General features: G+C 39.9%; 4 protein-coding genes across 4 annotated transcripts in view; 3 read left to right on the top strand and 1 right to left on the bottom strand.

The window, feature by feature from the left end:
• Positions 1 to 12343: 12343 nt before the first annotated feature.
• LOC149302344 (very long chain fatty acid elongase 5) lies at positions 12344 to 32169 on the top strand. The gene is made up of 7 exons (XM_089482597.1): positions 12344 to 12401; positions 12558 to 12745; positions 23537 to 23614; positions 29342 to 29513; positions 30208 to 30332; positions 31248 to 31382; positions 32038 to 32169. Exons 1-7 carry the CDS (start codon positions 12344 to 12346, stop codon positions 32167 to 32169), a joined length of 888 nt encoding a protein of 295 aa, XP_089338723.1.
• Positions 32170 to 45884: 13715 nt separating this feature from the next.
• On the top strand, positions 45885 to 50952 carry LOC149302343 (chorion-specific transcription factor GCMa-like). Its single transcript, XM_089482429.1, has 5 exons — positions 45885 to 45983; positions 47184 to 47436; positions 47729 to 47841; positions 48330 to 48458; positions 50356 to 50952. Exons 1-5 carry the CDS (start codon positions 45885 to 45887, stop codon positions 50950 to 50952), a joined length of 1191 nt encoding a protein of 396 aa, XP_089338555.1.
• Positions 50953 to 54324: 3372 nt separating this feature from the next.
• On the bottom strand, positions 54325 to 65078 carry LOC149302342 (F-box only protein 9-like). Its single transcript, XM_089482647.1, has 12 exons — positions 65007 to 65078; positions 64531 to 64692; positions 64136 to 64193; positions 62197 to 62296; positions 59418 to 59548; positions 58957 to 59071; positions 57687 to 57805; positions 57274 to 57364; positions 56594 to 56689; positions 55710 to 55803; positions 54996 to 55150; positions 54325 to 54433 (listed from the first exon to the last, which is right to left on the bottom strand). Exons 2-12 carry the CDS (start codon positions 64678 to 64680, stop codon positions 54325 to 54327), a joined length of 1218 nt encoding a protein of 405 aa, XP_089338773.1. The 5' UTR covers positions 64681 to 64692; positions 65007 to 65078.
• Positions 65079 to 69232: 4154 nt separating this feature from the next.
• Positions 69233 to 72089, top strand: part of LOC149302341 (serine/threonine-protein kinase ICK-like) — a 9508-nt gene continuing 6651 nt past the window's right edge. Inside the window, exons 1-3 of the mRNA XM_089482428.1 lie at positions 69233 to 69333; positions 70857 to 70911; positions 71718 to 71839. Of these exons, the coding sequence (XP_089338554.1) occupies positions 69233 to 69333; positions 70857 to 70911; positions 71718 to 71839 (278 nt within the window). The remainder of the gene's footprint in view (positions 69334 to 70856; positions 70912 to 71717; positions 71840 to 72089) is intronic.

Here is a 72089-nt window from a genome sequence, read left to right as displayed (position 1 = left end):
GACATTACACACACAGTCAGATAAACAGTCACATACCTAGCACTGAGCTTATTGTGAACGAGGGACTCAGCCTACCAGGAGAGGTTTCTGAACTGCCAGCCAATCAGGACAGTTGAGAAGTCTCTCCTTATTGACTGAGACCTCCTTCACTCAGAATTCTCATTCCGGGTCAATGCATTGCCCCAGATTGAGGCTACCTGGGACTCAGGACCCGGGACATAAAATCCCATTATGGGACTATCCTGTTCATTCGGGGAGATGTGGTCACTCTACTCCAGATGTGAGACATCATAGTATAGGAATTTGATCATGACTATTTTTCATGTAACTACTAATTAATTTGATTAGGAAGTAAAAATCATATCCGGGTATATGATGAGGAAGATGATAATGATTTAGAATTTAGGTTCCAGCAAAATGTACAAAGAGGACAAATATATAAATGCACTCAGAAAAACTAAAAGACAGCATAGCTGCCCGAGACCTGTCTTCAACATCAGCACTGAAGCCTGTAGAGAAGTATTTTGTACTATAGGTCACAGAATCCGTTTCCTGCATTTATAAAGGTAATGTGAACCTAACCTCCAAGCAACTATTTTCATGCACAGGGTAACTTTATCCCAATTCCTCCTTTTAAATAGTTTGCAGCACATTACTAACAGGCACATGTGGTTTTTGGAGAGGGTAGTAGGCACATAGGTGGTGAAAAGAATGCTGTGACAACATACATAGGCAACAAACAATTCACAATAACATTGACCGAGACAGGTGTGGTTATCTAGAAGCTTATTTGTTGTGAAAACAGGGTCATAAGTGAGGGATAACTGAAAGGTAAACACAGTTTGTCTATGAAGAATCACAGCTGATATTCAAGGTCCATCTAGAGTATTCACTCTTTGGACCTTGACAAATCAGCTAACAGAGAAACACACTTTGATTCATTTTTAAAGGCAAGATACATTAAAGGACAAATGTGATGCCTAGACCTATATCCACGACACTCCAAATTTGAGCTAGTTTTTGTCTGATTACGACAGCTTCCAAAACACAAAATTTACTAACTTAAAACTAAATTAGTAAAGAATGTGATGCTGCCCTACTCCAGTTATGTTTATGAAATGGAAGCTACAAACAACTGTAGGGCTTTCCATCACTTCTAGCCATATGCCCTGATTTAGCAACATACATTTTGCTAAGGGTCTTTTCTAAGGGTGTTTTGTGCCCAAAAACCGTTTTCCAGCATTTTTTACAATATGTTTCCTTAAGCATGATTCGCCTTTTTCCGTGCACCCACACCATTTTTAGATGTATAGTCCAACAGTTAGTATGAATAATACATTAAAATACTAACAGTTTTGAAAGAAAACTTTTTTTTTTCCTTTTACCATGAAAATAGTCCCCAAACCACTAGTCTCCAAAAGTATATATATTTTCAGAGGGGAGACAACCCAGGGTATTTCACTAGGAGCATTTGGACACTTATTACGCAACCAGCTGGTCACTGATCCCTGGTAAAGGGGGGCGTAATGCTAATTTTCATTGCTTTTTATACCAAACTGTTTCTTATGACTGTTTTCACAGATTACATGCCAGTGCAGAGAAACTACCACAATGTATTCAGCTGCAGCTACAGATTACAGAAATACCTCGCATATAGGTTTTTGTATATTTTTATAGGGCGAGGTAGGAACAGACAATAAAGGGTTAAATAATACACTATACAAACAGTTTAGATTTAAAAAAAAAAGATTTCACAAATATGTCAGCCTTTTGCTTTTCTCGCGCACTGCTTTTGTGGGCCACAACTTAAACCTTATCATCGGCTTTTATCAGCCCATTTCTATTAAAAATGTGAGTGATGGTTATTTTTTATTATTATTATTATTATTATTTGGGGAGGGTGGCACAATGTCTGAGTCCCTGCATGACTGCAGATCAGCTGAACAGAGCATCATTCATAATGGAAGTCTTGCGTTTTCCCGTAAAGAAGTGCATCAGTTGCAAAGCAGTCCCATGCACGTTAAACTGCCGTTAGCTGGACCATACAAGGCAACTGTAGCAGCAGGGCTGCGTCTTCTATGTAAGATAAGTACTTTCATTTTTTTTTATATTTGTAATAGTTTTATTTTTAATAATACATATTAAAATACCCATAGTCTGGGTGTCAGGAAAACAATTTATTGTGTCATAGACTCTTGACCTCTACTTGCCCCCACAACCCCACGTCACCCTCACACCCTGCACTAATGATGCAAGTTTTTGCCACTCTTGGTTACCGGGCACAGTTATGAGTAAACCTGTCCACATCAGTGTTACAATAGTCTAAAAAGACCTACACAATTTTTGTTTGGTAATAAATAAAAAAAGTTAGTGTTGTTTTATGCATACCAAAGTTTTACAAGAGTCGTGCTGGACCTGCAAAACATTGGATTAGATGTTCAGAAAACAATTAGCTATGCTGAAAGCATTGTGAGGTCACCAGAATTCTGCTACATTAAATGCTATGAACCTTATACACAGGAGTCAGGACAGATGTCAATCACCTGGTGTAGAGTTAAAACACGGTGAGAACTGGTTTGTGGATTATGGAGCTACCAGCCACCAAAATATAATAAATCATTATTATATGTTTCAAAACAAAACATGTTAACTACATTTATGGTCTTGTATATACATGTACTTTATTTTGAAATGTTACTGTAATGCTGTTTTGTAATCTCCAATAATATGGAAGCTTAATTATGTCATCCCTTAGTCACAGTGGTTTCAACCTCACATAGCTAGGATTTACAAGCCTTCCAGTGTACCTATGTGGTTGGGTTTTCAAAGTAGTAGAAAAACGACCCATAACCAGTGGTGACATACAAGCTTCATACAAGATGACATCTTGTGCATCTCCTTAAGCTTAGATGTATTGAACCACCTTCTGAAAACGCAATTTAAGATTTATTGATTTATTGTCCCCTGTTTTGTGTCAAGAGGTTTGTGATGAGACTCGTGTTAATCACATCACATTATTATTACATTACATAACTGAAGGAGAGCAAGAATCCGAGTTGACTAGTAGGTCAACTATGACTAACCAGCAGAATGACTTTTTTAAATCATTTCGAGACCTACACATTGTCAGATCGGTGTAGAAGATGTCAGAGCCAAACTATGTGACCCAGAATACAAAAAACCCAGAGGCTCAACATCAAACAATGAGTGCTCCTAGGTATGTTTACCTATGTTATTTACCCAGAAACATGTGGCTCTTGCTTCTTCTTACAAGAATGCCATGTGACTCATGCCTTACGAGAAAACCTTTTAACTGTGTAGCACCTAGCTATAAGGCCAGAATCCAATGTAATGTCATCACAGTTTGCCAATATAAAAATAAGCAGAGTTTTATACAGTTAAAGTATCATGCTTCATCCAATACAAACAGAACATAAAACAAAGCTATTGTGTTCCTACACCGTGTTACAATGTGCCTTTTTTCAAACAATATTCATGTTTGCGTAACAATTGAAATGCATGATTACAATGTACCTATCTGTTTTAGTATATATTATATATAAACATATAATATGCACTGCAGTATATACTGTATTTATACTTTACCTAGTGACATCCTTGGAAATTCTGCTCCTGTCCTCCACTTGCCTGTAGGCCACTGGCAGACTTCTAAACTGTAAGATTAATATTCACAGGATTTCTAAGACAAAATATCAGTCTTGGGACACATTGGCAGTTCTGATTAGTGTTTTGTTGGCAGCACTATTTAGACAAAATAAACTGTGGTATTAAATGACAAAAAATTACGCTGAGCCAAGTCCAGCTTCTTCAAGTCCAGCTAAATCTGCAACAAAAATATTCCAGCTCCCTCACTGCACCCATGATTGTGTTAAGGTTCTTCTCACCAATGTCAAGCAATTGAATTGGTATGATGTTCTGGCTTATATGTTCCATTATCGGCATGTGTGGGAACTTGTGGGCTCCGGCTACCCTTGAGGGACATGGCAAAGACAGCCTGCTGATATCAGTGAGAGGTATGCTTTAAGTCATGGTCTGTCCTGCTGATGTCGGTGGGAGCTTCTTGGCTCTTCTCCTGGAGTCTCTGGTCAAAACTTGGATAGTTCCCAGGTATGATCATCAGTCGTCAAAAATCTATCTGAGGGAACCAACTGAAAAATTGCAGCAAGGGTAGGCAAAGCAATTTAGCACACCGGACAAATGCAGTGGGCATGCTTACTTCTCCAGCAGCAGATCGGTTATTGCAGTGTGCAGCCACACGAGTGAGTATACAAATATACAAAGTATCCGGCCAATGGCCACACCTACATCATTTGATAGCCTTAACGTGCCAGGGCTGCCTAGTCATCCACAGTCCGGCCCTGAGGCAAAGTGTCCATACTGGACACCAGTGTATTTAGTCAAATATCCTTCACAAAGAATGGTGCGGTCTACCTTGGACTACAGGTCAACAAGTCTAGAGTACAGGATGTTGGGATTTTTTGTTAACTCAGAAAGGTCCTGTATTTGATAAATGTGGTTTGATCAAGGAAATTAATCAAGTACTCTATAAGTTCAGCCATCTACCATTAAGCTTTAACCAAACCCCTGATTTAATTAACCAGGGCCAGTACAGAGAGCGCATTAGCCTTCTGTGCTGTTTTGTAGTCTACATTAGCAGCTATTCTACAGCGTTACCTGTGTGACTCCTTTGTGTGAACTGATTTAAAATGTGTTAGGGAACAGTTTGTTCAATACACTGACTTTTACTTCAGTTAACCAAATGAGATGCAACAATACTTTGTCTGTGTTTTGCATTAGAATGGATATAACTATTGAAAAATAACCGTAATACTAATAAATGGGCGTTTTGGCAAACCGATGCCATTAGAGAAAAGCATTAGCATAATGACAAGTATTGTTTTTATAACACCAAGTACATCTTGTGCAGCGGGAAGTCATTGCGCATGCGCTGTATACATTTTTTGATCAGATTTGTTTTATATTCTCATCTCTTTGCAATGTCACCACTTTTGTATAGTAGATCAATCCTCAGTATTTGCTCGTATACTATCTCTTCAGAAATATACAATTTTTAACATTATTTTTCAGATTCCATTATGCATGATCATGCTCTCCTGTTCCTCATCTGTGGGAGTCTGCACCACATTCAAAGGCACACTGTGACTTTAAGACTATGTGCGCCACCATATGACATCATCATACCTGGGCACTTACTCTGGCTACCCGGGGCTCCCCTTGCGGGGTATGGGTAGGAGGCCACACTGTAATGGGCCCGCTGACATCACTTGGTGGTTATGCTGATGTCACTTGGCGGCTGCGCTGACGTTGCGAGACACTCGCTATTGTCGATGGGGAAGTGGGGCGAGAAATAGGCCGAGCTCCCCGTAGTTTGCCCAGAGTTCCCAGGTATGGACATCATATCTTAAAGGTGCGCTGAGTCAGCACAGCCTCCATAGTGTAAATCAGAAGGTTGCGGAGATCAGAGATCTCCCCTGTAACCGGCCCATTGAGAAGCGGGACACCGAGGTGTGAAGATGTTATTAGCTAACTGAAGTATAATAACATGCAAGCTTTGGAGAATATGTAGGTCTATCATTCAGGCATATAAAGAAGAGACCTAAATCGTCTCAAAAGATTGCAATCTATTATAGGTCAGTTAAAGGTTGGATTTTCACTATAATTGTGCTCTCTAAGGACAAAGATCTTACAAATATTTATATATGGGATACACCGCTTTTTGTGGGGCACTATTTCTTTTGAACGTACTTTTTATTCGTTGTAACCGTATTGTTATGGAAAATGTTGCAGAATTGTTTAGACGTTGGGGCATTCGGAATACCTTTTACAAATCGCTCCCATTGTATTGTGAGATGAGGGGCAATATATGCCCACCCCAAGCGCATGAAGATTCTATGTAGCGACTATGTAGCGGTGTTACCAGGGCCGGCCCGACAATGGAGCCGAGTGGGGCAACCGCTCCAGGCTTTGCCGCTCCAAGCCCCTTTTTTTTTTTTTTAAACCAAGAAGAGAGAGCGAGAGAGAGAGAGGGGTGCCGAGTGGTTTTATCTTACCAAGTTGTCAGTACCCGCTCGGTGCCCCTCTCTCTCTCTCCTCTGCGAGCCCTCTAGCTCGGTCTCGGTGCGGGCTTGTAATGTTGAGCGCCGGAAGTGACGTCATTTCCGGGGCTCAGCATTACAAGCCGGCACCGAGACCGAGCAAGGAGACTTACCGCAGGACTGCTGAAAGGTAAGTGGGGGGGGGGTAGATAATGGGGGGTGTTACCCAAGCGGCAGGTACTCCGGTCTAACCTTGACCTGTCATTGTTTAAAGGTACACTTAATTAAGTCATCTGCATTCAAGCAGGGATATCAACTGTGGCAAAAACAGTAGTAAGTGAGCTCCAGACTGTGACCCTGAGATTTTGCCCCTTCACCCTGACAGTCCCCAGGCATGCCTCTATTACTGCCCCTCTCTTTAGGATTATTTATTACCCCGATCTCTGTAGTAACCCGTAGAGCTGTCTCGCGTCTCTTGTATTACCCTCTGGGCAAGTTGGTCCCCTCTCTGCCCCCGTCTCTCATTGTGTGTCAGGCCCCATCCCCTGCATCATCCCATTCATCCTCTCCGCAGTTTTCTCCAATCCCCCCTCCCTAGTCTATGGTTCACTATCGGTCAGTCACTTGTCGGTCTCCCGTTTCTTATTCCCCTCACTCGTTCTTTTACCCCTCTGTCACCCTCTCCCCTCCCTCCCCTATCAAGCTCCTTTTCTCGGCACATCTCTTCCTCCTCCTCCTCATCAGGCGAGCCTCCTCACGCGTCCCCTGTCGACGGCTGTGTGTGGCTGGGAGCGGCCGGGGCCCCTCCCCGGGGCGGGGGGTACATCCATACACCCTGCCTGGCCGGGCCTTTGAGGAGGAGAGGACGGTCCCCCCTCACAGCAGCCCTCTCTAGCCCCGGACACACAGAGGGAGCTCCAGCCGCTAGAAGACATAACGGTACCCGGGCAGCAAATACCGGGGGTGGGTGGTGCGTGCTGGATAATAGTTAGCTGTGTGCCTATTGTCATTGGCATATAGGTTGGGTGAGATGGGGAGAGCGAGCCAGGGGGAACTGTCAGGGATGTATAAAAGGACCCCGTGTGGGGCGTTATAAGTCCGTTCTTTAGCCCGGTGTATGTGCGACCGCGCTGCATGGCACACAATGTGGGGATAGATATCATGCATTCGGCGGACCCATTTTGTCACTCCCTGCTAGCCGATTTAACTCGTTCGTATTCGGATTGTGCGGTGGGTTCAGACCCTCCGAATAGGTAACCGTAGGTCATAACAGCCTCGCCGGGATGAGCGGGATAAGTAAACGTTACTTATCGGCGCACATTTGAATGGCCCTATGTAAGTCACGTGGTGGTGTCAGAGTTTGGCAAGACACATGGAGGGGTGTTTAGGTGTCACTCCCAGGATACAGGGGCTGCTTCTCCGCGTGCAGCACATCTTCCCACACACCGCATGACAAGTAACATGGTCTCATCTCTATATATGGCCAGCGTCTCTGTCATTTCCTTCATATTTTAGGGGCCTCCCTCTCATTCCGTTTGTCCCCCCTCCCCGTCTCTTTATTACTCATCTGGCACATCTCAATAATACTTTGCGGTTAGCCGGCCTCTTGTATTTCCTGTTATAGACGGACTGGCTTTCACCTCTTGGAGTTGTGCAGCGGGTGTGACACTTGTCAGCTTCCCGCTTTTTATTTTAACAGCCTTCCTACATCATTGGCGCAGTTACTTCTCTACATCCCTGGAACGCAGCATCCTCCTCCTCTTAGGATCCCTTCTAGAATGTTCTATATCCCCACAAATCCCCTTCAAACCTTCAGCATGCAAGCCTCTAGTTTATGATATATATATGCATACATGTGTGTTGCTTATTGTTGATTGGTGCGTGGTGCTTTTTCAATGGTGGAGATAGAGGACGAAAGCATTGATGAAATATGTTAGTTTAGACACTTTTTGGTAAATTATTTATTTTTTCTTTTATGGTAGGTCAGTTCCATTGCTTTAAAAGATATCACTAAACCAATTACACTACTATAGGAAGTTTTGATTCATGAAGTTACGATACAATCGGTGGAAGCGATTGTTACCCATTATTGCAGACGTTAGGAGCCAAAAAAAGAGCTTCACCTATAGAGACCAAAATTAAAATAATACGGATCTAAAGATCTAAGTGGGAAAAAAACCAAAGAACTGATAAACATTAATCATTAACTGTATTCAACTAATATATTTTCGATTGAATAAACTCTAAAGGGAAATGTAATACAATACAGATAGTGACGCTTATATTGTAAAGAATGAAGTTGTGGTCGTTGATGCATAAATGATCTGCAATGTATTATTATTTATTATTTTTTTTAGCCTGTTTTGTTTAATATGGCCACAATGTGAAAGAGGAAGGACTCGCTACAAGGCAACTGCCTTTTTTGCCGCCCTGCCGGTGAAATACTGGGTGGAAGTAAGACAGAAGGTTGAGTTAAATATCGCATGATCTACGGATCTGCCTCCGTTTCTGTGTTGGCACAGCTTTTAATTTCCGGGTGGCAGGTACACGTTAAGTAGTAAACTGTCTGTTATTATGTTACCATAGCAACCCATTTCACCCTGCTGCAAAGCCACATAGCGATTATGAAATCCTGCCCTCTGCAATAAATTAATAGGGAGGTTTATTAAAAAGTACAGTGATCCTCGGAAAACTCCAAACGATAATACCACCGTACAGCATATAAGTTATAAGAGGTGACCAAATAAAGAGACTCAAAATTGTGACAGTTCCTCATTTTGAGTTTTGCCAAATGTGGTTGATATGTATCTTGCAGGGCCAAATATTTGATGACATGTTCAAGTGTAATAAGTAATAAGTGCTGAACCGTTACAGATCTATTGGTAAATGAAGTAAGGGGCGCTCCAGCCATCATAAGCCCCCTGGTAGAGGGGTTGACAAATTTGGTTTGGATGCAGGAGCCAGGCCAAAAATTTAGGAGCCAACAATGTTTTTATTTTTATTTATTACCCCTTAGTCAGCAGTTGAAGGATGTTTATTGGGGCAATATGACAAAACACCTTTCTTCAGTAGTGCGATACTTTTTTCTTAATACTGCAGTTAACCCCTTGGGATATTTTACACCACAAAGACTCAAGCTTGTATGTTGCAAAATAATTTTTACGCTTACACACACTAATACCATAGAGTAACAGACACACACTAATGTGTTTTTTGGCTCACAAACACTTAACTTTACAGTAAAACACGCTAACATTCTGCACATACATGTTATCACTGTAAACTAATACACAAACACCATATGCTGACATACTCATGCTACTGCCATTCTGTAACATACTCAACGATACATGCTAACACCACACTGTCACCCTCTCCCCTCTAGCACTATACATATACACACACTGACACTACAGTATACACACAGTAAAAAGGGCTCTGCTCGCAAGTTTACATGTCATTTTTGGCAAATTACCATAATATGACGATAGGGGACAATTATTCTGCGTGACTTGGAAGCAATAAAGTGAGTGTTATTACCTGAAGTGAAAGTCATTATCTTTTGAGATAAGGTGGCTTATAAAGTGTTATATAAACACGATATGAGTGATAATGGGGTAGAATTTCAAATATTGACAGTTTCGTTATAGATATATACAGGGGCACTTCTATAGGTTGGCATGGGTGTATAACTCATAGGATTTGTCCAACCCAATATATATATATATATATATATATATATATTACACACACATACCTGTCGAGCTATGGACTCCAATAGACCTCTGAAGGTGTGCTGTGGTATCTGGCACCCAGATTTTAGCAGCAGCTCCTTTAAATGCTGTACGTTGCGAGGTGGGACCTCCATGAATGCATCCTGGTGCCATGTGTTCTCCAGGTAAAAGACACACACGCACCCGGCCATCCACGTAAAAGAAAATGTGATTCATCAGACGCCTTCCTCTATTGCTCCGTTGTCTAGTTACTATTCTCACATCCCCATTGTAGGCACTTTCGGCAGTGGACAGAGGTCAGCATGGGCACCTTGACTGGTCTGGAGCTACAGTATGAAGGCCCATACACAACAAACAAAAGTTGTCACAACTTTTATAAGAAGCAACATTGCTTTTTTCAGTAATTTGAGCTACAGTAGCTCATCTGTTGGATTTGACTACACGGGCCAGCCTTCACCCTCACGTGCATCAATGAGCCTTGGCTCCCCATGACCCCGTCGCCGGTGCACCACTTCCTTGGACAGATTTTGATAGGTACTGCAGACAGGGAACACGCCACAATCTGGCCCTTGTCAAAGTGTCTCAGATGCTTACGCTTGCCCATTTGTGCTGTTTCTAGCACATCAACTTTAAGGACAAATGTTCACTTGCTGCCAAATATATCCCACCCACTGACAGGTGCCTTGATAACAAGATTATCAGTGTTATTCACTTCATTTGCCCGTGGTCATAATGTTATGGTTGATTCGTGTGTATATACAGTACCCATAAAATCATGGCATTCTAGACATGACTATTTCTGCCGTGTGCTTTGCGCATACAGTGAACTACAATAAATCACTGATGGTGGTTTATGAGGAGTAGTAATAAGTATTAAGGTACTGACCCATTAGAGATGTAAAAAGACAGGGGCGTCCAACATGCCGCCGCTGGGACCTCGAGGTCTGGCCCGCGTGGGATCGGCAGCCAGGATCACAAGAGCCCTGCTGCTTACCTGTGGGAGGGTCTAGGTCTATTGTACTGCACAGAGGAAGCGGAACCCAGCAGAGTCACGTGAATGTACGTGATATCACATGACTCTGCTCCGGTCCTGCCTCCTCTGTGCAGTACAAGAGAACGCAGAGGGAGGCCGCGCCCCCTGCTGAAGTCTGTGAGCGGCATCGAAAGATGTAGTGTAGGTAAGGGGGTGGGGGAGGGTGTTTGAATGAGTATGTGTGATTGAGGGAATGAATCTGTGAATGAATGAATTTGTGTGTGTGTGATAGCATGGATGTGTAAGTGCTGGAACCTAGGCATGATGGGACTGTGATTGCTGTTAGCAATCACACTCCTATCATGCCAAGTCAGCCAGTACATGCTGAAACCTGCTTAGCTACCCCCCCCCTTGTGTATTGATGCTGCCAGCAGTATGGGGTCTGCACTTACAGGCACACTGTACCAGCATGTACTGGCTGACTTGGGATGACCATCATGCCTAGGTTCCAGCAATTACTGGTTGCCTGGGTATTGTTGATTTTTTTTTTTTTGTCCAATCGTGGTGTGTTACTTATTACTTATTATTACTTATAACTTACTTATTGACAGCAGTCACACTCTTATCATGCCCAGCCAACCAGTACATGCTTGAATCTGGGTATGCTTGAGATTGCTGTGTGTATATATATATATATATATATACATATATATATATATATCATTACATAAGTTATGGTGGGTAAAAGGTGATGGAAACCCTTCAGCTGTCCATGAGTGGTGATCTGGCTATTGTACCTCTTCCTGAGTTTTGTCTAAAGGCTGTCTTGTACAGTGGGCAATTACTTTCAAGGGATCCATGTATAAAGTGGATATAGAGGCAAAGCTGATAATTGTTAACCTTATTTGCATGTGCCTACCCAGAATCCCTTGTGGTTGTGAAAGCACCATGAGATTTCTGAGGGAAAAGCAAGCCTTCTGGCTTGTCTGGTGTCTGTAGATGAGTGTTTAATAATACTTCTACTACCCCATATATATATATATATATATATATTTAACATTGTTAAATTTTTTGTACAATTTTGGTGTGTAACTTTTATGTGTGGGATTTTTTTATTATTTTTAAAGGTTGGGTCGTTTTCGTTTCGGCCAAGTGAACCCTGAATTTTTGGTTTTGGTCCAGAATTTTTATTTTGGTCCATCCCTAGAATAAATAGAACTATTTCATTTTTAATTATCCAGAATCCTGAATTGTAGTCACAAAACTTTCTAGGCCCAGAAATCAGTGAGGGAAAGTAAAGGTTTTGTGTCATTTACTTAATTTTAATCTGCATATCTTATTAAAGGCCATATTTCCTCACAGTGAAAAATGAGTGCGGCCCTCGCACTGATACAATTCTGATGAAGTGGCCCACTACAGAAAAATCTTGGACACTCCTGTAATAAGAAATTAGCACATACAAGCATTTACATATTGCTGACCATGAAAGGTAATGCTATCTTTATAATTAGTGAATTTATTAAGTGAACATATTTCTCTTTTTCTTTAGGTTTAAAAAAATGGAGGCTTTAAGCAAGGCAGTGAATGGATATATAGATTACTTACTTGGGCCAAGAGGTAAGATACTTTAGTTTAATGTTTCAGATTTTCTCTCCTTTGACATTTGTTTTACCTTAAAAAAAAAAACAAAAAAACTTGAATAGTGCTGCTTAGTTTTATGTGTGTGTTCTGATTTATTTTGTACATCTGATTTGTTTCTGCATTATATTTCAGATCCCAGGGTAAAAGGATGGCTTCTCATGGATAACTATATACCCTCATTTGTCTGCACTGTCCTGTACTTATTTACGGTATGGGTAGGACCAAAGTTCATGAAGAACAGACAACCTGCTTCATTCAGAGGCATTTTAGTGGTTTACAACCTGGGCCTTACTTTTCTATCACTGTACATGTTCTACGAGGTAAGTATTTGAAGCTGCTTAGCTTTTGATGGGGAAATAGGCCTTGATGTGTGATTTAACTGGTATGACGAGAAGGTTATTAAGATATATAGCTATTCTTAAAGCACTACATTGTACAGATTTATTTTAAAATTATGTTCTGATTAATTAGAACGTTGGTGGTCTCGATCAGTTTTACAGATCTGACAAAAAGGAAAGCTGTGCTATAACTTTACAATGTCTTGAACTGAGTCTAGCAGTAAGCCCATTCTTCTCTCAACAAAAAAACAATGGGTAAAACAATTATTCAAAGTGGGACTTTGCAGGTGAGTTTGAACAAAATAATGCATTTTGAAGGGCCAGCCATAGCAAGTTTCTCAGATGGGCCTCCCTAATGCATATTTCAATTGGGTATTTGGATCTCATTGGATTTAATAATAAATAAAGATACGTAGCATTTCATGGTCGGTAAGAACCATTGGGCCCATATGGTCTTCCTGTTTCCTTATCCAAACACTCATATTATACCCAATCCTTGGTCTCTTCTTAGGTTTAGTATAGCTTTATGCATAGCCCATGTATGCTTTAATTCCCTCGCTGTTTTAGCTTCCACCACTTCTGATGGGAGGGAGAAGTTACTTGGATAAAACCGAAGCTCTCCTACAAGCTCTGACTGAGTAAATAAAGATAGGCCGTCGTCAGTTCCTGTACTATCTGATGTTTTGGTTGTGTTGCAGAGGGTTTTGTTGTTGCTGTTTTTCGGGTAGTGAAGAACACGGAAAGTTCTCCTTTAAAATAATGTATTTCTAGAAAACATTATTTTAGAAGGAATATAGTTTCAATACTACAAACTAATATTTGGAGAGTTAATTAATCTGTCCATAAATACTACTGGAATGCGCAAATACCAAACCACCAATATTTCAAATTCTTCTTTCAGAAACACAATGTTCTTTGTTTCTAAAGTCCCAAGGTTCACACTGCTTAATCTTCTTAGTTCTGCAGTGTGGGTTTCTGCAGACTGATTGGTGAAGCCACGAAAAAAGCTGCAGTCATATTAAAATGTGACTTTAAAAAAAGTGATAATTAGCGAATGAATGGGATTATTGAAACAATCGCCTGCTGTGATATCATTGCACAGCAACAGTACTCTGTTGTCTGATGGAACACTTTGCTATACCTTCCAAAAGGCATTTTGTGAGAGAGAATGAAAAAATAAATCTGAGAAAGACTAATCTACGTACACCTACTCCTAAAATAATTATTGTCTGTGCCTAACTCTTCTGGAACTGGACTGTATCAAGTACCAGACTTCTGAAAAAGTACAGCTAGTGCTTAAATTCTATGCATAACGGTCAGCTCGCTTTTTAATAATTTTGGAAATGTTCTGCAGGTGATGTATCTGTATTGTTGTAACCGATTATAGCTGAACTGTCCTTTTATTACCCTACGTGTGGATGTAGTACTAGGAATATGGGCAAAAGTGCATTTGGTTGAGCTGTGTTACCATGGTGTGATCTCAGACTAAAGTACACTTGATCAGCATGAGCAAATATGAACATGGCCCGTCGCAGAAGCTGGATCTTGCCTACCAGTGCATGAACTCACATTAACCTATGATTAATACTAGACAGAAGTGGAAATTAACATAAGGGTTTTGAGCCCAGAATGCTAGTTAGCTAGTGTTTAAAAGAGAGGAGGTATGCTGGGTCATGTTCCATGTAAGTACAAAATGTGCTTATATGGAAGCACATCTTGAGTTGAAGTTAGATCTTTGACCTCTAGTGAGAGTGCAACATCTGGCAATGCTGAGTGGCCTGCTGACTCCCGAGGACGTCACACCTACCATAGTGTGCCAAGTGTGCTTTAGAGTTAAAATAGTTGTATTTGTAGAGTCAGCATCAATACTTTTATGCCCTTTTGTAATCGACCTATGGTTTTAAGGAATGTGTATGTCATATCTGCTGTAGAAATAGTAACTTTATCATGTCATGCAAGTAAACACCTACCCCTGATCCTCTGCTAAGAACTAATTTCTGTGACTTGGCAGGCTGTCCGAGACTTGGGACTTGCCAACTAATTATGTTTGAATGTTGCTGAACAATATATAAGTCTATATAAATAATAAGCAACATATAGTAACAAAAATAGCAATACGCATCTGTATTTGCTACAATACTCTGGGTTCGAATAGAGTGCTTCTGATGTCCGTTCAGGCTACCTCCAGCTGGAAAAGTCAACTTGTACCACATATAAATCACGCTGGGAAAACAGGACCTAAGTAGCATGCAAAATGTTCTATACGTTTTCCTTCTCTTCAGCTTCAAGTAACGAAAACCTACTTGGCACAGTGCTAGGTACCCTCCTAAAAAAACGACTGTTCACACTGCAGAGATACAAGTTTTTATATGGCACACAAAGGGGTATATTAACTAAACTATGAGTAGAACTTTCCGCTCCATGAGTGCTATACATAATATATAATGAAAGGCGCCACTTTTTATACAGGACATGCTGTAGTTAAGTGCACTATGCATTATGTTTAGCTTGCCTTGTATGTGAAGATACCTTCCTGACTGCATTTCGCATGTGGGGGCTGAGGGTAACAGGAGCCATAAAGTTCCCAGGTCTGATCACTGGTCTCCCCAAGCAGGCCATTAACATTATGGAGGACTATGCCTGGTTGGTGCTGTGTCCTCTGGGTAGGATGTCAAACATCAGCGCTCAGGAGAAGGATGGTTTTGTGGAGGGGCAGCTAGTGTTGCTGCCCTGGTTTAGGCTTAGTGCAGCACTGAAGATTAATACAACGCTGCTCTGCTGGATCCTCGTCAGAGCCTTGGTGGCCAAGTGTTTCACAGTCTAACTAACCTTTTCACTAGAGGTTGGATTAATTTACCCTGTCCAATGTCAGGGCAAATTAAATAGTGAAATCTCATACACATGTAACAGTGAAGGGCTCTCGTTGTTGCCGTTATATGTTCTCTGTAGATACTTCTAAAGCCAAATTTCATGTATTGTGGGATTACTGTGATTTACACCGTGCGGCTACATAATTACAGCATTCATGACACTGCAATTAAATGAGTCTTACACCTGGTTATGTTCTGCTAAATACAGCTTTGTAGCCTTGCGGGGTGACTGATGCACAAAGAAGCATCTGAAGTTGGATTTATGATATAAACACTCAAATCACTGTATGTATCATATTTTATACTCTTTATAAAACAGCAATTTAAGATTTCTTTAATCCTCAATGCTTATATTTATGTAGATTTTGCCAATAAAAAATGGGTGACTCAGATTGTCGTCAGGCAGCATGTTACCTTACATTTATTTATATAGCACCAGCAGATTCCATAGTGTTGTTACAGTAGGGACTGAAAATATTTAACTCCTAGATTGTAAGCATGTTTTAGCAGGGCCCTCCTCACCTGTTGTTTCTCCGCTGTACAGCGATACAGAATATGATGGCGCTATATAAAACAATAAGTAATCATTTAACAAAGATTATTTAAAATGACAACATTAACACATGTTAAAACATACTGGTACAGAAGGAGAAGAGGGCTCTGCTCTTGTGAGCTTACAATTTATTTTAATAGAGCACTTTGCTTTTCAGGCAGTACATTGTCTCAGCTCTGTCTGATCTCACTCCTGCTTGATATTCCAGGATGGCATAAAACCCATAGATTTGACAGCAGATGAAATCCATTCGGCCCATTTACTCCACCCAATTATTCGTGGTGTAGAGACTCAAACCTTAATTAGGCATTGGTCTTTTATATTCAGGATAACCATGTGTCTATGCCATACATGTTTAAATTCCCTCACTGTATTGTACTCTACCACTTCTTCTGGGAGGCTTTTCTACTTATCTACTCTTTACACAGTAGATGACAAATAAGAACCATTTGGCCAATCTAGTCTTCCCACTACTGCAGAACATGTCGCTCATTAACCAGGTTTTTAATAATGGAATACATCCTCTGTCTCCAAGCATGAAGAATAACACTGAATGAATTAAAGATTAACATTATTTCTCTAACTATTGTACAGCACTGCGGACTAGTGACCTTATAAGCCTCAACTGGCAATATGAAGTCCTAGAAAGCATTTTCCCTTCAACAATGCTTTATCGCTTCCCCCTGAAATAAACCTCACCGTTGGCTTAGGCTTCATTTCTTCATTAAAAAATATCTTTAGAAGTTAAAATTACAAGAACACACTCTGACCTTTCTTTGGATTTGACACTTTCTGACAACTTCCTAAACATTCTATTGAACTGCTATTTTCAAGGTGACTGGGCCAGCGGTATTAGCAGATTCGAGTCTTACTCCATAACTGTTATCTGCACAAAATGTGACAGCCTACAAGCAGTTTTTTGGCTGAATTACAAGTTATGTTTCAAGGATCAGTCATGCCATGTCTTGTGGTATATTTATTTACTAAAGCTTGGCAATCTCCTGTTGGCTCTAGTCCAACATCAAGCTTGGTTTGACAAGAGTAGTGGAGTGTGAGCCTGGCCCAAGCCAACTCAAACATCTCTGGTTTAGAATTCTGGTTTAGGGTAGCTCTGGCTCGATGTGTACACAGCTCTATGAGCCAAGCCTTGGGTCAGCCTCACCCATATCTCAACCCATGCTATGCAACCAACTGGCTGGTACATCCCTTCCTACATCAGAGCTTAGCATTCCTATTAGAAGAAAAATGTTTTGAGGACAAACCTGATAAGAGGCTATCAGGAGATAGCTGGCTGGCAAGTATATGACCAGCATTTCGGGGACAGGGAATATTTAACATTCCGGGACAGTAATTGGCATAAGATAATTATTAAATACATTTCATATGTGTACTATATTGAGTAGTTTGGAATTCAAGGTTTTACTTTATTACCAGGTAGTGTTAGGAATTTACTTTAAAATAAGGTGTTATTTATATAGGGTAACTTGAATTTATTCCAGTAAACTTGCCCTGGTCATACAGCAGTATTAAAGTTTATTCCCATTTTTCACTTGCTTCATGTCACTGCAGGTTACCATTTATATTAGTGTATAAACAGTAGTAATTTTAGAAACTGTATTTTTCCCTCTGGCTCATAGCAAATGAGAGCTTGCTTTTACATGCCTTTTAAAATGGCGCATTTACTGTCTGACACCCCCAATAAGGAAGAATGCATATTAAAGTACTCTATGAGTACTTTAATGTTCATTGTTGAAAAACAAAAAATAATAATGACAAAAGTACTTGACCCAATGCAGCTCCTCCATGGTCCAATGATTCTTGCCACTTATTGACTGTTTGAAGGTCCTGTTGACTTCCATGCTGTTGGCATTACTAGTGTGCTACTCGCTTCATTAATGAACAGCGCCACCAATGAATGTTAGATCTGTATGTCATAAAAACACCGCCTAAAACGCTACTTGAAAAGTAATAAATGTTTATAAAAAGTTTTTACAGATAGGTGCATCAGATTTGCCCCATAATCTAGGAACATTGTGAAGTACTGCAATGAAGGCATGATTGATGCCAGATGTCACCAAGGGTGCCGGCTGCTCCATAATGAGTGTCAGTTCACTTTCAGCTCTCACTTGATTGCGTGCCAAATTGTTCCATGAAACCAGGAGAGCTGCCATGTGCTTCCTAAAACGGAGAGGACTAAGCCTAGAAAGGCACAACTGTAAAATTAGTGGTCACTGCTATAAAAATATCATCATTTCAATTTAATGCCCTATTTTATATCATCAGGAGGTTAACTAGAGAGTGACAGTAAAGGCTATAGGGGGTAATAGTCTTAGCCGTTTTGCTTCCCGTCTATCTGGACAAATCTTGTTACTTAGATTGAAAGTAGAGTGACCACATTGCCCATATTGTGATCAATCTATTTATAATGGTTCTAAAGCAAGCATATGAATTAAACATACTACCATGATATTGGTTTTAATACGAACGTCTAAAGTGGGGTCAACTGCTGTGCCTTCATGGTAAAATCAATTTAAGCAAATAAATGTTTTTAAAAACAGAGGGAAATAATTTTCTGGATTCACTTATGGTTTTGAGTCCACAACGTAAGCCATCAATGCTTATATGCAAACACGGAAGAGAAGTGGAGCGTTTCCAGAAATGGATTTAATAGGTGTATATTGACGTCAGCCAGTTCTCAAGAACACTCAAAATATCTGAATTTTATTTACTTTTGATCTATGGCAGTTCTGCCTTTCGAAGTGATCAATTTTAGGTTCAGATTGTGTTCCTTAATTACAAAAAAATAAAATAAGTTAGTGAGTATAAGTCTGTATCAAACATTTCTTTCCAAATGTAGACGACTTCTTAGTTTCCCTTCTCATATAAGGCTCCATAACGTCACCCAGGCAGTTTATTAGCTAATAAGTGAGCGAGCTAGCACTCACAAATTTGTAGAGACTGTCCAAACAACTGGGCTGCTGACCTGAGAAGACCAGCTTATTGCAAGTTCCAGCATCTCCTGCCTGTTTCTTGATACACTGTGTCTATTATTTGGAGAAAAAAATTGAGAAAAGGTTATATAGTTGAGGCTGTCAGCTCAGTATAAGATACGCAAAATTAATAGTCATACGCCAATATCCAAGCTTGAATAAATGCTGCAGGCTGTGCGATTACTTACAAAAGTGAGCAGGATTGGCTTTGACGCCACTGAATATCATAACAGATCTAACCCAAGCCCCCTGCAGCGGTGACATTCCAGCAAACCTCTTCTCGTTCTGACAGGGACCGTGAACCTGTGATCCTAATACAGAGAGCAGTCAGAACATGAGACTAGAAGAACAATTTGTTATCGTGATCAGTGGACTTTTATACTGTCTTGGATCTTGGCTTCTTGTTATGACTAATGCATTTGTGATACTTTAGAACATTCGTTGACATTTAGAATATTCTATTTGCCTTTGGTTATTCTGAGTCATTTGTTCTACATGAGTGGGGTTGCGAGACCCACTGTTATGTTAACCAAGGGTAACAAGAGTCTATTGCAAGGCTAAGATTTTGATTTATCATCCTCACCTTTATAGACATTGTTAATAAAGCTTATCAATTTCAGCCATGCAATACATACAGTGGCAAGAAAAAGTAAGTGAACTATTTGGAATTACCAGAATTTTTGTAAAAAATTGCTTAACCCCTTAACATCCATTGCCGGGTCAGGCACGTCATGCAAAACGGTCACTTAACGACCTATGACGTGCCTGACACGTCATCAGACTTAAACAAGCTTAGAAAGTGATCAACGATCACTTTCTAAGCTTAACCGGTGTTGCTGTAATGCCTCGATGTCGAGGCATTCAGCAACACCGAGATCGGCATGATGGGCCATGTCTGGCCCCTCCCCGGGGCGTCAACAGCCGACATACATTGTATGGCGGCGGACGCCCATTTTAAAAGCGTTTAGGAGTCGATCAACGATCACCTCCTAAACTTCAATGGTGTCGCTGGAATGCCTCGATCAGGAGGCATCCAGCGACACCAAACACTTAGCTCTTGATGGACTGTGACCGCTCCGGAGAGCAGTCGCAGCTGCACGCAGTCTTCACCATCCGCAAGATGGCGGCGGCCCGGGAAAAAAATAATAAAGTTGAAAAAGTTCGCTAGACAGTCTCCAGACCCTCTAGAGAACTCTGGCTCCACTTGCAGGTTGAAAACAGGTACTGCATTCAACCATACAAGTCAATGGAGCCCAGCTTTCTAATCACTATGTGATTAGTAAAATATTAAAAAAAAAAAATAAAAAATTTAAAAGAAAAAGCTTAAAAAAAACATGGTAACATTTAAAAATTATTATGCTTTAGAGGAACTATCCAGTTCCAGCAAAATGTAAAAAAAAAGTCCAAAAAGCGTAAAATAAATAAAATAAAAAAATAAAGTTTATTATTATGAGCAAGTGCTAAAATTAGCGCTGTATCTTCCCAAAAAACCTGACGTGGAAAAATTTAAATAAAAGCATTTCAAATACCCAAGGGGTGTCTAATTTAAAAAAATGAATGGTTTGATGGGGTAAATTGGAGTGGCCGGGCTCAAAGATAGGGCATAGGCACAGACTGACCGAAATGGGGGGGGGGGAAAGCGCACTTCCAAAATGTGGCATTTTAACCTCAAACACCAGACAAACCCATACATGTGGGGTATGACTGAACTCGGGAGATGTTCCTGAACACATATTAGGGTGTTGTTTGATAGTGACGTATACCTGGAGCTATAAATTTATACCCAAATTACAATTTGTGTGAAAAAAATAAAAAAAATAATACTACCACAAAGTGTGGCAAAGGTTGGTGGTAGAATCTGATGCATGGAAAGGGTTAAATACTACCATTTTAAGTACCTTGGGGTGTCTAGTTTTCAAAAATGTATAGTTTTATGAGGTAAATTGTAGTGGCCAGGCTCAAAGATAGGGCATAGGCACAGACTGACCAAAAGAGGGGGAAAAAAGCGCACTTCCCAAATGTGGCCTTTTAACCCCAAACAGCAGTCAAACCCATGCATGGGTGGTATCACTGTACTCGAGAGATGTTGTTGAACACATATTAGGGTGTTGTTTGATAGTGACGTATACCTGGAGCTAAAATTTATACCCAAATTACAATTTGTGTGAAAAAAATAATACTACCACAAAGTGTGGCAAAGGTTGGTGGTAGAATCTGATGCATGGAAAGGGTTAAATACTACCATTTTAAGTACCTTGGGGTGTCTAGTTTTCAAAAATGTATAGTTTTATGAGGTAAATTGTAGTGGCCAGGCTCAAAGATAGGGCATAGGCACAGACTGACCAAAATAGGGGGAAAAAAGCGCACTTCCCAAATGTGGCCTTTTAACCCCAAACAGCAGTCAAACCCATGCATGGGTGGTATCACTGTACTCGAGAGATGTTGTTGAACACATATTAGGGTGTTGTTTGATAGTGACGTATACCTGGAGCTAAAATTTATACCCAAATTACAATTTGTGTGAAAAAAATAATACTACCACAAAGTGTGGCAAAGGTTGGTGGTAGAATCTGATGCATGGAAAGGGTTAAATACTACCATTTTAAGTACCTTGGGGTGTCTAGTTTTCAAAAATGTATAGTTTTATGAGGTAAATTGTAGTGGCCAGGCTCAAAGATAGGGCATAGGCACAGACTGACCAAAATAGGGGGAAAAAAGCGCACTTCCCAAATGTGGCCTTTTAACCCCAAACAGCAGTCAAACCCATGCATGGGTGGTATCACTGTACTCGAGAGATGTTGTTGAACACATATTAGGGTGTTGTTTGATAGTGACGTATACCTGGAGCTATAAATGTATAGCCAAAGTACAATTTGTGTAAAAAAAATACTAACACAAAGTGTGGCAAAGGCTGGTGGTAGAATCTCATGCATGGAAAGGGTTAAAATACTAGCATTTGAAATACCTTGGGGTGTCTAGTTTTCAAAAATATATGATTTGATGGGGTAAATTGCATTGGCCGGCTTCAAAGATACCCGAAATGGCACATGGGGGGAAGAATTACCAGATTTGGAAAAAATGGTTTTGAAATAGCAAAACGCTACCTGTACTTAATGCTCCATAACGTGCAGAAAAAAGCAAAAAAACATAAAAACATTGGGTATTTCTAAACTCAGGACAAATAGTAGAATATATTTAGTAGGTTTTTTCATTAGCTTTTTTGGATGAGTAAAAGATTTTTGGGGTAAAAGTCAGAAAATGTGGGTTTTTTTTTTACATTTTTCATCATATTTTATTATTTTTTTTATGGGAAATTAGATAATATGATTAAAACAATGGTATCTGAAGAAAGCCCTTCTTGTCCTGAAAAAAACAACATATAATTTGTGTGGGTTCACTAAATGAGTGAAGAGAAAATTACATCTAAACACGAACACCGCAAAAGTGTTAAAACAGCCTCGGTCCCAATGGTACAAAAGGTAAAACACAGCCTGGTCCTTAAGGGGTTAAAATACGTATGATTTCCAACTGAGTTACAATTATGAACCAACACAATCTATTTTAACTAAGAACACTGACATTATTGTATTGTTCTTGTCCATATGTTGAAGGAAAATCACTTCAACAAACGCTAATTGGAGTCAGGAGTTGGCAAACCTGGAGTCTAATCAATGAAATGGTATTGGACAAAAAAACCCACTAACATTTCTCCACTGATATGAACCATGCCTCCCAAAAATGTAATGGTTTGCATGAAGCTGGAAAAGGCTATAAAGTAATCTCAAAGAGTTTACATACGGCAAAATGCACGGTTAGACAAATTGTTTATACATGGAGACTATTTAGTACTGTGACTACTCTCCCTTGAAGTGGGCACCCAGCCAAGATGACTCCAAGTGACTGTGGTGTGCTTACTAAAGACTGAAAGAATAGCATTGTTAGTGTGTTATTAGTTTAAGCACGTTATGGTTGTCTATACTTGTGGCCTATACGTAGATCAGATTACCAGGTAATCCCAAATGGTTCAATTACTTTTAGTTTAACCCCCCCACTACATCAAAGTGCCCCACTTTTGGTATCTAATTGTATATGGCTGTATTGCTCTGCCTTTAACCCACTGAGACTCTCCTGCAATTTAAGGCTTTTTTCTGGACACCATTATGCAGGCGCTTGTGTGGCACCCCGCTTAACCTTGAGGTCAGCTCCCCAACTCCTCAAAAAAGGAGAAAAAATTATTAAAAGTTGTTATGTTTATAGTAGTAATTATGGGGTTTTACAGGGTAGTAATGGACTCTATGAGCTGCACATTGTGTCAGATAACATGCAAAGTCATTTAATAGCCACTTTTACTGTCTTTCAGCTGGTTACAGGAGTGTGGGAAGGGGGCTACAGCTTTTTCTGTCAAGATACTCACAGTGGTGGTGAAGCTGACACAAAGGTAAGACAACGTTTTAAAGAACCTTATTTAGCAAATGCCACATTACAAAATTTAGTTGGGGAACGCATTTTCAGGAGATTAATCATATTTGCATTAATTCAATAATCCAGATGTCAATTTTCTTAAACGGCCGAAGCACTGACTATTAGTTTCCATGGTCATTCGTGATTTCCCCATCGCCATGAATTTATTCTTCCGCTTTGTGAATCTGATTAGATTTTGGCAATATTTGTTGTTTAACTTTTTTCTGTTATACTGTATCTTAAAACTGTGTAGGTGTATTGTTTACTTTGTGGTGGTGACAGCGGACTACATATCACGTAACAAGAAAAGTATTTGGGGGATTTTAAGTACATGTACATATTTTGAACCTTTCTACCTCATACAGTTACCATAATATGTTATTTCTTAGCAACTATGAACTTGGCATTTATGAACCAAAGAGCTGAGCCAACTCTGTATGTTTAATCACTTGTCAGCATGTAACCTCTTTCAGGATAGACCAAAATAAACCGACATTACAATAGGAAACTCTGCCAAAAAACAAATTTGCTTGTTGTCTAGCAACCCTTAATATCGCAGTTGAAGAAAAATATGCCCAGTGTATGTGAGAAGCGAAAAATAGGAAGTATTGTGGAATGTATCAGTAGCTGCCTATGTCTATGTAGATGCTACAAACTACAGCTACCATCATGCTCAGCCAACCAGAAGTTGCCTATTAGCCTGTTAAATGTGTTAGACGGCTATCTTGTGCAATATAGTGTTGATGGTCACCGTGCCATAGATTAACATTGAATAAGGAATTCTCACAGTGAAACTTAGCATTCGTTACTGCATTTAAAAGGACAGTTTAATGTCTCTGACAAACCTACTATAGAAGAATGCAATGTAAAGTAACTCTAACCCTCTGTGAGGACTTTTAATATCCATTCTTTCAAAATGAAAAAAAACCCACAATGCTGAATTTTTAGCCATTCTAGAAATTCCTCTTTCTTCCTCCATGATCCAAAATTTCTAGCCTATGATAGGCTGTCAATTGGTAGGAGTAAAGTGCTCTCAATGGGCGTATTCATGTCACTGATTGACAGCTTAAGCAGCCAATCAGTGATAGAAATGTGCTCCCATTGAAATTAGTGGAAAGACTTTGCACATGCCCACTGGGGTCTAAACAGAGTCCTGCACATCCTGCTCACCAGAGCCATGTGCAGGGAGGAGCATTCGGACGAATGCATCTCCTGCGGGGGAGGGGCAGATGTATTTGAGGAGACCACATGAAAATGCATTAAGTGCATATGATGGCTGGAGTGTCCGTTTAATTTACTTGTGTAAAAGAAAAAAAACCATTAAAGCATTTCTAAAACCTACAGCAACTATGCTATGAAGGAGGCACAACACCGCTTTCAAATCAAAATGTACTGACATTATACATCCACTTTATAAAAAAAAAACATCTTTGAGATGCAGAAAAAGTCTTTTTTACAATCTTGTTTCTTCTTGATGTTTGTACACTTCTTTCCTCTGGGCTTCTATAGTTTTACCACGGTGAACACACATGGTTAGAATATAAAAATGAGATAATTGTATAGGAGTGAATCTGTATTCTTCTTTTGGTCTGCTAGAACAGACAACGCAAGCTACTGAATATGGTATCCTTCTTAGCTGTCTGCTTTTTGTTAAAGTTACATTGTTTAAAATAAACACCACATCCTGTTCTTGGGGTTTTTTTGTTTTTTGGGGGTTTTTTTCCTTCCATTTCTAACATTACACACCCCTGCATGGTCTTGTAGACCCCTCAGGGATATCTGTTGTAACTTAAGAGGATCCACTGATTAAGTCATAATGATATTCCTGTGGTATATTGCATGTTGTATGTTATAGGTTTTTTATTATTAATAATAATATTTCAAGCACTCACTTGCATCGAGTATCTGTCAGCTCAAAGCCAATGATGATGGTTCTTGCTGCACATCTGAAATGGCAGACGTAATAGTACATTATTGTCACCAAGGAATGGTTTTTAGTAGTGTCCTTCATCACAAATGACTTAAGAGATACTGGAACAGCTAGAACACTACACAGCAAGGCACCCCAGGTTGAATGTACTTTGAGGGGATTCGCTGCTGCCTCCTCAACTCTGTGTCAGCAGTGATGTGCCATCCAGGATCTGATAATCATGGTGGCCCAGAAGAAAAGCTAATGCTTTCAAAGACTTGTCTCATCCATCTACTCCTCGTGCAAGAATATGCCATTCATAGGTACTACGGCTGAAATTTAGAGTGGAAACATGTATTTTTGACAATGAAGAATGTTAATAGGTATGTGCTTTAATTTAGTGTTTGTTCCAGGAATTGATGTGACTGTACTGGACGCCATGCAGGGATATTCTTCCCAATAGATACGTTTGAGAAGTCTTTGTAGACTTTGTACTTATTATTATTATTATTATTATTTAGTTATATAACGCCAACAATTTAGGCGGCACTTCTTATAATACATATAGTTAAGGGGTATGGGAAAAGTAGAGTGATAACTGACAAACCGATACATTAGGTAAAGAGGGTCCTGCTCACAAGCTCACGCAACCTTGCAAACCATATAGCTACAGTTTAGAAGGATTCCTGTTGAATATAACTTCAAATCCTGGAGACGGCACTTGTAACCCAGTAGCTACATGTCATTTATAAATACTAAAAGAGAATCGATCTTCTCTGCTCTTAAATAATAAATTGTGTGCCGTTCCTCACTCTGCTGTGCTTTTTCATAGATGCTTTTGATTTTTATATAGAAATATGATAAAAATAGAAACGGGAGGAAGATGAAAAGGAATGCAGTTTTAGCTTGATTACGCTTTGATTGCTAATGTTTTATTCACTATTAAACAGAACTTGCATAATTAAAATAACGTCAGAGACAATGAGGTTCACAACTCACTTCTTCATTATAAATGAACTCATTTCACTTAGATTTAATGATGACTGTTCAAGCAAAGACTCTAAATGGGTAGTCCTTAAATGAAATGATGATAAGAGAAGCTGCATTATGATATGTATAAATGGAATTACCAGCCTTTATATATTTATGTTGTGTATCTGATACAGCAATTAGGTATGTTGCAGAAACCAGCCAGATGTTTATATATGTGAATTGCTTTTTATGGTGTGATTGTGCACCTTTTTGATTACAGATATACTTTAAGGAACATTTTACGGCAAAACCATTTCTACACTGGTGCAATTTTTTCTACGCTTCATTAATCACCCCAAGTATCTGTTAACTTCAAAAGACTTATTACAGTAGCAGGCGCTATGAAACTAAACTCTGAGGGAAACATCAATCATTTCGCCTTATGAAGCACTTCAGGGAAATTGCTACACAGATTGGTAGTGCACAACACAGTATGGTTTACATATAACTTCAGAGCACTCATAGAACCCACGGTACCATCATCTATATCCTGCCAGCTTGCCTGGGAACTCGCCATGTTCACCCAGGTCCATTTCTTCAGGAAGGAGTGCTTTATTTGGTCAAACCCATTACCTGGCCGTGTTCCACCTGCTCCACATCCAGTTGGCGTTTTGGAACTAGTGCATCTATGCCCATTCACAAAGCCACTTCCTTAAAAGCAGAAGAGCTTTGGGTTACCTATCCAGGGAACTTCCAATCAATGGAAATGGACAGTAGATACAGCATACAAAGTACTAACATCATTTACTTTCATCCATTGGGAGAAAGCTCCTGGTTTCATATATATATATATATATATATATATATATATACCATATAGGCTAATTTATAGGCTACGTCTTTAACTTGGCGTGCTTTTAGAAAAAAAGAACTGGTTTTACCATAAGTATGATAAAGTTATTAGTAAATAGATTTGCTCGGACTTCCAAGTTGAAAACACCTTGGCACAGAAAGAGCCAACATTGTGTCTGTGTAATTTCAGCGCGTCGCTCTCTCTATGAATAAATTATGATGAGATGTGGGAAAAGTATAAATAGGAGCTAATGTTAAACGTGCCTTTTTTGTCTTCTAGAAAACACAACAATTAATGAGTTTTATAGTTCTACCAAACTCCACTTTTTGTGCTTGGTACTTGTAATTAGTAATAGATAATGGTGGTACCATACATTTGATGTAGACCATCTTACATTAGCAAATACTCTCCTACTCGATCCCTACGTTCCTCCCATGGGCTAAGGCTCTCCTCCTCACTCATCACCTCTTCCTTTTCCCGTCTACAAGATTTCAGTCGAGCTGCCCCATATCTTTGGAATCTACTCCCACCGAACCTTCAGCATTCACCCTCCCAACATTCAAGAAACCTCTCAAAACTTCCATGTCACTGATACAACCACCACACTACCTCTCACCCTTTCTCTATGCCTTATGTTTGTCACCCGATTCCCTCAAGATTGTAAGCTTGCGAGCAGGGCTCTCTCCACCAAATGTATCGGTTTGTCTTAGTCTGTCAATTCTTGTCTTGTCATACCCCTTGAATTTATGTATTGTATTAAGCGCTGCGTAAACTGTTGGCGCTATATAAATAAAAAATAATAATAATAATACATTATTGTTTTATGCCAATGTTCCCTGAGGCACATCATCTAGGTTTTAGGCCACTTATTGCAGTATACAGCCTCTGTGCTGGGGTTTTAACTTTGTCTGATACACAGTATAGAAATTTAAATTATAAGCACAGACTTATGTACATTTGAGTTTCTGGTGACCCTAATTGAATTTGCAGGTTCTGCCTACAAAGTGTGGACATCATAGTACCTTTCACTCACATTACAAGGAATGCTAGCTTTTGGCGTGCACAGTATGTGAGTTGGGCACTGTGCATAGCTGCCAATAGACCCAATAATTGAGACAAATTCTGCTACTAAATCAGGATTGCCCTGGCAAGTTCAAGACTGTTAACATTCATTTACATCTGATAAAACTCTAGGCTTCATATATATATAATGTCGACAAACTGATATGTACAGTACAGGAATCAGTTTCATTATCTCATCCTGGCTGATCTGTCTCTTAATACCACATAAAACATACGGTTGAGTAGCAGGCAGTGCACACCATCTGCAAGAGACTTCTGACGCAAGTACCTCTGGTTTTCTTTTAAACTCACGTCTGTGTTATCACAGATGGCAGAGCAGCTTTGTATGTGGATACTCTTCTGGCGTCGTGGACACACACTGCTTTTCCGTTCCTCGGATACAGGGTGATATCTGGGCTGGTGCTTTTATCTGCTTGAAGTGTGTCCATGACACCAGCAGAGTGCATGCACCTGTACTCTTGCAAGAAGAAGAGATAATCGTTATACAATGATCCACTCCTACTGGAGCATATGGGGAGAGGAGAAAGACTGGTTAAAGTCACAACAGTTCTATGAGGATATTAAATATATTGAATAGCTGAATAATAATTTAAATAATTCTGATCACATGAAACAATCTGGGATAGTTAAGTTAACAAAATGTGTCCCTCATTCTGGCACCAGCCATACACCTATTTCTGATTTACGGATGTACAACCAGCCAAATAAAGGTGTGAAGAGCAGTCATCTTGTTCAAACTACAAAGCACAGCTAATGGACTTTCTTACTTATTGAAACACACTTTAAAAAGAAACCATTTTTATTTTTCTATGATATATAATAACCCCCCAGCTTCCCCCAACTGAAAATTAGCACAAAAATAACTTTCTCTCTTATTTTCCTCTTAGATAATCCGTGTTCTGTGGTGGTACTATTTCTCTAAACTCATAGAATTCATGGACACCTTCTTCTTCATCCTGAGGAAGAACAACCACCAAATCACTGTCCTACATGTCTATCATCACGCATCTATGCTGAACATCTGGTGGTTTGTCATGAACTGGGTTCCCTGTGGGCACTGTGAGTACATACATTTTTAATTATTACCTTTTAGAATGGATTCTTTTTCTACCAGGAAATAACAGCATGTTTCAGTTTGCAAACTCATGTCAAGGTGGTGATCTCAGTACAGAGCAGAATTCATTCCCGATTTTTTTTATATTGAGATGGGATTCTAAAGAAACAATGTAAAGCACATACTGTGAAGACCGTTTATAAATGAGTCAATCTGACCTTATTATTTATACAAATAATTTGCTTAATAAGTTAATGAAGGTATTTATCATTGTCGGGTATTAGTCATTAATCGCAGCCCACAATTCAATTTGAGAGACGAGGTGAGGTTTTCAGTTCCTTAAATGGATGGCCGTGCTCATTTCTCAGGGATCAGTGAAGCAAACTTTGTGTGCTTCACTTCCCCATTATCCCTGCTGACCAAGCAACGTTTCAATCAGTAGGTTTTCTCAGTTAATCACTTGGCAACTGCCTCCTGACATTAATCGGACAGCCGTGTCGGGTGTTCACATGCTACCAATTCATTGTTCAGCACTGAACCTGGCACCTTCCCTGGCGTTGTTATGGCACACTGGCCAGCTAGCCAGGCTATGGTTTCAGCATGTAGGAACACAATTCGCTTTAAGAAGTGCTGTGTATTTTATGTTGCTATTTATTATCTACTGTAGACTACAAAAAGGTTTCCTCTTCTTTCCTTCAGCCTATTTTGGTGCCACTCTTAATAGCTTTATTCATGTCTTGATGTACTCCTACTATGGACTCTCAGCTATTCCATCCATACGCCCATATCTGTGGTGGAAGAAATACATCACCCAGTGCCAACTGGTAAGCCTTTCATTCACCATTCTTTTGGCCGGCTATGCAGACCCTCATTTATGTTTTGCTATTTAGGCAAGACCATACACCTTCCCTCCTCTATAATAAGCCTGAAGACAGGTTGACTGTGATCTGGAAACGTATTCTCTGACAAATATGCCTTTCATATGCTGGATAGCTCACGCTGTCCTGTCAGATCAAGATCAGACAGGAATCTCTAGATTTAAACTCTTCTGGGTTTCAGTATTGTGATTTAAATACTATCAAAAGCAATACTGCATTTCTGTGGGAATGGAGAGTAAAAGCAAAATAACAATCACATCTAAATATGACGGTGTATAAAATCAACATGTTTGTTTAACTGGGATTGTATAAGTAGTCTGTGTGTGTGAGTGTTTGTATGTATGTATATATATATATATATATATACACTCACTCATTTCTAGTTGTGCTGACATAATTGCAAAAGGGTTTACTAATGATCGATTAGCCTTTTAAACTTAAACTTGGATTAGCGAACACAACGTGCCATTGGAACACGGGAGGGATGGTTGCTGATAAACTGCCTCTGTATGAATATATTCCATTAACCCCTTAAGGACAATGGGCGGTTCCTTAACCCATTGAAAACCATGCATTTTGAGCCCGTACATATACGGGCTTTGTCATTAAGGGGTTAAAATCAGCCATTTCCAGCTACAATAGTTATTTACAACATTAACAATGTCTGCTGATCCATTTCATGTTATTTTAATGGGGAAAAAAAATCAGATTTTCTTAGTGACCACAAGCTTTTGAATGGTAGTGTCATGTGTGTATATAAAGTAAATACTCAAAGCATGCTTGTCTGACAATGCGAACCATAGCTGAAGCTGTTGTGTTTTCTGCAGCCCCTAATTTTGAGTGTCTTTTTCTTCCCCACAGACTCAGTTTGTCTTGACGATGACTCAGACTAGTTGCGCTCTTGTTTGGCCCTGTCAGTTCCCCAAGGGATGGCTGTATTTCCAGAACTGTTACATGATCTCCCTCATTATCCTGTTTGGCAATTTTTACATTCAGGTAAATTGACACGTTACCCTTTTGTTCTGTATGACATAAATGTTTTTTTTTGCCTTTTATACTCTTTTTATACTTTTTATACTCCTTCATACCGTCCTACGCTGATTCGGTTTAGCCGAAGGCTCAAATAGCTGCATTTGGGTTACTGTCTGCACCCATTTCCTTACCCAAAACCTATGCCTAACGTAACGGACGTGTGCAAACAAAAGAGCCCAGTGACGGCAACCTTTAAATTGTGATATTATTTGCATGTCACTGTCTATAATCCTTAACCCCGTAATGACCAAAAAACAACCGAAAAAACATACAGTTAAGGACCAGTGCCGTGCTTGGCAGGTCATAGGTTCTTATTTATTTTTTATAGTTAGTATGATCATGATAATAATTGGTCCACTATATTAAAAAAGATGAAAATTGCAGTTAAGCACAAACCCTGCAGAAATGTTAAAACAACCATGGTCGCAAAGTGATTAAAGTGCTTTGCAAAATTTGAGAGTTTTAGTTTAAGAGTAGTTGTACAGCTTTGCTGCCTTCGATTTTTATGAAATACAGATTATTTTCAGGAAAAAAGTTACCAGTTTTGTCCATTGTGACTATTGATGGATAAGTATGTGTTGTCTGTACTGACATCAAATACCATTTCTTGCCTTTTAAGACTTACAACAAGAAATCCTCTTCAAGAAGGAAAGAATACCAGAATGGCTCTGCCAGTGCAGTGAATGGGCACACAAACAGCTTTTCTTCCCTGGAGAACAATGTGAAACAGCGGAAACAAAGAAAGGATTGAAGAGAAAACCAAGTCACCATTTCAGGACGCCAGATGCTACAACATCAAATTTCAAGCACAGTATAAACTGTGCACTGACACGCTTACAGCTACTGTAATTATTCCTAGTAAAGTAATGTGACTAACGTAGGTCTCCAACAACTACAGCCATCATAGAAACCTTTATAGTGACATTTAAAGAGTAGCTTACCGAACTAGCAGCGGTTATTGTTTCATGCAAGCAGGTGATCCCCCCCCTCGCAGATTACATGTGTACCAAATAATGAAACCAGTAATCGTATCCACTCCTCCAAATTATCTATTGGGCTTCAAAATACTTACTAACTACTATTGTTAATACTTAAATTAGGTTATGTCTTTGTGACACATGAAATTTATTTATGATATAAAACTCGTATTTTCCTTATAGTCTGGTTGTCCTACTTTGCATAATATTTACTTGCCAAAACTTATTAACCTGATGCATAAAACCTGTTGAATTCTAAAGAAAGTAATGTCATTACGGTATAGTGGTAAAAGTGGTCGCATCAGAATGGCTTTTAATGCATAGGCATAACCTCCATTGATTAGAAGATTTTACGGCAAGGGGTCTATCACACCCCTACTTCGTAATAAAAGATAAGCATTCCTGAGATATGCGGAACTGCCTAGTTATACTTACTGTAGCTAGCATTACTATTATTCACAGGCACCAAACATTCACTGCTGCTAACCTGCCTTCTGTTCCAGAAACACCAGGAGCAGGTAAAGCTGCAGACTAGTCTGGCACTGAAAGGGTCAGTGTCTCCGTAACTCTGCTCATGTTTCCCCTGTAATAGACTGTGGATACAAGTATTACTGTAGTATAAATATATATATATATATATTTATAACACTGCTGTTGCCTTATTAGTTCATATGATAGGTGCTGAATAGCAATTTCTAGATTCCAAGAACAACTCATTTTGTAACACACGATACCCGTGCATTTGTAGGTGTCATTTGTATAATATATTTTTCAATGGTTAAGTAAACATGCCTTAAGACTTTAACACCGGGTCCCAGAGCTTGCCAACAGTGCTGGGATGCCACATCCTATTTTTTGTTGGTTTGTAATCCCTATCATAGTTATTCAGGCACCAGCTGACTGAGAGTGTTGGGGGTTGAAATCCAGCAACAGTTAGAGCTATGTGGCCAAGCTCTGGGTTAGGAAATACGAATTAAAAAGTCAATTCCGTAGTTGTTGATTTTTATTTTTTTTTTCCTTCTGATTTTTAAGTGGCTGTGTTGGTACAAATAGTCATTACCTGCAGACTAAACACTATAGTTTTGTATTATTTAATTCTAATCAAAAGTGGATCTGCAGCCCTCCTAACTCATTGATTATTTTTTTTGCGTATATAGCGTGTCCAAGTTTGGTGTTTTGTTTAATTTGTGCTGATATAGTTTGTCTGAACAATATGTGTTAAAGTAATTGCAATTGCACTCAAGGGAAGCTTATAACCTACAACATACAGGTAAATCTTTAGGTGCTCTAAGGTATATGGGTCACCATGGCATTGCAAATAACAAAAAAAGTACTCCAACTGGATACAGGAGCTTATTGTATGTTAGATCTGATATTGACCATCAAACAATGCCCTGCAAAAGACTGAACTGAAAGATGTTGCACTCTTAAGCACTGCTGCCACCTTCAGACTACAGAAGGCACTGCATTGTCTCCTTCCTAGTTAGAATTTAATGTGTTTGAAACTTGCTGTGGTCATCTGCTGCTGAATATTCCCATCCAGCAATTGTCTTTATACTGTAACAGTATAGTTTGACGGTTTTATCGAGTGTAATGGAAAAAGGGACAACTAAAACATTTCATATTGTCCCTGCAGAGGGCAAGTTACAACGGATGCCAAGAAGTTGTATGAACGTATTTGTATGTTATTTCTTGAGTTGCCTAACATCCACCACTGGCAAAGTCATTTATAATACACATGTAAAGTGGTTCTGTTAATATATTAAAACAAAAAATACAGATTTATATGTGTCTTTTTTTAAATTGTATTTAGCCATGTTCTATATAGCAAAGGCAATGATACAGACCCTGCTTTCATGGTCTGATGCTGCACAATATATATATATATATATTATTATATATATATATTATTATATATGTGTGATCTTAGCACTCCAATTCTCACAATACTGCGCATCATTGTATAAATCATAGACATCTGTATATTGATATACATGGTAAAAACACACCAGGGCCTCTGAAATAAGAAAAATAGTATGTTTAGCAGTTTGTAATAATTTCTTAGCAGGCAAACAAAATGTAGAGCTGAATTATATTTTCTGGGGCAATTGTTTCTAAGAAAAGGGCTACTTAAAAGGTTTGCAGCATAAAAAAAAAATCTTATAATAGGGCCCCAGACAAACCCATACTGTATATGTTGGGCCACATACATTCTGTATATTTTATGTATTTGTATAGACAGTACATACCCAAGTGATCACATAAAGCCCCATACTTTTACAGGGTGATATATTAAGCAATATCTGTTCTCCTTAGCTTTACCTAACTGAGCTGTTTCACACCTTGACACTTAGATATGTAAAAAAGGTGGCTTTCTTTTTTTCATACTCCAATGTTTAAAAGCAACCCCAGTCTTCCCCCAGGGGCCAAAGACAATGGGATATGATAGTAACAACAAATAGTACATAAAATACCCAGAAAGGTAGATATTTTGGGTGGTGTACATCACTGGGGCATTGCATGGGGTCCAACAGTTTTACCCTCTGAGGGTGGCTCTGAAGCTCCAAAAGCATGTTATATGTATAACTAAACATTTTGTATTCTACAAGGTAGCTTCTGAACTTTTTTAACTTCAACACAAAATATCTGACAAGCAAATAATTCCATGTGTTCCCTTATGGATTCTTGCACATTCAGAGACAAGCATGTTTATAACAAACGTAACAGTTCATGTCATAAAGAAACACATTTGGCAAATGGTGCTGGAGGTTTCCAATACACAAGATGAGTATGAAATTCTCATTAAGCAACACATTTGTTGGACAGTCCTACAACTTACAATTTTTCAGTTCCGTTATCATCTGTAATGCATATTGTACGTTCTTGGTTTGTATAAATTGGTTAAATGCTGGAGAGGGACGGAAAATGGAATTGTAGTACCTGGGGGCAGCAGAATTAACCGGACCCATGAATGTACAAGACGGACGAGGATTTCTCTGCATGTTTCCAATAAAACAACATAGTCGCATAACGTCAAAGGTCATACAAGATATATGTTACCTGGAGAGACAATTAGAAGTTAGAAAATACTGCTGTAGGAGCACAACACGTAGGCAAAACACATTTGTTTAAGGAAAAAAACATTTAACAACATTGTTGATAACTACTTTGTTATATTAAAATAGCCTAATTGCGTATTTGAGTGATATGTCTTACCTATTTTCTAACTGTACAAAAAGCCCATGTCTAGCCCCAATATGTACTGGTTATTGTGCAATTAACTACTACTACTTATTGCTTGAATATAAAACAAGGTTTTTTTCAGAGCAAATGCTCTGAAAAATACCCCTCGTCTTATACTCAAGGTCTTCTTATAATCAGACCTCAAATAGACTGCAAGACTAAGATCCAGATCCCCCGCAGCGTTGCAGGGGACCTGGATCCTCCTCTCTGGCAGCCGGTGGACATCTGTGTGATGCACGCAGAAAACCTCCGCTGCTGCCGGGCAATGCTTTTGAGAACGGTAGTTGAAATGTTGGCAACAATACAATCGGACAGAATGATGGTCTCGTCTTTCACAACGGTATGAGGACCCTCAAATTGTCTAGATAATGCGTCAGCCTTAATATTCTTTGACCCCAGGCGGTAGGTAATTAAAAAGTTGAAGCGTGTAAAAAATAAGGCCCAACGTGCTTGGCGAGGGTTGAGTCTTTTGGCCTTTTCTAGATACAGTAAGTTTTTATGGTCAGTAATTATAGTGATTGGAGTCTCAGTCCCTTCCAGGAGGTGTCTCCATTCCACTAAAGCCATCTTGATGGCCAGCAATTCCCTATTACCCACGTCATAATTAGTCTCCGCGGCTGAGAATTTTTTAGAAAAAAATGAACAAGGATGAATTCTGTTTGTCTTGCAGTCTCTTTGAGACAGGATAGCTCCGGCGCCTGTCTCAGATGCATCCACTTCGAGAATGAAGGGCAAGGAAGGGTCCGGTCTGTGAAGAACTGGAGCAGATAAGAAGACCCTCTTAAGTTTTTCAAAGGCCGATACAGCCTCAGAAGGCCAATTGCCGGGAGTGGCTCCCTTACGGGTTAGAGCGGAGATGGGAGACACAATGCGAGATAAATTGCGAATAAAAGGGCGATAATAGTTGGCAAAACCTAAGAATCGTTGTATTCCTTTGAGGTCTGTGGGCCTTTTCCACTCCTTAATGGCTGTGACTTTCTCCGGATCCATCTCCAATCCGGTGTCGGATATTATATATCCTAGAAACTTGATATGACTACGTTCAAACTCACATTTCTCAGCTTTGGCGTACAGGAAATTTTCTCTTAAACGTTGTAGTACTTGACGAACATGGCTCCTATGGTCTTCAAGGTTGGCTGAAAAAGTCCATCACTAAGTACTCGTAATGGCCAAAATCGGGTGTTAAAAGCGGTTTTCCATTCATCTCCCTCCCTGATCCTGATTAAATTGTACGCACCACGAAGATCTAATTTTGTGAAGATCTTGGCGTCCTTTAGGAGATCATAAAATTCTGTGATGAGGGGTAGTGGGTATTTGTTCTTCACGTTGTTACTTTACTTCATGTTACTTTATTCAGCCCCCTGTAGTCTATGCAGGGTCTGAGAGATCCATCTTTCTTCTTAACAAAGAAGAACCCCGCACCCGCCGGGGAGGAGGAAGGGCGAATAAACCCCTTTTCCAGACAGTCTTTTATATATATCGACAAGCCTGATTCTCAGGTCCAGAAAGTGGGTATGTCCGACCTGAAGGGGGAGATGTCCCTGGAAGGAGTTCGATGACACAATCATGAGTGCGATGAGGGGGCAAGGTATCGGCCCTCTGTTTCGAGAATACATCCAGATAGTCCCAATACTGTGTAGGAACAATCCCTTTAGGGTCGACTGAGGGACTTTCTAGAATAGAGTTCACCTTTAAGGGACGTAAACAGCAAGTTCGAAAACAGCAAGAACCCCAAGCCGTAATTTGTCCCTCACTCCAGTTGATCATAGGATTATGTCTCCTCAGCCATGGCAATCCCAAGATAACCGGAAGGTGCGGACTGGAGAGAACATCAAAGCAAATTTGTTCACAATGAAGGAGACCCACAATCAGACGAAGACTTGGTGTTTCATGAGTTATAAGGCCAGGACCGAGAGGTGTCCCATCCACTGCTGCCACAGTACTGCTCTGGGATTTAGAAACCAGCGGAATACCCTGGAGTTGAGCCCAGGTCTGGTCAATGAAGTTCCCCACGGCACCGGAGTCAATGAAATCTTGTGTGGCCACTTGGTGACCTTTCCACTGTAGCTTGATGGGTATGAGAAATCGGGTATCAGAAGGAGCAGTTGAGGCTTTTACATTGCTTAGTGGAATGCCTCGGTCGTCCACTAAGCTTGAGCGTTTCCCGACTTCTTGGGACAATTAATAGCCATATGACCCTTCTGTCCATAATACAAACAGAGTCCCAAGACACGTCTCCGTTGTTTCTCAGCGTCAGATAGCCGGAGAAGAGGACCAATCTCCATGGGTTCAGGAGCCGGGGTAGAAGATTCCACCATGGTGGGTGCAGGATGAGGTCGTGGAGTCGGGCGATAGGGGCGATATTTTCTTTCGCTCTCCTTCTCTAGACATCTCTCCTGGCCCCGTGCGTCTAACTTGACACACAAGGCGATAAAGTCCTCCAAATTCTCGGGCAGATCTCGATAGGTAAGGGTGTCTTTGATTGAGTCGTTTGACCCCCTGCGGAATGCTGCTTTCAAGGCTTGGGTGTTCCAATCAGTCTCATAGGCAAGAGTACGAAACTCTATAGCATACTGGGCCACAGACCTTTTGCCCTGCTGCAGTTCCATAATGTTTGCCTCGGTGGATTCAACCCTTCCGGGAGCATCAAATACAGCACGAAAAGCAGCGAGAAAGGCATCCGCGTCGTCCAATAGTGGAGACTGATGTTCCATAAGGGGAGAAGCCCAAGCAAGGGCCTCACCTCGGAGTAAGTTAATAATGAATGCCACACGATTGGCATGAGAGGAAAAAGTCTCTGGTTGGGTTCTGAAATGAAGTTGACATTGATTCAAAAACCCCCGACATTCACGAGGATCCCCAGCATACTTCTCAGGAACAGGCATCTTAGGAGGTTTTCCGCCCCGAAGTCTGTCAGACTCTGAAGGAATCGAAGCTGCAGGGAGTCACGCTGAGGCTGCAGAGGAGGGCAATGGACCGGAGGTGGTTAAAGATCGGAGTAACTCCGTAATAGTGTCCATCTTTTGTTCCAGCGACTGAAGGTGGGAAGCATGCGAAGCCAGCACCTGATCTTGGTGGTCTTGACGAGAGGCAGGGGCGTACCTAGAATATTTGGCACCCGGGGCGGATCCTGTAAGTGGCACCCCCCCCCCACCAAATGTAAAGACATCTACAAAATTATGTTAAGGATATTTATTGCACCAATTTGTAAACTGTATGTCAACTGTAAACAACAAGAAATCTGAAAAAATAAATTAATAACTTATAAGTAAAATAAATACGTTTAAATAACATTTACTGAACATATAATAGTGCTTTCTTTAATAACCCTCCAAAAAAAACCACATTGCCCACATAGAACCTGACCAGCACCCAAATTACACACACATAGGACGTGCCATCTTTGCCCCCAAACAGCCCAGCATGAGTCAGCATTGTTCCCAAACAGCCGAGTGTACGCCATCTTTGTCCCATGAACACGCTACCTGTGCCATCTTTGTCCCATAAACACCCTGCCTGTGCCATTTTTGTCCCATAAACACCCTGCTTATACCATCTTTGCCTTTTTGACAAATCAACTATACACCTATGATGAACACAAACACTTTTACAGTCACTCACTAATTCACTTTCATTCACACAATTCATTCACACAATCATTTATTCTTTCACACAAATTATTTACACATTCATTGATGCATTCTCACAAATTCATTAATTCTCTCACTCATTCAAACAATTCATCCACACATTAATCCATTCATTTTCACTCTCTCATTCTGACTCTTTATTTCAATATTCTTGCTACCCTCCTTTCTCCCTATCTACCCATTCTCACCCCCTTCTGCCCTATCTACCCCTTCTCACTCCCTTCTCCCTATCTACCCCCTATCCCCCCGTCTCACTCCCTTCTCCCTATCTACCCTCTCCCCCCTTTGAAGTTCACTTACCTTTCAGGAGTCCTGCGGTGGGGGTGCAAGGCCTCTGTCTCCCAGCTCTGCCACTGTATGGAACAGTATAGAGTGATGGGAGTTATGATGTACTTTAGAGCATAATTATATAATGAAAAAGACACTGGAAATGGTACAGCATAACACCCATCACTCTCACACATTTACCAATCCACATTTACCAATCCACACATACCAATCCACAGATTCCACACATACCAATCCACAGATTCCACACTTACCAATCCACACTTACCAATCCACAGATTCCACGCATACCAATCCACACATACCAATCCACAGATTCCACGCATACCAATCCACACATACCAATCCACAGATTCCACACATACCAATCCACTCTCACTGTCACTCTCACTGAATGATTTCCTACCTTTCCTCTTTTCTTCTTACAGCAGTAAGCTCATTTTCTTCCTCTTCTTCTGTCTTCTTCGCTCCTCTTCTTCTGTCTTCTTCCAGGTCAGAGGGCACGGACGGCGGTGGGCGCGGCTTCAGTGTTGTGCGCCGGGATATGACAACAAACCCCGGCGCACAACAGCAGTTGCCGCATGGATCGCGAGGGAGCGGTATCGGAGGTCTTTAACAGACCTCCGGCTCCCTTGAGTGATTTTAAGCCGGTTCAAGGGAACCGGCTTAAAATCACTCAAGGGAGCCGGAGGTCTGTTAAAGACCTCCGATACCGCTCCCTTGCGAGCCTTCTCCTCCAGCGGCGGACATTACTGTCCATCTCTGGAGGGGTGCCGGCAAGTTGGCACCCCCCTGATGAGCGGCACCCGGTGCGGACCGCCCCCCCGCCCCCCGCTAGGTACGCTACTGACGAGAGGACACACGAACCGGTGTGTCCATCCACCGGTACGGGAGCAGAGCAGTATACTGGTTGCAACAGGCAAAAGAGTAGTCGTTACACGGTGCCGAGGTCAGGAGTAGGCAAGGACAGGATAATCAAAAACAAGCCAAGTCAAACACAGGAGATAGACAGGAACGTCAAAAACAAGCCAAGGTCAGAAGCCAAAATCACGAAGTAAGGTATTTAATAAGCACAGCCAACATGCACAAGGCACTGAGGCAACATCACAGGCAATGAGCTAGTGCAACAGCCAGGTTTAAATAGACCTACTAATTGTATTTCCCGCCCCGCATGAAACGGAGGAACCGCTTGGAACGCATAAGTGTAGTGTCTATAAGAGGCCACACGGTGGCGTGTGTGTACAGAGCCAGAGTTCATGCAGTCTGCGTTCAGGAAACCTGCCAGCGGCTACAGGCGACGAGGGGCTTCAGTAGAACGCCGGTTCAGGGGGACGGAAGGTAAGTACCCCGTAGTGGTACGGATGCATCGGTAAGTTGGGGGGGGGCAAAGTGACATATCAGGGGGGAATAAAGCATATCTGTGGGAGGCAAAGTGGCAAATAGGGGGGGGGCATAAGGCATATCCACACCTGGGAAGCACTGCTTCTCCGGTTCTCCAGGTCAAGACCCGAATCCTCTGGGTCGCAGGAGCGGAGTCTGGCAGAGTGGCAGAGGCAGAGTGGCATATAAGGGGGTATAGGGCATATATGGGGCAGAGTGGTAAGCCTGGGGGCAGATGTGCATAACTGGGGGGCAGGTTGGCAAATAAAAGGAAATAAAAACAAAAATGAATTTTTCTCAATCATAGCTTTTATTAAATCTGAAAAAGAAGGCTGCAATATCTTCACTTTTAGACTGTGAAAGGTTTTGGGGATATCCTTTCTACTGTACAAAATATCTGGGCCGGTCTATTGCGTGCAGGGTTAAAAACTGTAACCTTGTTGCTTTTGTACAGAACTCCACATATGACATCATACACGAATGCATCCCAATAGTGTTTTTTTGAGGGGGGATATCTTAAAGTCATGATCATGGACAGAGACTGATGAGTTAATGTAGTATGGATCTGATACCTATTCTCAAACATCAGCTTTGAGCAACAGGTACTCTATAACACTGGTCATATCTTTCAATCCCCAAATGGGGTTTAAAATAATCCGTTTATTGGGAATAGATGCTCTTTAGTTTATAACCTAGTTTGCCTTTGGAAAATAGGAGAAGGGCCTATGAGATGACATTTCACATCATCTGTTGCTTGATATGACCTTTTCATTGTTATTATGTTGTCTGCCACGTAATTGTCATGAGAGAACCTCAAATCTTTTTCACTATGAATTCTATATCTAAACATTTCCATAGAAATATGTGAAAGGTCACTGTATCACACAAATAACTTCTGTAAATATAGTGACTGTCAGGTTTCAATAATTTACAGGCATTAGAAGATCGATACTCTGATATGAGAACAAAAATGCAAATGTTTGTTTAGAGTTCAGAATTTAGCAACTTTCACCACGCTGCTAAGATTAAAAGATAAATATCTTGTCAGGTGAAAAGAAAAACAGCATTCTAACCATTGGAACGATAGTACATAGCTAGAACATGTTGGAGGCTGCTGAAATAATAAGAGTTTATATATATATATATATATATATATATATATATATATATATATATATATATGTGTGTAGGGCATAAATGGCAACCTCCTCTCTACTGAGACCTCAATAAACTTTGCAGGAAAAAGAACAAAAAAAACAAGAGTATTGCGTGTTTCAGTAAATGGATCTGTTCCATTTCTTAACGTTGGTGTTCAACAATTTTATTTAACACATTTAAAACATACAATAGCGCTAAGAGAGACTTTGATCCAATAGACACATGCGCACATATCGGTATTAAGTGATTAATATAGCTCCATCATATTCTGTAGTGCTGTACAGTGGCTAAACAGAACATGGAGGTGGGTGGCAGAGAAAGACAAAAAATGTACTGTACAGTGCTCTGAAATGGTATTTGCTTCCTTCCCGATTTCTTCTATTTTTTGCATATTTGTCACACTTAAGTGTTTCAGATCATCAAGCTAATCTCTATAATAAGACAGACTTGGGTAACCAAGTGAGTAATGCAGTATGTAATTGCATTGTTTTCAAACGGAAGAGCTCAGTAATGGCTTAAACAGCTTTTTAACTCTAAATTAACGGCAACGCGTCCACTTATTTTAAAGTAAAATATGCTGTTGAATATAATTGATTGATATCCAGTGTCACGCCCTAGAAGCAATTCTACTGGCATTTTGCCCTTCTGTCCTTGAGCCAATTTTACTGACATTATTTCGTAATTAGCCCTTTAGGCTAAAAAAAATGTTTGGTGTAAGTACATATCGTGCACTGATGCAAATGTCAGGTAATATTAATGATACAGAATCTGTGGCCGACAACACTGATTTTCCTTTCATTTTGAGACAAAAGAAATTTCCAGTATGTTTAAGTTTTTCAATGAGCATAACGAAACATCAGGGTCAGACTTTCAAGTAAGGTTAGAATATATTTGTCCCGACCCGTGTTTAGTCTAGGACAATTTTATGTCGGTTTTTCTAGCACTATATCTGAATTAGCAGCCAAGGTGAAAATTCTTGATATTCTCACTCAGTGTTGTGTGGTACCCGCATACAAAACAGAGATTTGTGATATGTACAGTAAGAATTACTAAGAGCTAAGAGCATCTCATCCTCTTTGTGCATGGTATTCCATGAATTCTGCTCTTTACCAGAAAATATCTGGCCATCACAAGCAAATCCACCTCTGAATGGCACCAAAAATAAAGTTTTTTGACCTAGTCAAAGTCCTGACTTGAATCAGATTGAGATGATGTGACTTGGCCTTAAGAAGGCACTTGATGTTTGAAAACCCTCCAACATGGCTGAATTAAAACAATTCTTCCAAGAAGAGTTTTTGATTAGTTTTGATTAACTCTTTTCCTTCATCAAATGAAATTATCATTTAAAGGCTGCATTTTATGTTTACTCACATTGTCTTATCTTAAAATTAGTTGGATGATCTGAAACATTTAAATGTGGCAAAGAAGTAAAAATAAAAGAAATTGGGAGGGGGTAAATACTTGTTCACGGCACTGTATGTATTAAAAGTCATATGGTTACTGGAATATAATGTTAAGTGTATGGAAAAGTACTAGGAGTGACTGCTAATGTTATGAAGCACAAAGTGGTGGTGTTAGCAAGATTTGTGTATTCAGATTCTTATGAATTGCAAATGTATCAAATTTTGGTAAACTCGACAATTTGTACGACGTCACGAAAATGAAGCCAGGCTCGGCACCTCACATGAATCGGACAAAAATGAAGCAAAAAGCTCAGAATATTAATCCACATTCACTCTCATTCACTCTCATTCTTTCACTCTCTCACGCTCTTTAAATGTTTTCCTACCTTCTCTCCCGACCACTTCTGCTGACCAGTCCCACTTCTGCTTCCGTATCTTCGTCCATAGCTTCTTCATCTTCTGTCTGCTCTCCATCAAGAGAAATAACACTCCTAACCACCTTCTTCATTCCTCTATGGCTTCCGTCTCTCTTCTACCATTATTACCTATTCAGAATTTCACATCTGCTGTACCACCTCTCTGGAATGTTCTACCCTGTTCTGTCAGGCTCCCTCATACATCATTTTAAATGCTCTTGGAAAACCTACCTTTTCCAAGTAGTGTACAACCTTTCTTCCTAACACTACCAAACACCCTTGATTCCGTCCTCTCCTACTGTCTCAACCACCAAATATGTTAATGTGTTTTATGTCATTCATTTTCACTACTCCTTACTGTAACAGCGTTACAGAATTGGCTGGCTGGTGTAATGTCCTTACACTATAGCATTGTCAAAAGATGCAAATATAGGTGTGTATTTGACAGTAATTCTGGTTGAAAAATATTAGGTATTGTAAGATCAGATTAGCCCAGGCAGAGCCCTCCTTGACGAGAACCAATATTTCTTTAGATGGCTTTTCAAAGGCCCAGCAGGCAATTGCATAACTTTTCTCCTGCATTAAGGACAGACTGGACATAATGAGCTCTTTATCACTAAGCAGATGTTATCTCTACCTTTGCAAACATGTTTAACTGCTTCCACCTTCCTGCAGGTTTCCTCAGTAATGTATCTAGGCAGTAGGTCTATGATGGCTGCTAGGACAGTGAGATAATTTTATCCTTTTATACGATATAACAATTATTTCCCAGTTCTTAGAAAGACGTTATGCTATGCTATATACTTGCAAAAATACATCACTGTTAGCCACATTAGAGAACCGTGGCATAAGTCCCAACAGTCCAGTTTCCCAGGGCAGTAACAAGAAATGAGACCACACCCTGGGTGCAACACCGCAAATAAATCACTTTGTATCCACAAAAGGGACGTTTAATAAGCATACTATGAAAAATCACACTGTGATGTCACAACTCTACCCACTTAAAGTAATGCTTTGGAGTGGATCACCAGGTGGTGGCATGGAACTTATAGCACAAGGGTAAGGGTTTTCCAACAGCTTTGGAGTGTAATTAACCTCTTTTGCCTTGTTTTCTCCAACATCCCAATACTCCCCATTATGTTCAAGGCTGTTGCACTCATTTGATCTCCTAAATTGCCTGAGTTCGAAATGGACCCGAATGTTCTAACTGATCATCTGCCAGACCACCAGCTGCATAGCAGTAGGGTCCTCAGTGGGGTCCCTTTATGTCACCATTACAAGCCCAGTAGAGTGTATGTGCAGGGACACCTAAGGGCCCCTATGGATCCTACAGGAATTAAATTGTGTGGTATGTGTGGTAACAAACCACATGCTTCCACAGGGAATTCAGAAAAAAACAAGGAATTCAGAAATAATCTCACTTTCCACTATATCTCCAGTAGGAACTGCAGAAGTAATAATGTTTTCGTCAACCTCTAAGCTAATGGATAGATCTTTATTCTCAATGATATCGCTGATGCCATCTCCACTATTTTATTTAAGAAAACAGGAAAAAATATTACTGAAAAAAAACAGGGAATTTCTGAACATTTTTCTTCTCTGTTTTTTAAATATTTTTTGCAATACACAGCTATCTTGATGTCAACCAGACCACCATGATATTCTGGATGTTACTGGTTTATATATTATATTTCCCTTTCTCTTATTGTTGAATGTCTTGTCCACATGTTGTCATTATTTTTCTGCTGTTATCTCCAGGTATGCAAAACAATTTACAAAACAAGTTTTTCTGGCAGGGCAAGGTAGATTTTTGCCTTTAAACCATCTTGTTTTTGTCATTTAGCGCAGTAAGTATAGAAAGCGACTTCCTTGTCACAGCTGCTTGGAAGTGGTCAGATCTGGCATATACTGTACTTTTCAAGAACCAGCATTATCTATCCCTGTATCAGCAATGATTAAAGTGTCTTCCCACTCTTCTACAGAACATGAGGTCTCTGTTCCCCAAACCATGAGGGTCAATTGGGATATTAATGACATGAAGCTTCCACAGGTATGGTCATTTACAATTTAATTATTCTACATTTTTTTTCTCAATTTAAATTTAAGAAAAACTTCCCCAAGAGAAGAAAATGATTGGGCAGTTGGGTTTAGATTCACAGTTTAAAGCACTTTATTGGAGAATTCACTTCTCAATCTACATTTTATGCAAGAACCAATATATATGATTGGCCAATGTAAGTATAAAACATAGATTTACAAAGATATTAGTTAATATTGATTGTTGAGTTTATCAGCTATATAGGTTTGTACATTAGATCTCAGTCTCAAGGAGCTTACATTTAGAAGTTGTTTTTTTTACATTTAATTTTGTATTCCACTACAATGCTGAATTATTTCATTCATTTCATTCATGCAGTAACTATGCATCCCCCAGTGACTGTACAAGATCCACCATATATGTATTTTTATTTATGTTACCGTTAATGATCTTATGCTTTGGGTTATTTGTATTAAATTTGTGTATCTAATCTAATATGCTAGTAAATGATTCAGAATACAGATGATATCTAGACAGACATATTCTTAGCAAGACATCAAGGGTGAATTGGAAGGAAACTTTTGGCAGCTTGCTCACCAAAAGTCAATACATGTAGAGCATCACTTTCACAGCTTGATTTCAATGTGAAACCAGTTAATGAGCTTAACATAAGGAAGCTCAGAATGGAATTTAAATAAAATTGAAAGGTAGGATGAGACGAGCAGATCTTGGGGTCTCTGTGTGTTTTAAACCAACCGTACAGTGAATTGGCACAGTCTAGAGATTACTTTTTATAGTTTACTCTGAGCTAATGAAATCTGAGCGTCCCAGGCGGTACTTTTCTCTCATTGCCCAATGCTGTGGAATATGATGGCGCTATATAAACGTATAACTAATAATAATAATTTTCTCTCCTGCTTGAATTGTTATTATGTATTGTTTTATATAGCACCATGAAATTCTTTAAAGCTGTACAATGGGTAGACAAGACAGAAAAAGTAGTATATGACATAACAATTTGACTTGCAGAAACAACAGGAGGGCCCTGCTCAAAATTGCTTACAATCTGAATTGAATTAAACTTCATACTTTTTGAAAGTTATAATTATTATAATATACTAATCTCTGTGTGTATATAGTTAGCTTACTAGATGAATTACTTTTGTTGGAGAGTTCTTGGCCTCATGTTGCCTTACACCATTTTTGTTTCAGGACCCAAAGCAAACGGATTGGTTTCAGGAGTGGCCTGATTCCTACGTGAAGCATATTTACAGCTCTGCAGATAGAAATGCACAGAGACATCTCAGTGGCTGGGCAATGCGTAACACCAACAACCACAACTCTCGCATCTTGAAGAAGTCCTGCCTCGGTGTTCTTGTCTGCAGCAATGACTGCACAGCACCAGACGGCAGGAAGACCTACCTGAGGCCGGCCATATGCGACAAAGCACGACAAAAACAGCAGAGTACGTATATGATTGTTCACGGATCCCTGCCATATTCTTTTGGGTTCTACTACAGACCCACCCCACCTGGAGGCAACTGTACAAAGTAGCACCTCAAGTCACAATGTTAAAGGAACAGCAAAAGAAAACAGATTAGAATAATTAAGCATAAACATTGATCTTTCCAGATATTTTCATTATTGAGTAAACTAGAATAATTACCACATCCATGTAAACAAAAGCTAAAACTATGCATGATATAAATATACACATAGGCATGCACCAGTGTTTATATTAACCATTTATCGTCCAGGTAAACGCTGCCAGAATTGCAACGGATCTTTGAAACTAATTTCTTGTCGTGGTCATGGTGGATATCCAGTTACCAACTTCTGGAGACATGAAGGACCCTATATATACTTCCAAGTAAGATGATCTATCTATCTATCCATCCATCCATCTATCTATCTGGTCACCCATGCTAACATTGTACTTAATGTATCCTTTATTATACTTCCAGGGTTAATCTTGGGTTGGGCATTGGGGGTAAAGTACTCAACAAGACACTCAGATCATCTTACTCTAGTTACCCTCACTGAAGCTTCATGTATTGAATTCAATAAATACTCACATTTTACCTGGAGATCTTCCATGTTTTACCCAAGCAAAGGCGTGTCTATCATATAAAAAGATTAAGCAGCTGCTTTGTGCTCTGTTGGTCTTCGTAGCCTCTTCAGTGGAAGTGGACGCAGACTTATACCATGTCTATAAAAAAAATAATGAGGTCCACCTAACTTTTGTCACGTAGGGCCCCTGAAACACCTGTACAAAGGGCTCAGTCCAAGTAGTCTGTCAGTAATACATTCACTGACGGATGCATTATGACAGCCTGTTTTGTTTTTCTTTTCTTAAAGACTAAGGGGATTCATGACCATCCAAAACCAGAAACAAAACTTGAATCAGAAACTAGAAAGACTGGCCACAAGAAACGTGCTGCAATTATATCTACTTCCCTGCGGCTTAAACGGAGTAGAACTGAAGAGGTAATTGAAAATATTATATCTATACATAACATAAAGTCCCCTTTTAGGAAGGAGAGTCCCTCTTTGGGACCCAAATCCATTGGCTCCTCTTTCCTCTCCTGATGTCCCTCTTTTCTAGGAGCTCAGACTATTTGGTAGATATGAGTGTTAAACAATAATAATTGTGTGTATGAACTGCATAAAATAATTAAAATTGAAAGCAAGTAGTGTGAAGTCTGTTTTTACACTTTGGTATAAGATAGGAATTATTGGGCTATTTCATATTTTCGATAGCAGTAATTTCTAATATCACCCAGCCTGACCAATTAAAGACTATAGAATGAATTAAGCAGGACTTTAATAGCCTTGCCATAAAAAGTGAGCTCAGTGTGGTGGAGCGGGGAAAGTCTACCAACATTTCAGATATCTGACAACTCTGGCAGCCTTCAGGTCTGCAGATAAAGGAAGTTTATTGGAACAAAATACTATTGGATAATATTGGAAAAATACTAACCTACATTACTGGATACAGCTCCATACGTGATGCTAAAGGACACATTTTCCCCCTTAAAGAATTACAACCGAACAATAAAGTCAAGAACACTCCATCCCCATTGGGAGATTTAGCTTTTTAATGAAATATGAGATTGCCCTTTTCATTTTTTTATTGTAGTGTATAGATAGGACAAGTGTAGGGCTTTAGCATAAATGAGAAGGTTATTATGAGCTCCTCGAAATAGTGTAATGAGAGAGCCCTATGGAAAATTTGGTATAACTTAGTCTATTCTCATGGGAACCAACAACAGGAGAGATGCAGGCTGGTTGCACCAGTAACTTTACGTAGAGTTCTCACATTTCTTTGGTTTACCAATTTCACATTTTGTAACTTTACCTGCCACGGGTGATACAGGTATTTGTATTAAATTCACACATGGAGTTAGTTGCTCAGTTACAGCTTAATTTAGCTCACGGCCAAAATACATAATTCACCTTACAGCATTCCAAAAACGAATTATGTTAATTTACCTTGCCCATAGTCAACAATTATTTCACATATTAAGAAATCTGTCAGGAAATGTCCATCATTTTTTATTATTAATTTTTTTTTTGCTATTGCGTAGTTGATGCTAGACATAGCGCGATAATATAGACCTGTGCATTTGGATTGCTTTAAACGTCAATTATTTTGCCTAACTGGTGCATTTTGTCTTCGTCTGTCAACTCTCGTCTTGTCATACCCTTTGAATTTATGTATTGTATTATGCGCTGCGTAAATTGTTGGCGCTATATAAATAAAAGATAATAATAATAATAGCAGTGAGGACATAATCTATAGCAAGACACGGAACAGACAACTCAGTAAATTCAGTAGTGAATTCAAGACATTGGGCAGCCAAAAGGTCAAGGGTTAATATATGTACAAAGTTGTAACTTTACCTACATTCTTTTAATTAATTAATGTTCTCCTTTTTAATTTAATGACTAGGAACCTGGCCCGGAATATTTTCTAGGATATTATGCAACTGTCAACTACTGCTTGTTACATTTTATTGTCATAAAATGTAACAAGCAGTCATTCACAGATGATCCAGAAGGGGGCAGGCATGTCCCCCATTAAGATACCACACTGAATTTTATTTTGCAACTTAAGAATACTCTGAGTTCTGTCCAACCCAAAAGGTCAGAAAACACCATTTCCAAAAAACAAATGTGGCAAAAATGAAATGCAATTTAAATGAATAGCATTTTCATGTGAGTCCTACCCTTAGCAGTTTATATTCTGAATTCAGCAGCTTTTTATTAGAATGTTACCAACGCAATGTGGCCCAAATCAAGAAGACGTATGATGTGTTCTACATAAAATTTACTCTATTCAATTCTCAATTCTAATATTCAATCATACTTTTTTTTTTGTAAGTTTCTTACAGGTGAGATACAAAGTCAGGAGAACCAGTCCCAGACAGCCTCAAACAATCCATCTTTTTGTGACTTTAATGAGCTGGACCTCAATCATTCATCTGCAGAGAACATATTAAATAATTGCTTGTCCATGGCAAAGAGTTACAGCTTTGGTAAAACTACTTATTTCATGGAACCTTTGAATGATGTAGAATGGAATAAAAACCCCAGGAGAGCCAACCATAATGAGAGTGGTGGATACATCAACCACGATGTGATGGAACCTGCAGCTGACTTTGAGCTGGGGAAAGATGAAGAAGACCTATGGAATAAAATGATCTTTGGAAAAGGTCAGCATTTTTCCACCTATGACAATTCCATAGAAAACCTGTACTGGGATATGTCATACCTACATAGCTGGTATGACTCGGTTAGCCTGCAAACAGAAAATGTTGAACCACCAAAAGGGTGCTTGAAATCCAGCACAAATGATATCCATGAAAGCAAACTGCATGTAGACTACAACACTGGGGGATCTCCATCAGCTGTCTATCACCTTTATGCAGAAGAGCCATGCCTACTTAGATACACTTCAAATCAAGTTACTCCATCCTGACCATTTATTTGCTTTTTTGTAATGTAGCCAATAATCGTGTTCTGTAAGGTCTTGTGTTCTTAGCCAGCTATGAAAAATGGTGCAATGCAGTCATTGACATCCAATTTTAGTGATTTGTAGCACTGAAGAGTTCAGTGGGCCATTGCATAAATCGATTGACAGAGTATACAGTAGGGATTTTTTTAAGGAAGAAATAAGCGGCACAAAGTTTGAAAAGTGGTCTTACCATGAGAGCAATAAAGTAGAATGTTCCTTCTCATTTAAGCATTCCATTGGTTGCTGTTGCGAAAGGATCACTTTTCACACTTTGAACTAAGATCCATATCGTCATATATTACATTCCTGCTGAAAGATTATAAGATGATGCACCATAGCCTGGGGCTCAAAGCTGACAGGTTGGGAGTGCAGTCTAAGTATGTAAGATCACTTTGTCATAAAACTAATGGAACAGCTTGTCTATCTACGCTGGATTGCATCAATTACTGGAAGTATCCACTTCTAAAACAGGCTGGACAAGTGACAGGTGGCTGTCCACTCTCGCAGACTGTAGCATTCTTCGTTTGGGGCCTGCTTATTGCATTTTACGTTAAGTAATAGATTCATTTAAGGCTTTGAGGTTCAGCTACACAAATATTGCTCTGAATGGGTGTTTATGTGGCAAATTCAATGTTGATAACAGTTTTACAAATTTATGCTACTCATGAAGCTTTCTCTGTCCTACAGACATACCATGAACAACACGGTGAACTGTAATTTACAGCGTTCAATCGATCCCCATATGTATAGCAGAGTTGGACAGTTTCCTTAATCAGTTGCTGTAAATCTTAGGGTTTACCGAATGTTGAAGGGGATATCATATATATGTTTGGAAACATTATGTAGGTTCTAAACATAGTTCATTATTCATTCAATAAAATATCCTTCCGGCAACTTTAGGGTCGGTTCAAATTTTGATTCAATGATATAGTCACTAACATAGCTGTATCATGCTGTTCTGAATACAAGGCTATAACTGCATATTGAGAACTACTGCAAAAATTATTATTGTTTATTTATATAGCGCCAACAATCTACGCAGCACTTAGTACAATACATATATTCAAGGGGTATGACAAGACAAGAATTGACACACTAAGACAAACCGATACATTAGGTGGAGAGAGCCCTGCTTGCAAGCTTACAATCTTGAGGGACATTACTCAAAATCTATACCAGTTGTACTGGAAACAGGCCTTACAAACCAAACCTTTTAACCTAGAATGAGCCTTCATCAGCAGGACTTACATTTATACCGTAAGTACGTAAATTGCTCTACACTCACTGCCCACCAAGCTCCAAAATGGATTCATCGCATGTAGTGTATGAGAAATATATATATGTATGTAGTAAAACTAGACACTTCATTAATTAGTACAATCCACCGAACCTCTGGTATCATTAACTATTTAAATTTGATTTAATATTAGCTTTCATTTATGCTAAATGTCCGAAGCATAATTGCCTAATACGATTGCCATTATTTGCTTTATTTTCCTAGCGCCGTCGTCATGAATTGAAAGATATCACTGTGCTGGTATGCCCGACAATACTTCTCTTCCCTACGTAAGATGAGTGTAAGGCATACTCGCCCTTCAGAACATGTCCCCTTTCATGACATACGTGGCCTTCATGCTCGGTCTTAAGTAGCCATTGCATTACGCGAGACTTATCCCAACAGCACCCCCCATTGGATTTTAGGAACTTGCATATGTAAAATTCCTGTGTCATTATTGGCAAAATCCAATGACAGCTCATAAAATACCAGTTTCATTAAGACACAAAACCAGGACACTCATTTGCAAGAATGCCATTTATTGCAGATGACAGGCAAGCACAATTTCAACATTTGAAAGACGGATCTGCTCCCGTATAAAATAAAGCCTGGTGTAGAACGCGGCTGAAGTCTGTATACTTTGGTTACACAGATATTTTAAATAGCACGCAGTCCTCGCTGCAGCTATTAACCCCTGGGCACCTTTCGTATTTTCTCTTTTAAACACTGCCCTGATGAAGACCTCTCACCTGGTGATGAAGCGGAAGGCATTTCTTTTCTTTTTATTACTATGTCAGACGTGTAGGTCTAGCAATATGAAAAAGATATGAGAAATATGTAATGCATTCATTCAGGTTTCAATTTTAACCCTTCAATTGGGGGTGAGGCTATTACAGCAAGTGGCTTCATTGGTATACATAAATTAAATGCTTTTATTTCCCTTTTCAATGTAATTACACAACATTTGATGTTAAGATTACAACCATAACACAGCAAACAAACAAAATGTTTTTTTTCCATAAAACAATTAAAAACTTCTTTCTTACAATAATCAGCTGCTGTATTGGACTCTTTAAATTTCTATACAATCATTTTCGGCATGTGCAGAGCAATAAAGTGTTAAGTTTTCCGACTACTAAATAAGCTTTGCTCCTAACCTTACCAAAGTTAAAGAACTATATACGGCAGATATATATATTTTAAATTATAAAGATTTGTTAATGGATACAAATCCAAACTCACTGGGCTGACCTTTCATAAAGCAAAGCGGAGTTGGTGAGCCTATACCTACCTGAAAACTCCGACTTCACTGAATAAACCCCTAGGTAAAGGGACAAATGTGGCAGGTCGAGGGCAGGTAACTGTTCTGTAGAGTCTTACTGCAACTCCTATAATGCTTGGTCAGCCCAGATCTTTTCCTGCTTTGGAACTTGTAGAAATCACCACTTGGACAAATAAATCCCCACCAACCACCAATCTATAAAACGAAAATGTAAAATACTGATCCAGCTACCTAAAGAGATCAGATTCCCATCTTCCTCCAGCAATAATTACCAAGACTCTGTATCCATACTTTACTTTTAAAACATGTAAATAGTACTTTTAGCTATTTATTTATATGTGCATAAATAGTTAATATAGAAGAATCTGACATTAGATCAATGTGTATACCCTGAATCGTGATCATGCATTGACAACTGACAGGTGAAATGATTTATGCATTGTAAGCCTGCTTTTCCCTATTAAAATTTTATATAATGCAACAATCTAAACCTCTGACGTTCCATGAAATCATGCTTATTCACTTAAAAAAGGTACCTGCTTGGTTTGAATTACTTCCAGAAAACAAAGTATTAGGAAAAGGTAAATTATTTAGAGAGAAAAAAAAAAAACACTTGTTTTTGATATTTGAACTCTGAAAGAAAAATGTCGATGAACTCCCATAAAAGAACATTTACATTAGCCAACTCCGTCCAGAAGAAACACTAAAAGCATATGCACCCAGTTTGTTTGCATTTTCGCCATCAGTGGCTTCCGTGCACTAGCCAGGGCAATAAAATTTAAAGAGGCCTTTCGGAGACTGCAGTAAAACTTTTCACACGAGCAAAGAACAAAGGTGTGTACATCTTGTCAATGTCAAATGTAGTAACAGATGTTTCTCCTGTTGATCTAGAAAAGAAAATAGAATAATAAAAATTTAATTTTCTTGACTCTCATTCAAGCAAACTGAAAACAAAGTAAAACAACACCATTTTCATGACAATTTCTTTACAGTGTTACAGGTTATTTTCGTTTGAGCTTACCCGTTTTTATTGGAAAATCCTACGAGGGGGGGGGGAATATCACAAATCAGAGACAATATGAACAGAGCACTCTCTATTAGTGTCTACAATAAAAGGGGACAGAGGTAGACTGAGTATATAGAGTCCCAGGTAGACTGAAGTAGAGCCACCCGCCAGCAGACAGCAAGTACCAGGAGCTTACGGCTGCTAGGGGCCAGATGGGAAAATGGGAGTTAAATGTGAAGCCAATGGATGAGAAGTGGAGTGATATGAGCATAATAAAGCAACCCAGATAAAGAATAGTAGTCAAGATGGGACATATTTTCTACCAGTCCATGCTTGTCACTGTATCATCTCAAACAGTAAAAACGTGCAGCACTGCATAGTCACGGGGCATCCGAAACCGATAGATGCTGGTATAGCGATGTAGTATATCTCAAAAGCCTTACTTGTATGTAAATTGGCAAGAATGATGAATCCAAACCAGCCTGTTGAATCTGTGTCGGCCACTTGAGCATATCTGCAGTCCCACATGGAAGCTGCGCTCGGTTTCTTGCACCGGTGGCCGATGAATATAGCGATACCTTTGGTACTCACTTTGTTTCTGCATGTATGATATAAGAAAAGTTATGAAATTGCATACTAAAATAGTGAACAATGGCTACTGTTCTTCCACCACTACAATGCTCTAAAACAAAACAATAACTGCATACAAGAGTCAGGCTTAAGAAGCTATACTGGAAGCAAATACTTTTCTTTGTCCTTGTCTCAATTTTATACTTAATATTCCACCAACAGCCAAAAATAAAGATGAAAGGTAGCACTACTCACAAGCTCCATCAATAATCAGCATACCTCTGGGTACAGGAGTATGGCAGGTTTTGTGAAAACCATACACGCACTCCAAGATAATATCAGGGGTTCACTAGTGACATCAAAGATATATTTGTATATCATAACAGCACACAGTCCCTTTGTCAATATGTGGCCTTAGTGTTTTCATACATTCACATAATACATTTGTGGTGACACTAGGGCGCTGCTGATATAATCTTTGACTGGGTGCTGACTTCTCTTTCATTCCATCAACAGCACATTAAGATGGCAGCATAACTGAGAAGAATGTGTTAAGAATGGCTAAGAGAAAATCCACTAACACGTACCTCCTCCTTCTTGCTGGTTATCACTGCAAATACTTTGGTTTGGTTGTCCGTTTCCTGCGACAGACGGTAATGGCCAAGCAGCACTGCATCAGTTCTACAGGGTTTTAAAATATATCAGTTTATAGACAAAGGCTGATTCAACCTCAATTTTTTTACTATTAATTGATTCAAAGTCTTGGCATAAGGACAATGTTGCTGCTAACGAAGGTGCACTATATAGAGCATTTTGCTCTATGTGGACATAAGTGTCCCCCCCACCCCCCTTACTTTACTCATACAACTGCGGCTCCTGAATTAACCAAGATGATAATTTTATTTTATTTTTTTTTAAATGGTTGCTGGTTAAGAAATGTAAATACTCTTTAAATGATTGAACAGCCATTTTTCTGCAATGGTTAACTCCCATCAAAAAAAAATAAATATATATATATATATATATATATATATATATATATATATATATATACACACACACACACACACATATATATATATATACACACATATATATACACATATACACACACTAAAAAGGAGCTTTTCTTTGTTCCTAACTATCCTACTCATGTTATACCAGTCTTTTGGAGCTAGAAATAGTCACATTAGCCCCAGGTGGCAGCTGACAGAAGCACATGCTGGGTAAACACTCCAGTGGATCTCTCATTACAAGCAAGTGTATTGGCTGCCTACTGAAGTCACCGACGAATGTATTAACTGCTTTGGGGCATAGAAATATTCTAACACTGCTCTAAAGCAATCTGTGCAAAGTGCAAACAGTGCGACCAACACACTTCCAATAAAATGATATAGAAAAACACAAGGCTGTGGCATTTTTCAGGCAATAGTCATAAAGCTTACAAATTAGACTGGTGCAACCATATTACCTTGCATGTTTTGTCCGCAAACGAGGTACAATTGTTTGGGGCTCTTCTGGGGTAGTCAGCATCATAACCTGACCATCAGGAAAGAATCTCATGTATCTAAATGACAAACAGACTTATTAGATATAATTATATCTTGCATTAAACAGAATGGGACTGAAATAAAGCCTCTGCTTACACTAAAAGCAGATCTTGACAATGCTGTAATAAACATACATGAGACAATTAGCATTAGTCCTAAACATCACAAGACATAAAATAGAATACGCTTGTATTTGCTTTCTTAAAATATATTAAACAAAAAAAACCCAAAAAAAACCACAACCAATATTGTATCCTCTGCAAGATGACGTGCAAGGGCACAGTAAGCCATTTGTCCCCATTCCTCGCCAACCCTTGATGTGTTGGAATGAAGGCGTATATTTTAAATATGGATCATTCTTGCTTCTGCTCTTGGCCTCCAAGGTGGGTTTGGATAAAATGAGGAGGCACACATACTTTCGACTATGGGAAGTATTCTAGTAAATGCCCGTGTCTGATGTGGGCACTAACTCCAAACCTCTTGGTAGCACAATGTAAAAATTATGAAGATGGGTGTATTACCTTGAATGGAAAAGCCAACAGCTGCGGGTCACATAACTGAGTTTATTGAATGTAATATTTTAAATAAAGATAAAACTTACCGATAATATTCCACTTGGTGCCAGGCCCGGTAAAACCCATCCAGAGACTGTTCCCCTTGGCGTATATATGTGGTTTTACTGATATACACTCCTGTAAAAAAGATGCATGCATTGGTTCTGATTCGTTTTGCCTGAAGGGCAGGGAAAATGTATATCACTAAATAAATTGATGTGCTGCCATTCACATTTCAGAAGCCACTGAATAATTAAAAGTCAAAACAAATTACTCACTAAGCCAATGTATCTGAACAAAAAGCACAAGCCGACCGCACACATTGTGGAGACGACAAGTCATTACACAAATAAAAGTTGTACCGCTATAGAGTGTAGATGAAGAAATAGATAGTAGCTGTGGAGCTGGAGGCATGACGGCGAAATTGGTGGACGGTTAATTTTCTTGGGTGTGCACATACCGTCAAATCGGACACGTGGTCTTTCCAGAAACATCTGTCTCCAGGTGGAGTAAGAGACCAGCTTCACACAGGTTCTCCCCCATATTTTCAGGCACGCCTGGCGCCAGATTTCAGGATCCCTACACACAAAATACAGCAGCGCAGAATGAAGAAACCAAGGAATGAGATACGTATAAGAATTCCGGCATCCATCAGATGAAAACAAACCTCGGTTACTGAGGAAGCCTTTTCGCGTGACTGGTGACGCATGTCAAAATTTCTAACCAGCAGCAGGATCATTTTTAAAAATCCAGCGGACAAAATAGTTCTGTTCTACATCCCTAGCAGGAGGTTACCTTCCGGACGCGGACTTTAGTATTATTGAGAAACCCCTTGATATACAAAACATCAGAGCTACAAACTAGCACACAAACGAGTCAGTTTGAAACATGAAACTGACATGATACAGAACGCACAGATCGGCACAAGTCTCATACCGGATGAAAACAAATGAAAGACTACACTAATAGGACTGACGTATAAAGGGTATGTTCTTGTAACGAGACTCCAGTAAGGAATTCTGTAATAAAAGCTTATGAGAAGAATTATGTCTACTGCACCACCGGGATCAATTACTTTAGTCACCCAATCAAAAAAAACAATAAGATTTGTTTGGCATGATCTTCCTGAGGTAAACCCATGTTGTTTTTTATCTTAAAACCCATGTGACTTCAGATGTTCAACAATCCTGTCCTTTAACATTGTTTCCATTAATTTCCCCACTACAGATGTAAGACTAACTGGCCTGTAGTTGCCCGACTCCTCTCCTCCTCTAATTTCCAATCTTCTGGTACTGCTCCCATTAACAATGATTTGTTAAATAAATCAGTTAATGGTTTTTTTAGTACACCACCAAGCTCGTTTAATAACTTGGGGTGTATCCCATGAGGCCCCATTGACTTTAACACTAAATTACACAAATATATGGCACTACAGACACCAATCTGCCCCTCTGCCATAAAGTCATATAGGCAACAGCCTGGTTCTACTGTGACAAACACAGGACTAAGAGACAAACAATATTTTTTTCTAATTAAGCCCGCCAGAATTGAAACTTGTTTGTAGCTGGTATTCAATGAATTTTACCCTGAATTGGCTTTAAATGTATCCAGAGGTATGCACAGGGGCGATTATTTTTTTTTCAAAGAGTGGTCCGATTTGACAAATAAACCCACAATAAACAAGCATATGCACTTATAATAAGAAAAAAAAAAATCATTATCAGAAATACCTTGCACAAATATAAAAGCCCTTGCACACCATGGATAGCTGCTCTAACGACCTGAGATCTAGGTCACTGGAAACCACCCAACGAAAAATATACATCAACACCTCCATTGGGAGCTCTAGGAAGAGAAATAACAGAATGATGTACAGGCCATATATATATTAATAATCTGTGTTACTGTGATATGCCAAATCAGTAAACCAAACCAAAATCATCAGCGTTACAACTTGGATCAGAGGAACCCAATGGTTACCTAAGAAATACTCCACCCTGAAAAAGGATACTCAACAGCACCCCCTAAATGATGCACTGAGCTCCTTTATATTGGGCAACTGGCCTTTTTTGTGCAATCCTGGTAACTGAACCAAAAGATTCGGGATCGTATCTAGTGTTAAAAAAAGTTTAACGGTGTGATTACTATGGTAAATGCCATATTAACCTTAGGAGGCCAAAAGCGATTTTACCTGAAATATGAGTCGGATTGAGCTCATGGTCTGGCCTGCACAGTTTAAGCGAGGGTTCTTGCAATGTCAGCTGATGTTGGAAATAAGCCAAGAGGTCAGTCATCTTGCCGTCATCACTGGCATCGTCCATACTGCAGAATTAATAGGAAATATAAGAAATACAATAAAATCAGGCACGTAGCATGGCAACTGCTATACTTTATTAATATTTATTGATCCGTATAGCGCCATCATATTCCGTAGCGCTGTACTATGGAAAGACCGGCCCTGCTCACATGAGCTTAAAACAGATTAAACACATAACAGGAGCTCTATAGACATGTCCCCACTAACACTGTGTGCGTGGATTATACTCACATGGCTGTCACATTCCAAAGGGGGGGCTGCTGCTTTAACCCTTAAATGGCACGCTGATGCTGTAGGGGCCCTTTCATTAGGATCGTGTCAGAAATCCCCTAGTAATTAGCAGCAAGTTACCGAAAACTCGGAGCTCTAAAGCTCATCAGTAACTTTCCCGTAAGTGAAGCGTCACTTCCGTGTCCCCGGTGACGGCCCCGCCCACAAACACACACCGGGAAGGGTCCGGGAATAGTACACCGAGCAGAGCCCCGTATGATCGGCCCAACACACACGAAAACCATCGCAACGAAGCTAGGCTGCCTTGGGCCGTATTCCTCAAACAGCTGCACGGCAACAACCATCACGCTCAGCCCAGTCATCTTATAGGATGAGACATTACACAATACCGGGCGGTTTGTCATGTGCTCACACTCAAATCCCTATTTACTATGAGCCGAGAAACGACATTTCGGATATAAAACGAGCTCTTCTAAACAGCTTAAGCAGTTACACGGTGTCCTTAAAGCCCACCTGAACACGCCCCTAACCACACTCCCAAAACCAACATGTCTAGTTATTTGCAAACGGTGGGATTTATTCACTAAATGGGGAGTCTGCGTAAAAGTGGAACATTTTGACTTCCTCATATTAGCTCATATGATGAAGGGCCAGCCCTGGAATGTATCTATTGTAAAAAAAAAAAAAAAAGACGGCCCTGCATAATGCATTGCTCAATCAGTAAGGCAATCTTAAACCCAGCTCTGCAGGCAGGAGAAGCTTGTTGGGGCTCCATAATGCATAGTACCGTATTGGCTAGAATATAGGCCGCTCTTTTTCCCCCCACTTTAAGTCCCGGGAGTCTGCTCTGGTAAATTGGGGGGGGGGGGGCAGAGTGGCAGCATATCTCGGGGGGGGGGGGGGGGAGGAGAGACGACAGTGGCAGCATATCTCGGGGGGGGGGGTGACAGTGGCAGCATATCTCGGGGGGGGGACAGAGTGGCAGCATGTTTTTTTGGTGCTTTTTTAAAGAAAAAAACTTTTTCTTTAAAAAAGCACCAAACTTTTAGGGTGCGGCCTATATACGGGGGAGGCCTATATCCGAGCCAATACGGTAATATCAGGAGATGATGTGTTTAAGTGCTCCTGAAAACCCCACGCTTTCAGGGATTAAACTTTTTCCACAAAATCATTTTTGTTTTGAGTAAGAGGACACCATATTGGGAGGGAGGGGGGACGTCTTATATTTTTTTTTTTGCCTAGAGGCTGTGTTATATTGTCAATGATTTGCTCTGTGATAAGCGAGCTTTAGGTAATGAACGTTACCAATGGTCTTGTCTGAACATACTATTAATGGTCCACGCACTAGCATAACGGAATAGCTTCCTACACACTATGATATATACTGGACATTAATGACATTGCTCCTATTAAATAATTATTTTTTCATATATTATTGCAAACCTAATCCATCACACTGTTTACTGAACAGAAAATAATGGGTAAAAATGCATTCACACAATAAATACATTATTTTCTGTACATATATCAGAATATGTGCATTATAGACACAGCCAAACTTACTCCTTACCTACAGAGCAGGGATAGTTCACTTGACCCAGATGAATCTTTTGTAGATTGTATCATTATCAGTGTGTTTTACAACATCCCTAAAATCAAGTCTCTTACATGTCTTGACAGCGCCAGGCTACATTTCTAAAAGATAAGCGGCACTTCTCAAATAGGCGTTTACGATATTGGCCTGACAATTTGTGGAGAGAAGGGCTGCTTATCTTTTGGATTTGTGCAAACTGACGGAAGGGTCCGAATCAGACCCTTGGATTTAGCTTAACACTCGCTGCCTTCTGTTGATGGGAGTCGGACTTTAGATTGCAGGAGACTTACGCATGCAAGAAAAGTACTCGCATGCGTAAGTCCCCTGCAATCTAAAGACAGATCATCTATGAGCTGCTACTTCTCTCTTGTTAAATTGCAGGCTGCCTTTGGAAGGATGATGCCAGGGACGGAAATACATTTAGATTAGATTATGTTATATATATATCCCTTTTTGAACACTGATCTCTGACTCCATAAGGTAAGCAGCTTTTTACATTTAAATGAAAGATCGCTTATAGTTTTATATCGCAATAACACTAATTGAAACCACTAAAAAAGCAATATATATATTTTTTTTTAATTTACGGAATATAAGGATGCTAAGAGGTGTGTTATGAAAGCTCCCCTTAAGCTTTCACATACCATCTTTGACTTTATTATACAGGCTAACCCTCATATGGTATTACTCCTTGAGAAATGTACACAGATGTTGAGTAGATAGCCTATACCTACTTACCATTCACTTACAGAAAAAAAAAGTCTTTTCTAGAGCACAAAAAAATATTATACATATATAAAATTTACAATGTAATAGTTTGGTACGTACAAGTTTTTCCCCACGCCGTCACCTTCGGGAGACAAGTTGTAATTAATTTTAAATTCTATGTCTGGGACCAGCTGCATAGCTTGACGGTAGAATTTAATGGCTGCAACAAACAAAGGAATACACACACAAAAAAAGATTAAAAACCATTAATGAGTGCGATAGAGGGTCATATGCAGGTCTGAATACCCTTACTCTAACTAGCTGCAATTAAATAATTACAAAACCCATTACAGGCCTTATGAAGTGCGCTACGTGCATTTGATCTTCTTCCATAAGATGGTCAGAGTGAGCTCGCCCTGCATAATGCATAGTTAAATCAGCGAGGCAGATGTCCCCACAAAAAGAGCTGCCTTTGTGCAGGATAAGGTCATTAGGTTTGTCCCTTCATGATTCATTGCAAAGTCAATTCGCCAGGAAATTGTGGGTTTAGTGACTAATCTCCATGATTCAACCTGGAAAATACCGTGTTTTAATCACGTATTCCCTGTATACTATACGGGTCACCTATTAACCGTAAGGACTGGATAATAGCGAAGGAATGCCTTGTAACTTTTCACCACACATACAAAATGCCCATCACGCCTACACAACACAGTGCCAAAGCTTAGGAAAAATCTTAAACATATCCTTGACGGCATGAAACTTAAATGGGATGAATAGACATGAATCTGGGTTTAATGGACGTTATGATAATAATGTTGCTGGCAGATATGTGTGCGCACAAATGAAGTGTATGTTTACAAAGCCCCCCTCGTTTTGTCAGCAAGACTATAATTAAATATTGCATGTTACTTAGGAATAGGCAGAGTGTTCTCCCCAAACTAATGAAACAAGCTCTGCTTTTATTGTATAAAGTGTCAGTAAGCAGACAGGTTACTGGGTTATCTGCCTTGAACAGGAATATAATTGAAATATGACGCTATACCTATTAACACACACACACACACACACACACACACACACACACTCCTGTGTCTTGTTCTTCCCTAAAGAATTTGCCCTCTAAGTACCGCACCACAACCCACATCTACCCTATTATCTCGTCATATATTGCTAGCGTCGGTCTGATGTTGTTTGTGTGCTGTCTGTATTTTGTCTCAAACCCATCTATCTATTCTTCCCAAATAGAAGGGCCAACATAGCTTTTAAATACCGTATTTGCTCGAATATAGGCCGCACTCCCCCCCCCCCCACTTTAAATCTTTAAAGTGGGGGGTGCGGCCTATATTCGGGGTCTAGCGCAGGAATGCGCAATTCCTATTGCCCGACGCCCGGGACATGCAGTTCCGGGCGCCGGGCAGGCAGCGGGGTTAGAATACAGATCCCCTGCAGCAGTGCAGGGGACCAGCATCCTACTCTCTGATACGCTCTGACAGCCTCCCCTGTTGGCACTTCCCACGGGGGGAGTGCCAGCACGGGAGCTTGTCTAAGCGCATCGTGCAGACGTTCACCGGCTGCGGCGATGAGCGTGAACGACCTCCGCTGCCGGCACGTCTGCACATCGAGCAGACATGCCGGCAGCGGAGGTCGTTCACGCTCATCGCCGCAGCCGGTGAACGTCTGCATGATGCGCTTAGACAAGCTCCCGTGCCGGCACTGTAAGTTGTCTACGCGTATTGCGTAGGTGTCCCCTGTCTGCTTTGGTAAGTCGGGGGGGGGGGGCACATCTTGGGGGCAGAGTGGCAGTATATCTCGGGTGGAGGGCAGAGTAGCACCAGATCTATTCTACGGTTTTTTTTAACTAAAAAAAATAAATGTTCCTTAGAAAAGCACCTTACTTTTAGGGTGCGGCCTATAACCGAGCCAATACGGTATATAGTTTGCCAGATACATTAAATGAGAACAATTAAAATACAGCTTTACAAACGCACGGTATAAACGTCAAAACTGTTCACTGCACAATAGCTAAAATAGTAACTATTTTACAAGGAATAAATACCTTCATAGAGTGCTCCATTTTGCTCTTGCTCTGCCGCTTTAAGAAACAGCTCTCTTGCCTACGCAAAAACAATGGGATGCATTAACACGGTTTACAATGTTTTATTCCAAAATACATCTCCCATCAGCATTGCTGAGCAGATAATCATGCGGTTGTTTGGCATTACTGTATTGCATACTTCAGTCATGTCCACCAAATAATCCTCAAGTGGCAAATCGAGAACACACTACGAGCGGTGCAGAACTCTATAGATGTTCTAGTAACAGGAAATCTAATACTCATCAGTCAATGTACCATGACTAAAAACTTATCTCTCACAAGCCAGATTTCTTAGACATGACGTTACCCCATTGAGGCCATTATAATAACCGCAGTTCAGTTTCAGTCGTCCTCACCTTCTCCTCTTTAGCCAGCTCCTGCTTCGTCTTGGCTTCTGTGGCCTTCCCCACAGGCCCTCTTGCACCTGCCTTACCGGACCGAACATCCGCTCCTCCTCCAGGATTCAGTCCAGGCGTGAGTTCAGACATCCAGCGCGCTCTGAACATCTGCAGTTCTGCCTGAAAATAAACACACCAACAAGGCTTATTTTACCATTATACAGTGATTCGGTAAGGGAACGACCTGTCTTGGACTCATTCATATGATCACTTGGAACACGTAGGTAACTGTCATGTCACACATAATCCAGGTACTGATAGATTATTGACATAGATACTGAAAAAGCTTCTTATAACGTGGGTTTTTCATGACAAAACCTTCAGATGAAAGAATAGAAGGATAGGTCTAGTGGAGTGCAATTCAGGTTTTGTCTAAATGGAACAGCATCTTTAATGTAACAGTGCAAAGTCACAAACTGCTAGTCTTAATATACCTGAAGATTAGTTTCTCCAGATCTTCCATTTTCATCGGCTTTTAGGATGCCAGGGTGACGATCGCCATCACCTTCCGCCTGTAAACATCAGAAATAATTACTCCCAAGTCGTCATGGCAGCACACTACCCCGAGACTATCATTTTGCCTTTGGATTGGTACGTCTCAAGTGCATTATGTTACATTGATCACACAGCAATATTTGGGATGTTACCACATTAAAGAAATCATTGGCGGACACAGATAATAGTTACTGCCTGTCAGCAAGCACATTATGGCACGCTGTACATCACCGCTATACAAGGAAGACAGTAAATATGGCATTTTAGTGCATGCTTGTTGTACTAATCAAAGCGGACATGTGTTATATACAGTAATTAGGTCATATACAGTAAGTGTGTCATAACTATTCTCCCGTAGGGAATATATATAAATTCCTAACCCCCTCATCAAATCAAGCAAGCTTCTGGCTGGCCCTGTACAATGCATATTTTAAAAGCCTCCTTACACATTGAGCAACGTATCCCCCAGAACCAGCTTCTTACAGGAGAGACTGTCCATTGTTGGCCCTTCATGACGAACTCTTTAGTGAATAAAGCCCTTTTGTAATCACTACCGAACACACAGTACTTGGACCTATAGCTTGTTACGTGAAGCAACACCCCAACCCTTACAAGGGCACACACCCCCTTCAGAACTCTAGTGCTGACTCAGCTTGGTCCCTGATTGGACAGCTGTTGTCACGTGTCTGTGTGTTTAGGATTGCGTTTGTAAATATATTCCCCCTTCAAGGCGCCAACAAGCGTTAGTTGTATGTAGCGTTATACACTCCAAAGTTTATAAACGCTTGAAAACACACTGCCAGCTGCTACTCCCGTATTATTACCATGTCGAGTAGAGTTCAGGGATTTCCGGGCTCAGCACAGTTCGCGGTCAGAAAAACGCAGGACGCAGCGGGAGTTAGAGCGGGACCTGCGGACGGCTGCCATGACTGTGCGGAGTAACCCTGAAACCGAGCAGGGGGTGGAGACCGCAGGCACAGTGTGCGCTACACTCCAGCAAGATAGAGAGGACACAGCGGAACTAGAGAGTGAGCAGACTAGTGCAAGGGTAGACTGCCACCGGAACAACCGAGACTAAAACTAGACATGCATGAATGGTAGCAGAAACCGGAACCATAGAGATGTAGAGGGATGGATGTGACACCGGAACCAAAGAGCAACAACAAATTCATTCAGGATGAGACAGTAGGGAGAGACCGGAAATAGAAGTGAGTTACAAAAACTTAGTTACCCCCCAGAAGGGCTGAAGCAGGTAATTGTGAGAGTTTACAGTCTATCCCAGTGAGGAGGTGTTTAATACAACAATACAGGGAGAGATAACCCGCTTGCTGTTCCGTTAGCTGTGTTCACGGAACGCACGTATAAAGTTAACACGGTAAATGCACGTTCTTATGTATTTTATCCATTATTTTTAAGTCTCTACGCCCACTTTATGTACAACTAATAACAATTTGGCTCTTCACCACCGTGTTATTTGTTTTCTAAGCTGCAGTTGACTTTGTTGCAAAACAGATATGATTGCAAACAATCATACATCAGTACCATGTGCACTATATGGATTCAATGGATCTGGGGGTACTCTTCTCTTACTAAGTCAAAGCATTGACTCATCTGTGATGATATACCGTATTTTTCGCTCTATAAGACGCACCTGCTGATAAGACGCACCTAGATTTTAGAGGAGAAAAAAAAGGAAAAAATATTTTGAGCTAAAAAATGGGCTAAAATATTTATTACAATAACTGAATAACTTAACATGAACAATAGCCAACAATGGTTGCTGTATGGGACACTACATGTACATGTATGTGGGGTTGCCCTAAAGTTGCACAGCCCCACATACATGTACATGAATGTGTTAAACTATCACAGAGTGATTCTGTGTAGTGACAGTTCAGACAATTCATGTTGTCTTTTACCTTTTTTTTACACTTTACTGTTCACTCTCTTCTCTCTTCATCCACATGTACCGGTATACAAGGTGCAAAAATACACTTCCCGTCATGCCTGCACAGAAAAAAGCTGGTCAGACATGATGGGAAGTGTAGTTGGACTACAAGCGCCGTACTGCGCATGCGCCGGCGCCATACGTGACACGGCGCTTGCGTCAAATCCCCCCGTCCTCTCCATCCAGTCCGCCCTTAGCCGTCGCAACGGACCAGAGAAGAGGCGAGGCGGCGACAGAGGCGGCGGTCTCCAGATGAAGACCTCCCCTGGACGGCGAAGCGAGACAGAGACTGTCCGGGACACTTTTGGTGAGTATATCGTTGCCCCCCCCCTCCCTGCCTGCATCTTCGCTCCATAAGACGCGGCTGATTTTTCATCCTACTTTGGGAGGAAAAAAACTGCGTCTTATGGAGCGAAAAATACGGTATATCATGCAAAATAGTTTAGATACTTACTTTGCGTGACACCATCTTTGGATTTTTAGTGCACAAAACAATCTCTTGTCTCCAATTTTCAGGGCTGTGCTTATCCAGCACAGAATAGGTATGATGTCATGTCTTTTGGAAACCTACACTGGATGCATTTATAACGTTTGGAATTGGATGCTAGCTTTTTATGGACCAAAACCAGTTGCCATTAAATTAATATACTTGGCTGAATTGATGTTGCTCAGGTCAGCCGGCAAGCGGGGTCGGGGTTTGTTCTGGTGGATTTGGGATAGTTGGCACCTATTTTATCGCATGGTTTCCCAATCAGTGTCTCAATCACCTGGTTCTCCCACATCTCACCCCTATCACAAAGCAGCTTCTGTTCAGTGATGGATATTATACTAACATTGTCTTGTTGATTGTGTCTTGTGGCTTCTCTGTGCCATCGTGTTCTTTCCTGTAAAATATAAAGTCAATGACTCGTAGATGTCGTTTATTTTGGCGACTGTTCTTTCAAGCATTTGGTGTACATTTGTGTGTTGCTAAGTGAGCGCGCACACAATAAACCTTTCCCATGGTGTTTGCTTAGCAGGAAGTGTTTAGACATAAATATCTAGTATACTGCGTTCTTCATATGGGCTCCGCTCGCAAGGTAATACTTTTGATTTTTATCTTAATTTCTTCCGTCTGCAAAACCACTAAATACCCACATAATAGCTTTAAGGTTAAAAGCTGTCTGAATATATATATATATATTTGTCATTTATTTACTATCTCTGTCTATTAATTCTGGGTTTATTCTCTATAGTGTATTGGAGTCTTTCAAAACTCGGGACAGCTCGCCTTCTAGTCATATAAATCGTGCCGGCTTCTTGGGTCTGATGTATTTACGTTTGTAGGCAGACTAATTTTTAATTTGGTGTTTAATTGGTCAGTTATGCAGATTATATGAAATATTGACAATTGAAGTATTACGCGGTTTTCACGAATATAATAGGTTTATTTCTGGTGGACCATCTGAGATTATGCATTCATACAGCTTTGTGAAGGGGAAGGCTGTTCTGTTTTAATGAAGATTATTAATAGCACAAGAAAAACTAAGTTTTCAGAAGTATTTTGCTGTTTTTTTGTAAATGGTTTTAGATTTTGCATAATGTTAGCAGTCATTTCTATGTATTCTGGTTGTTAACTTGGCCTACTCTACTAGACAGACACTCTGACTCCTTAACAAACTGCCTTGTAATAAATATTTAAATGATTGTAAGCTTGCGAGCAGGGCTCTCTCCGCCTAATGTATCGGTTTGTCTTAGTCTGTCAATTCTCGTATTGTCATACCCCTTGAATTTTTGTATTGTATGAAGCGCTGCGTAAATTGTTGGCGCTATATAAATAAAAAATATTAAGAAGAAATGGTTCAGTCCTAATCACCCAGCTTGTCACTTCGAATAACGAAAAAAGCAAAGGATTTCATTGAAGTAATTCAGCAATAGCAGCAGCAATCCACTTTTTTGTCAGCTCTAACCTACGTCACAGCGCTGTTTTTTTGCTTAGGGAGACTTTTTTATGTCCTTTATATGTCTGGGTCTTTATGAATGCTCAGTGTAACTGAACTGTCGCTGTCCATGTTTTGTCAGGTTGACGTGTTGCTGGTGGACTATGCCTGTACCTCCTCCCTCATCTGCAGATTGTGCTGCCGGTGTCATTGTGGCTCCACTCAGAAGGATAGACACACTGGGGGACTAACTGCCTCCCTCCTGTTGAAATGTCCCATCCGTCTGTGATCTGTCACCATGAACCGCTACACAACGATCAAACAGCTTGGAGATGGCACTTATGGCTCGGTCCTTCTTGGGAGGAGCGTGGAATCCGGAGAGCTGGTTGCCATCAAAAGGTAAGTCCTTTTGATTAAGATTAAACTCCTCTGTAACACCACTGGCACATCTCCCCACAATAGCCATGCTCAGCCACTTTACGTTGTCTTGGCGCCTCTCAAAAAGTAAAATAGACAAAACATTTGCCCGTGCTCGCCATTGGGCTGTATAGCCTTAACTACAATTTGTCACAACAAACAGAAAATAAATAGAAATGCGTTGCTTGGTACGGTGAGAATGAAATGCAAAAGCATACCAATGTATTTTGCATTCTCTCTAACCACAACCTAGATATGTTTTGGTATGCAGTTTACTTAAAGTGGCTTAACACTTACTAAAATAGTGGGTTTGTAGAACTATTTAAGTGAATTGAAGCGACATTCGCAATGCGGTAGGTCATTACAGTATGTTGACAAGAGGTTAAATAGAAAAGGTATGTGATCTTCTACATCAATCATGGATATTGCAATACTATTTTAATCACAGTAGCAGTTGCTATAGCGCTTTTCTATGTGTGTAAAAAAGTATGAACAACAGGCATTAATAATCTGTCTTAGATAAAGCATTTAGGAAAAACCCTGTGTTTGTGCAAATACTTGTCATACTTCCCAAAATTTTGCCAATGTTAGTAGGTGAGGAAGTTCCATATCTTTGATATTTGGATAATGGACAAATATTCTTATCAATTAAACCTGCATCTGATTCCAGGCTGGTGCTATAGAGATTTAAACTGCAACTAGAACATGCTATGGTAAATGGCGTTGTTTGTTTGGCGTCTCCTTTGGATGAACGCCAATAGGCCAGTTTATAAGCAGTCAGTACTGGCCCTGTAGTACTTTAATCAACAAGTCGAATGTATAATTCTAAATCAGGTTTATGAATGGGAATGCCCACCACACAAAAGTGTGCCATGGTCTAAGCCACATCTCCAATAGGTACATTTGATTCAGGTAACTTGGGTTCCATACCACCAGAATAGCAGTTTTTTTTTTCCCTAGGAACACCTAGAGTTTCAGTATTCCTTATCTGGGAAGGGCCTACCTAGTTCTTTTTCCCAAGTGTTTACATAAAAGTGATTTCTTGAGATGGTTAAAGGAACAGTTTGGTGTCATTGACAGCCCTGCTGTAGAAGAACGCATATACTTTAATATGGATTCTTAGGGGGGAACAAAGACTCTTAAACAGAAGAGTCAGCCCTGCGGTAGCAGCTGCCCTTCTCCTCCATGGCCCACGTTTCTTGTGCGTTCCAGAAGCTCATTCAGCCGATCAAGGGGAATGCTTTCAATGCAAGCCACCTAGTCAGGCCATCACTGGAGCGGACTGCAGATAACTATATCACGTGCAGGGAGATGTGTTTGGCTGAACACATGTACTGAGACTGCCGATGGTTGCTAGCCTATGACTGTGGAAGAGATTTGCTTGCTTTTCTTTTTTTCTTTCAAAGAATCAAGCTAGACCTAACACAACTGACACATTAGAAATTAATAAAAGCTAGGAAAGAGATCTAAAGTATATAATATCCTGTGTACTTTCTATTTTCCAGGATGAAACGAAAATTTTACTCCTGGGAAGAGTGTATGAATCTTCGAGAGGTTAAGGTAAAACTCTAGTATATGTTACACTAATCTGTTCATTTATTTCTTCTGTTATGTTAAAGATCTTTTAAAGTAGGCTATGGTACTTCCTGAGTACATCGGCTGTCACACAGAGGTCCTGGCTATAAAAAAAAAAAAGTACTGAACCACCTTCCATTTAGTACATTCAGCCTTTTAAGTATAGCTGTTTTCTATGCATATTTTACCATTGCTTGCACATTGAAAATATATATTAGTCACCCAACGGATGTTAAACTATTTATATTTTGCTGATATCACAAGGCTAAACAAATGTGGCTTGTATGTCATGTGACATATGGATAGATAATTCATTGCACTGTATCCCCCAGTGTGCACAAAATAGTGTGAATATCTTTTTTTTTTCACTCACAGAATGTCTTTGTGCATAAAATGCAACAGTGTTCTCATTCTCATAAATGTTTACAAGAGGCTTGTACAAAAGAGCATGCCACCTCCTTTACAAGTATCCCGAAAAAGATATCATAGAGGTTTAAAGCAGACTCTTATTAATTCACCTCCACATATTTGCATGCATATATATATATATATATATATATATATATATATATACAGTAGCGTGTACGCGTATAGCCTCATGCGAGAATCCTTTTACGTTAATGTGTATTCTTGGCAGTGAGGCTGTATTGGGCATTAGACCCATAACGAAACCCTATAGGGCATTTGTTGAGACAAAACGGGTAGCTATTAATATACAAGATTTCAATCTGTAAAAAATGCTACAAAAACTTGTACTAACGGGATTAGTATTTTTTTTCTTGCATTTAAAGTCTTTGAAGAAGCTGAACCATGCCAATGTCATCAAACTGAAGGAAGTCATCAGGGAAAATGATCATCTATATTTTGTTTTTGAATACATGAAAGAAAATCTTTATCAGCTAATGAGAGATCGGTATGTAATGACTAGATCACCTTTTCATAAGCAACAATTATTCATTGTATATAAATATTAGTTGTGTTTATATACGTTATCCCAACCCAACAGCGATTTCTCATTAACACACTAGCCTAACGTATCATACTAAAGGGGGATACTTTGGATTGAGTATCAAAAAGTCATTAAAAAACAGCATGACGTTTCCATAAAACACATCCACGTTTGATGACACTAACAGAATGCCAGTATCACAAATGCTGTCACT

This window comes from Sceloporus occidentalis, unplaced genomic scaffold (genome assembly GCF_023333645.1).
Source record: "Sceloporus occidentalis isolate IW3139 unplaced genomic scaffold, rSceOcc1.0.p SCAF_19, whole genome shotgun sequence".
In the NCBI taxonomy this organism is placed as follows: Eukaryota; Metazoa; Chordata; class Lepidosauria; order Squamata; family Phrynosomatidae; genus Sceloporus; species Sceloporus occidentalis.
Note: the sequence above shows the minus strand (reverse complement) of the source record. Positions and strands in the feature narration are given on the sequence as shown.

Bases quoted from the DNA above. Each gene is read 5' to 3' on its own strand.
- LOC149302342 (XM_089482647.1), bottom strand. From the start codon at position 64,680: ATGTTCAGAGCGCGCTGGATGTCTGAACTCACGCCTGGACTGAATCCT. The intron at 64,194-64,530 runs GTGAGGACGACT...GTTTTTGCGTAG, and splicing joins AGCTGGCTAAAGAGGAGAAG to GCAAGAGAGCTGTTTCTTAA. The intron at 54,434-54,995 runs GTAAGGCTTTTG...TTTCTTTTCTAG, and splicing joins TCTTGCCAATTTACATACAA to ATCAACAGGAGAAACATCTG.
- LOC149302343 (XM_089482429.1), top strand. From the start codon at position 45,885: ATGATTAAAGTGTCTTCCCACTCTTCTACAGAACATGAGGTCTCTGTT. The intron at 47,437-47,728 runs GTACGTATATGA...TTTATCGTCCAG, and splicing joins AGCACGACAAAAACAGCAGA to GTAAACGCTGCCAGAATTGC. The intron at 47,842-48,329 runs GTAAGATGATCT...CTTTTCTTAAAG, and splicing joins GACCCTATATATACTTCCAA to ACTAAGGGGATTCATGACCA.
- LOC149302344 (XM_089482597.1), top strand. From the start codon at position 12,344: ATGGAGGCTTTAAGCAAGGCAGTGAATGGATATATAGATTACTTACTT. The intron at 12,402-12,557 runs GTAAGATACTTT...ATTATATTTCAG, and splicing joins TTACTTACTTGGGCCAAGAG to ATCCCAGGGTAAAAGGATGG. The intron at 12,746-23,536 runs GTAAGTATTTGA...ACTGTCTTTCAG, and splicing joins CACTGTACATGTTCTACGAG to CTGGTTACAGGAGTGTGGGA.